The sequence below is a fragment of the Phyllostomus discolor genome, chromosome 3 (assembly GCF_004126475.2).
Source record: "Phyllostomus discolor isolate MPI-MPIP mPhyDis1 chromosome 3, mPhyDis1.pri.v3, whole genome shotgun sequence".
NCBI lineage: Eukaryota > Metazoa > Chordata > Mammalia > Chiroptera > Phyllostomidae > Phyllostomus > Phyllostomus discolor.
The window spans coordinates 143531602-143603690 of NC_040905.2; the positions used below are offsets into that span (position 1 = coordinate 143531602).

Here is a 72089-nt window from a genome sequence, read left to right on the forward strand (position 1 = left end):
TGGTATTCACATTACATGTATGTTGCATCTCTATAGAGCCAGATTGCCTTATTATGAAAATCCAAGGTTCTCCATCATGTACCATTGGGCAAGTGACTCAATACACCCTTAACTAGAAGATAATCAACAAAATAAAAAAGCAAACAAAATATAACCAGAGACATTGACATTAAGAACAATATAACAATAACCAGAGGGGAAGGATGAGGGGACAGTGAGGAGAAGGATTTTCAGGAACTACTGTAAAGGACACATGGACAAAACTAAGGGGGAGGGTGGAAGCAAGGGAGGGAAGTGGGTTTGGCTGGGGTGGGGGGGAGAGTGGTGAGATGAAAATGCAGACAACTGTAATTGAACAACAATAAAGTAATTAAAATATATATATATATCTTTGCCTCAGCTTTCTCATCTGTAAAATGAACAGAAAAAAGATCCATACTGGATTCATAGGACTTTATAAGGAGTGACTTAACATGAATAAACTAAAACTGTGGATGGCGTTTATGAGCTCAAAAAAGAAAGTCATCATTGTAATAATAGTATTATTATTCTTATCCTTGAACAATATTCCCAATAAGGTTGAACTTCTAATATGAATAACAACCCTAGTAACATTGTTCATACACTAAAAAAGTAGATATGTGGGAGTGTTAATTAAAATAATAAAATTCTATAAACTGTAAAGCAGTTTGATTATTTTTATAGGGTCAAGATCTTATTAAATTCAGCAATCGATGGTGTTAATAAACACAATAAGATTCTGCTGTTTCATATTCAGTGGTTCTTTGGAAAATTATATTCAATTGGAATATTACATTCAATTGGACTTCTATCCATTTAATTAACTCATATGCTTCCGGAAAACATTTTACTTTGGTCATTATTACTACCCTAAAATCTTATCCTCAGCTAATACAAACTAATGATAAGAGGATGAAGATGATGATGATAAGGATTATAACAATGGTAGAAGTCTTACTATGTGCTGGGCACAAGGAAATTTTTATTAAGTACAAAAAACACACACTTGTTCTCACAATTATTATCTCTTTTGCTGGTCAAAATGTATTTCTGGTTGTATGCCTGTACTGTATTATACTTATATATTGAATGATAACATTTAATTAGTTTTCTACATTTATTTTCCTACTGAAGTATAGTTGAGAGACCAAAACTCAGGTAACCAAGTCTAGAGAAAAATGGCAAAGTGATCATTTTTGTTCTCTCTGTTCTTCTGTTTGTGTCTTCAAGATGAAGTCATCCTATTCCAATTTATTATACTGGGACTCTTTCCTAATTTTATTTAATCGTACCCAAATTCTCTCAGGATATAGTAAAGAAAGGAAATTTAAATTTTATTAAATTTAATCTTTTATTTAAAATGTTTTTGATTGATTAAGATCACAGTCATCTAATAATTCAGATGTTTCTGGAAATGTCTGAAAAATTAAAACTTCAGTGCCATAGGATATCCATTTTTAATGAGAGCCCAGGAAGCCTCCAAAGTGCAGGTTTCAGTGTGTATAAGAGGGTGTTGGTGGAGATTAGAACATCCTAAGAGAAGGGAGAATCCAGGACTCAAGAGCTGTTCAACTTTACTGATGAGGGACTAAAAGAGAAAAGATCTGAATGACAGCTAATGTCTTTCATTCATACTTCTGCCCTAATATATTCTGATGAGCCTCACCCTGCAAAGAGGGGCCTTTCATAAAGTGCAAGTCAAATTGAAAACTCTTATTTCACTATGTGATGTCATTGCACACTTATGTAACATTTGAATTCAAATGATCCTGCTTAATCACAAAGGGTAAACTAATGGAATGTCGTAGAGTCAGGAAACACAGTGAGACCCCGTGAAGGACTAAAACCAGAAACTTCCATTAAAGAACTGAGTTTATTATCACATTCCCAAGGATGCCTTTTTTATTAACTCTCGGATTTCTTTGAGGGTCTGTATCATCCCTTTCTCATTCTTTTTAGACTTCTTAAAATGTCTTTGTGCATGTTATTAAAGCCAACCCCTAAACTATCATTTGAACTCAAACCATAACCTCCAGCTAATTCTAACATTAACTCTAATGTTAACTCTAATTATAAACTCAACACTGACCCTAACCCAAAACTGAATCCTAACTCTAATCTTAACCCCAATTCTAACTCAAAATCTAACCCTACTGGTAATTTAAACCTAACTCAAATCCTTAGAGCTAATTATAACCCTAACACTACCAAAAAATCAACCTCAGCTTTCCATAATTTCATATTTGACCTTAAATGAGTTTTTCTGGATCAGTCTATATAAAAAAAATCAGTTCCACTATTTTCAATCTCGTTACCTTGTTTTGTCTTCCTGATCATATAGCTACCTCCCATACTATTCTTTAAAAAATTTTAATTCCTGGCTGGCGTAGCTCAGTGGATTGAGCGCGGGCTGGGAACCAAAGTGTCCCAGGTTCGATTCCCAGCCAGGGTACATTCCTGGGTTGTAGGCCATAACCCCCAGCAACTGCACATTGATGTTTCTCTCTCTCTCTCACTCTCTCTCTCTCCCTCTCTCTCTCTCTCCCCCTCCCTTCCCCCTCTAAAAATAAATAAATAAAATTTTCAAAAAAATAAAAAAAAATTTTAATTCTTCTTTCACTAGATTAGAAGTCTAAGGAAGCATATACACTATCTGTTTTGCTCCCCAGAGTCTAGTATAATGCCCGTCAAGGAGCAAACACCCAGAACATATGTGTCCAATGAATGCTGGATAAATTGCAGAGTCCAAGTACACACATAAAAATAACTGACTTGTGAATGAAATCAATACGTGATAGGTGATTTTGTATGTGTATGAGAAAGAGACAGCATATAAGAGGCTCCAGAATACAGAATGCCTAAAAGGAGGTATTGTTAACTAGGGGAAAATAGCCTGGCTGCCTATCCTTTTCCTTTCAGATTCAAAAGGATCATCACCACACACCATAATCAGTCTCTTCTGTGCAAATTAAGATTTTATATTTACTCCTTTTCTTGGAAGAATATCCAGGGACAGTAATGAAATTCTCAGTCAAGCCAACCCTTACTCTAAATATTTCTCACCATCTATAATTTACTGATTAATTATCATCTACCAAATATGAAACCAAATGTTTTATACATACAAGTTCTATCCAGGAGGTAGCTAGCTGTGCAATATGAAAAAAATAAAGGCATTTATTGTAGAAGACACAAGATGCAGAAAACATTGTACATAGGACAATGATTCCTCAGTCCTCTTCAAAGTAGGCACCTTGGGACCTCACACAGTTGTCACAATTGCCATCAGTTGCCCTGTCATATTTTTGTGAATATCATCAAGTGCCTGAAATTGCTTCCCTTTCAAAGGTGATTTTAGTTTGGGGAAAATCCAGAAGTCATAGGACAACAAATCTGGGCTGTAGGGAGGCTGAATCACTTGAGTGATTTGATGTTTCACCAAAAAGCTCTTAATGAGACATGATGCATGAGTGCACATATTGTCATAAAGAAGCTGCCAATTACCAGTTGCCCATAGCTGTGGCTTTCTGACTCATTCAAATAGCTTTTGTGGAGGAATGTTCAAGCTTAATGCAAAATTGGGTACGCATTTGTTACTCTATTCACTCAGTCATTTTGAATGTGACAGCCACATAGTACATATGCTCATTCAATGGCGCCTACTGCCCCCACTTACTGTCAAGTACAGTGAAGTCATCATTATTCACACATGTACATTCCAGTCCACTCTCCTTGGCTGCTGGGTTACATAGATATTGCACAAACCATTCTCATTATATTAACAATGGCAGGACTTTCCCTGGACAGACCTCCTATTACCTTAATGTGCACATCAACTTTGTGTTATTGATGCTATTATTACCAGACCCATTTCATAGATGAAGAAACAGATTCAGAGAGATTTGGTATATTGGCAACTGCAATTCTGCTTAAAAATTGTACAGGTTTTCATGTAGCAGTCTGATTCTAAAACTCATGCTCTTACCTAGGAATCTATGCTATTTCTTTTTTTTTAAGATTTTATTTATTTATTTTTAGAGAGAGAAGGGAGGGAGGGAGGGAGAGAGAGAGAGAGAGAGAGATAGAGAGAGAGATAGATGATAGATAGATAGATAGATAGATAGATAGAGAGATAGATAGGTAGATGATAGAGAAACATCAATGTGCGGTTGCTGGGGGTTATGGCCTGCAACCCAGGAATGTACCCTGGCTGGGAATCGAACCTGGGACACGTTGGTTCCCAGCCCGCACTCAATCCACTGAGCTACGCCAGCCAGGGCTGGAATCTATGCTATTTCATTATTATTCCCAGGAAATTTAGACTGTTGGCTAAGTCCCAATTGATTGCACTTTGATTTTTACCAGTTCCATGGACCTTAATTTTATGTCACATTCTCCATCTCACATGTAACTACCACATAACTATTCTATTCCCTCTAAATGCACTTTAATTTTTTATTAAATTTATTGGGGTAACATTGGTTAGTAGGATCATATAGGCTGTGTGCCCACTGCCTAAAGTCAAAATAGATATGAGGCTTCCTCTACCCTCATCCCCACCTGCTTCCCTCTAACAACAACCACATTGCTTTCTATGTCCATGAGTTTCCGTTTTATATCATACATATGAGTGAAATTATATGGCTCTTAACTTTTTTGACTGCCTTACTTCACTTAGCATAATATTCTCAAGGTTCATCCATGTTGTTGCAAGTAGCAGTATTTCATCTTTTCTTATGGGTGAGTAGTATTCCACTGTATATATGTACCACATCTTCTGTATCCAATCCTCTATCAAATGACACTCCAGTTGTTTCCATGTCTTGGCTCCTATGAATAATGCTGCAATGAATGTAGGGATGCATATATCTTTGCAAATACACAATTTCAAGTTTTTGGGGTAGATACTAAGGAGAGAGTTTGCTGGGTTATATATTAACTCTATTGTTATTATTATGTTTTAATAAACCACCAGACTGTTTTCCATAGTGGCTGTACTGGTCTACATTCTCACTAGCAGTGAATGAGGGCTCCCTTTTCTCCAAAACCTCTCCAACACTTGTTATTACCTGTCTTGTTGATAATAGCCATTCTAATTGGTATAAAGTGGTATCTCACTGAAGTTTCAATTTGCATCTCCTTAATAGCTAGTGAAATTGAACATCTTTTCAGGTATCTATTGGCCATTTATGTGTCTTCTTGGGAGAGGTATCTGTTCAGGTCCTCTGCCCATTCTTTAATTAGATTATTTGTTCGTTTGGTCTTCTAAATACATTTTTGCATAAGAATTTGATTTTAACTCATCTACAGTGCTACACACTGATCCCATACCTTTCAAAATAAACACAAGAAATTAGTTTGTTGATACTTCTACTTCCTAACAGATATTGTCCTATTGTAAATTGAACAGAGTAAAATTTCTAAATTTTACTATAAAATAATTTATTTTCTCTCACTTTTGCTTTGTTATTTTCCAAGTTTTGCTGCTTTTGTGAAATGTAATTCTTATAAATAGCACACTATAATTTTTTAATGTACCTAATTGAATCTTTTGTAAATATATGAGTGGTACAATGATAATATAATCTTTTTAGATTCTTATCTTTCTTTGCTGTTATTTTTATTGTCTTGCTTATTTTGTAACTTATCAAACCCTAAAATATTTTTTTTATCCATTTGGTCTTTTTTTGATAGCACTTCAGATATTAAAACATCCGGATTTGGCATTAGAGCTGTGTTTAAATTTTTACTGCTACCAATTGTTAGCTTAATGAGTCATTTAATCTCTGCAAATGACAATAATACTACATTCCTCAGGGTTGTTGTATAGAATAAAGAAGATAACTAATTTATCCTTGCCTTCTGCTATTCAAAGCCCTCTAGAATGGCGTCTTGAAATTCTATGTGACAATAGCCTCCACTTCAGTCAAATCAGTACATTTTTCAAATGCTACTTTCCTGTCACATTGCCTGCTATTTCCTGCCTTAGGTGGCTTACATTTACATGGATATAGAAATAATAGTGTTGCAAAATACACTATTTTCAATGCAACATAGTCCATTGAAGTCTATATATATTCAGTAGCTTTTAATTTCAATATTCATTATCTTAAGTTTCTAAAAGTATGAGTCAACAGGTAAAATGTGACTCTTGAGGATATAATATAGCTAATTACTACTAGACTGAGACTGGGCCAGGGAGCCTGACTGATTCAATTTATGATTCTTCTTTTATGAGTTGTGTCATCTTGAGCAAGTTACTGAATCTCTGAATGACTTAATTTCCTCATACATAAAAATAGAATAAAATGATCTAACTCAGAGTTTATTGATAATATTAAATGAATAAATCCACATAAAGGGTTAAATTAGTGTTAGCTATTAATTCTTCTTCTTATTATTATTTTGCTCTAGCATATTTTTTCACTACCCTTTGGTTAATCTGCCTGGATTTGGGTACTGATGATGTCTTCCAATCACTTTCTTGGTTGTATTATTGTGTTTATAGTTTGGGTGGGTTCACAAGACATGTTTGTGCAGTGATGTCAGTATAGCACAGTTGTGTGGTACAGTGATGAATATAGAAAACCCAGGTGTCAGACCACCTTGATTTATAGCACTACCTACTAACTGAGTGCTCTTGGATAACTTGCCTCTCTACACCTTGTTTTCTTCATAGGTAAAATGAAAATATTGAGAATACCTGTGTCATAGGGTTATCAATCAAATGAGATAACACATACAAAGTATTCAACACAGTGTTTAACAAACAGTAAATGTTAGTCACTGGTGTTGTTCCTGTTGTTGGTGGTGTAATAATAATTTTAAAAACTCTATTGTGAAATAAATAGTGATCACAATTATAAACTCATGTAAAGACCTATATGACCTGCCTCCTATAGAAAAAATATTATATTTTCTAGAATGAAATTTCTTAGACAGTGCATGGGAAGTTCCAGCAGTAAAGAAATGATATGAAGTTGCAGTTGGCAAATTTTTTGCAAAAGACCAGGTGGTAAATGTTTTCATTTTTGTGGGCCACACAGTCTCTGTCACAAACTCTCAGCTCTGCTATTCTAGGGCAAAAACAACTATATACAATAAAATTAATGCATGCATTTGTGTTATAATGAAACTTTATTTACAAAACTGGTATCAAGATGATGCTCATTGGAGTTTGCTGACTCTTGATCTTAAAGATTGGAGAATAACCCTATTAGAGAAATATAATAGTGACATAACTGTGCAGTATAAATTTAAATTTATAAATCAATTAAATCAGTTGTGTGATTTGTTTTTCTCCAACAACACTCATATACACTGGTGGAAAAGAAAAGACAAATAGAAGGTATCATGCACAACTGGTGGTTTGTCAGGAGTATAAACTAGAAGGAGGCTGAGGTAATGAGATGAGTGGATTTAAAGAGATGACCACAATGTTAAGCAATAGAAGGGCAACCAGAAAAGAAGAAGGCTAGCTGGGGTTAGTAGCTGGTGACAAGGGTGGGCAGATGGTCACGGAAAGAAGCTTGGTATGGCAAAAACTGGCACTGAGGTGCTTGGTCATGTTATTTGGAGAGATAGCCGTGGTCCCTCCTCATCCATGGTTTCACTTTCCACTTACTATTCCAGTCACTAGTGGTCTGAAATATTAAGTGGAAATTTCCATAAATAAAAATTTGTAAGTTTTAAATTGCATGACGTTCTGAGTACCTAAATGAAATCTCACACTTTCTGTCTTTTCCCTGCTCAGAACCTGTGTCATCCATTTGCCCAGCATTTCCACACCCTACACACTGTACCTGTTACTCATGTAGTAGCCCTCTTTTTTATTTATTTTTAATTACATCTGATAGTAAATATTTTTTAAATTTTTTATTATCACCCAAGGTCATTTTTTTTCATTGCTTTTAGAGAGAGGGTAAAGGAGAGAGGAAGGGAGAGAGAGAAACATCAATGTGACAGAGAAACATTGATCAACTGCATTCCTTAGGTGCCTGGACTGGGGATGGTGCCTGCAAATTTTCAGTTACGGTACTGTAATAGGGTATAGCCAGGGTCCCCCCACATAGGGATTTGTAATGGGGTCCAGACTCAGGGTGTCCAGGAAATATTAAAAATATAGGATGTCCTCACCCCCACACATCTGAATTGAGGGATGGGACACATGGAGTAGGGACACTGAGCGTTGTTTTAGCAACAGTTTTGCAAATAACCTCAGGCATGGTCATTTAACATATCTATACATTTTATGTGGTTTCATGGATATGTTAAATAGCTGTGGCCACGCTTTGAGCCAGGGGGATGGGAGTGACTTCAACCCTTGAAGTAACTGGGAGGCAACTCCCTCTGGTTACAGACTTATGTGAAAGCTTGGAGATGATTGGCTCCACACTATGGGGCTACACCTGTGCAGACTTACTATGGCAGCCCAGAAAACCTGGAAAAATACAGGAATGCTGGCAGGTGTAGCTGATTGTGGGAGGAGTCAGAAATGAGGCTGCAGAAGAAGACTGGTGCTGGGATTTAAACACAGGTGCAGCAACCTGGTGAAGGTTGGGACTATGCGTCTTTGAGTACTCCCTTTGCCACGTGGCTTAGGGAGCAGGAGAGACATTGCAGGAAGGAAAGAAGTGAAAGAACTTGTGCTGGTGGGCCAGGAGAAGGTGCCACTCAGATTTGGATTATGAACAGGATATCCCAGCAACACGGTTGATGGTGCTGGAAACCTTGGGAGGCCTGCCAGCCAAGTACGAATTACTGGGAAGAACTGGGGGCTACCTGAGCCACAGACTTCTATTTTTTTCCTGAGATACAGTGCCCCAGACTGGGCAAACGGGGAAGGAAGGACTGTGTGTGTTTGTGGGTGTTTTAAGGGACTTTGGGATATTAACAAAGACATTAAGTCATTACTCTAAGTCTGTATAACTTTTTGAATAAATGCTTCCTTTCCTTTTCAACAATCTCTGGCATTCCTGGAGGCAGACAAGGTGAACCTAGTACAGGGGGGTGCCCTGGAGGAAGGGGGATCCTTTGGAAATAGTATTTTGACCAACCCCCATGGGTCTTTTTGTAACAGTACAATATTCCACCCACCTGAGTCACACTTGCTAGGGCTCGATTTTTTTTTATATTTGTTTCAGGTGTAAACCATAATTGTTAGACAATAATAGAATTTATGAAGTGATCCCCCTGATGATTCTAGTACCCTCCTGGCACCATACATAGTTAATACAATATTATTGACTGTATTCCCTATGCTATACTTTATATTCCCATAACTATTCTGTAACATTTTAATTCTTGCACCTTTTTCACACATTCCCCTAATACCTTCCCTCTGGCACCCCCCCCCAGTTTGTTCTCTGTACCTATGAGTCTGCTTCTGTTTTGTGGGTTCATTTGTTTTGTTCTCTCAATTTCACATATGAGTGAATCATATGCTATTTGTCTTTTTCTATGTAGTACTCCTGTTGATATTCAGATCAATTGTTGTGGTATCAAAGGGCTTGTATTCAATTAACCTTATTTTATTTAATAATGGCTACAGAGCCATTCACATAACTTTATTACAGTAATTGCTATAATTGTACTATTTTATTATTAGTTCTTATTACTAATCTCTCATTGTGCCTAATTTATAAATTAACCTTTATAGGAATTTAAGTATACAGTTCCATACTACCTGTAGTTTTAGGTACTCACTGGGGGCCTTCGACCATATCTACTATGGATCAAGAGAAACTATTATAATGTGCTAGTTACAGACTGACGTACTTTAAATAAAGATTTCAGAGGAAGTGATGGTTGATTCAGATTATGACTATAGCAATAATTGTCTGAGGTGGAGAATAAAAAATATAAGGATAAAATAGTTCAAAAAATGAGGAATCTAGATGTTGCATATTTCATACATGAGAATACTTAAATTTCTGAGTCTGGAGTTGTGGTAGAGAAGAAGTTAATAAGCTAGAAACTGAGATTTTCAGAGGAAAGAGCTAAGGTGTGGTGTTGGTAAATAACAACAGTCAGGCTGAGAGAAGGAATGCATTTTGTTGTTGAATGGCATGAGCTTCAAATAAAAAATGACTGTTTAGGAAGGAGAGGTTTTCATGATTTATGAGTGCACATGGGGAGAAATGAGGGCAGCAACTTCAAGGGTCTGTGGCAACTTGAGCAACAGCAATGACAAGTAAATGTAAAGAAGGGATTTGTACAAGTATGTCAAACCTCAAAGCTCATGTTCAAGAATTATAGCTTTTGCCCTGGCTAGTGTGGCTCAGTGTATTGAGTACCAGCCTGAGAACCAAAGGGTCACTGGATCAATTCCAAGTAAGGGCACATGTTTGGGTTGCAGGCCAGGTCCCCAGTAGGGGGCACAGGAGAAGCACCTGCACATTGATGTTTCTCTCCCTTTGTTTCTCCTTCCCTTCCTCTCTCTCTAAACAATAAATCAATAAAATATTTTTTAAAAAGAATGATAGCTTTTAACATGTTTTTTGTCTCCATTCTATATGCTTTCATTTTAAATGAAAATTTCCTTTTAAAGGTATACTACACAATTAGGTCCTGAGGAAGCTTCATAAACATGTCAACAAAAGATTTCATTAGCTAGCAACACAGAATTAAGTATAATAGAAATGAATCATTCATTAAAGAAAATGTAACACAATTAAACTTCTGATTTTAGAAGCCAGAGTTTTGTTATAGTAAAATGATCTTATTTAACTAGAAAATATGGCTATTTTTAAATTGAGAGTATCATATCAGGAGGGCTTCAATACTTTTTCTATTACAGACTCACTCCTGTTCATTAAAAGTACAATTATTTTTTCTTGATACTAAAATTATAGACAGATAGGTAGATAGTTTTAAGACCATGCTAACCATAGTTACAAGTTCTTCTGGAGTGTTGTAATGCTAAAACCAAAACACAAGTCAATGACTTAGAAGAATAAGTAAAAAAATTCAACCAGTATGGTAATTTAGACTATAACTTACGAAATCTTGGGAGAAAGTTATAAATACATACCTTCATCCTCATAACAGCACCCTGTTAAAAAATCACTAACACTGAATAATAGCTATCACTTGAAATCTGTCAAGTTACATTATTTTTAACATAAAAATATTTTAATATTTTAAACTCTGCAATGTTTTCATTTTTAGTAATAACTTATTTGATTATCCAGTGCAACAATAAGTACATTAATCTATAATAAATTTTATAGTATAGTGACTACATAATACAAAAACTGAATACACCAAACTGCAATAAAGTTTAAATTGCCAGTTGAATTACATTTAGAGGTATGTCAGAATATATAAATATATACAGTTAAAAGTATATATAAACATGTGAGATATGTCATATTTATATTCAGTTATGGACTTTTGTATCGCTGAATTGTCATTCTTTCTACCTGAAATCTTAATTTGGAATATGTAAAAACACCAAGTTTTACCTCAGTTTTCATGTCTTCTCTGAATTTTGGGGGTCTTTGGAGCATATTTTATTAATTATGCTATTACAGTTGTCCCAATTTTCCCCCTTTGCTCTACTGTTCCCACTACCCCCTTCCCTTCAGCAATACCCTAGTTCCTGTCCATGGGTCATGCATATATAAGTTCTAGGCTTCTCCATTTCCCATACTATTCTTAACCTTCCCCTGTCTATTTCATACCTACCAGTTATGCTTCTTAATCCCTGTACCTTTCCCCCCATTCTCCCCTTTCCCTCTCCCTGCTGATAACACTCCAAATGATCTCCATATCTATGATTCTATTCCTGTTCTAGTTGTTTGCTTAGTTTGAATTTGTTTTCGTTTTTCTTTAGATTAAGTTGTTGGTAGTTGTGAGTTTGTTGTCATTTTAATGTTCATAATTTTGATCTCCTTTTTTCTTAAATAAATTATTTTAACATTTCATATAATAAGAGCTTGGTGATGATAAACTCCTTTAGCTTTACCTTGTCTGGGAAGCACTTTATCTGCCCTTCCACTCTAAATGATAGCTTTGCTGGATAGAGTAATCTTGGTTGTAGATCCTTGTTTTTCATCACTTTGTATACTACTTGCCAGTCCCTTCTTGCTTGTACGATTTCTTTTGAGAAATCAGCTGATAATCATATGGGAACTCCTTTGTAGGTAACTCTGCTTTTCTCTTGCTGCTTTTAAGATTCTTTCTTTATCTTGAACATTTGGCATTTTAATTATGATGGGTCTTGGTGTGTTTCCCTTTGGGTCCAACTCGTTGGGGACTCTCTGTGCTTTGTGGACTTTTATGTCTGTTTTTTGCACTAAATTAAGGAGGTTTTCTCTCATTAATTTTTTCAAATAAGTTTTCAATTTCTTGCTCTTCTTCTTCTCCTTCTGGCATCCCTGTGATTCAGATGTTGGCACGTTTGGAGATGTCCCAGAGTCTTCTTATTCTCTCCTCATTTAAAAAAAAATTCTCATTTCTTCATTCTGGTCTGATTGATTGTTTATTTCTTCTTTATGCTCCAAATCATTGATTTGAATGCCAGCTTCCCTCCCTTCACTGTTTGTTTCCTGTGGATTTTTCTTTATTTCACTTAGCATAGCCTTCATTTCTTCCCTTAAGCTTTTATTGTACTCAATGAGTTCTCTGAGATTCCTTTTTGCCAGTGTTCTGAACTCTGCATTTGATAGGTTGACTATCTCCATTTCACTTAGTTCTTTTTGCTGGGGTTTTGCTCTGTTCTTTCATTTGTGCCATATTTCTTTGTCTCCTTGATTTTGCAGTCTCCCTGTGTTTGTTTCTGTCTATTAAGTAGAACTGCTTTGACTCCCTGTCTTAGTACACCTGTTAAGTTGTATGGGGAGGGGCCCTAGGCATTTACCAGAACAGGGCAACCCACTTCACCACTTTGTGGCTCTGTATTAAGGGAAAGAGTCAGAGAGGAGACAATGCCACTGCCTGCCTGCTATAGCCTTGCCCAGTACTCACCCTGTTTCCAGTCACTTCAGCCTCTTCTTGTATGTGACTTGTTCCCCTCCGGCTGCTGCCCCACTGATGGTTCCCAGAGTAGGGATTTTGTGTATGTTTTGTGAATGGACTCTCCAGGGAGAAGGGCAGTTTCTTCTGCCACTCCAAACCCCACTGGTTTTTATAGCCCAAATTTATGAGGCTTTATTTTCCCAGTTCTGGAAACCTGGGCTGTGGGGCCTTGCCTGGGGTTGAGATTGCTTGCTCCCAAGGTATCCCTCCAAATTTTTATCCACCACATGTGCATGTGGGACCACACATTCCCTTGGTGGCCTCCACTGACTTTGCCTCACAACCACCACACTGTGTACTCTCCAGCCCAGCTCCCTGTCACCGACCCTCCTACCCATCTTGATGAATATGGCTTCTTTAAATCCTTGGTTGTCATACTTCCAAACTGTTAGATTTTTTTGGCTGTTCTGGGTGTTTTTTGTTTTGAGGTTAGTTGTGATCCTTCTTATGGTTATGTAAGGAGGTAAAACAAGTCTACCTATGCCGCCATCTTGAGCAAAGACTCTGAAGTATTTTTCATTTCAACAGGTAGGCCCTCTGTCTGTGATTTTGTAATGTCCAACATTCTTTCCAATTGTATTATATATTGGTGATGCATAATGACCTCTGGGCAAGAGGCATATTTTTTAAATGGTCAGTCTGTTCTTATTTACCTAACAGAATGAATTACTCATTATCACCAGAAAGAGGAAGGAGGGAAGGAAGGAAGGAAGGAAGGGAGGAAGGAAGGAAGGAAGGAAGGAAGGGGAGTAGGGGGAGGGAGAGAGAGGAGAGTGGGAAGGAAAGAGGATAGAAATAGCATTTCTAATCCCAGAATAAAACATGTAATCTCTGTTTTTCCTACTCCTGAAGAGAACTAAAAGAAGGTTTGTTTACATACATCTTTTTATGTCCCATTGAATTTTAATATTTTTATTCTCTCTGAGTACATATTTTTACCAAATGCTTTTTAGAGAGAGAAGAAGGGGGAGGGGAAAGGGAGAGAAATATCCAACAGTTGTTTCTCCTACACTCCTACTGGGGGAAAAATCTGCAACCTAGGCACATGCCCTGACTGGGAATCTATCCCTTCACTTTTCTGTTTACCAGAGGATGCTCCAACCAATTGAGCCACACAAACCAAAGGAGATATTTTAAAAATATATTTGATCCTGGTTTCTTGTTTTTGTTTTTGTTTTTTTATAGTGAGTTATTTTTAAACCATGTCATACATTCCCCATACTGATACCTTATGATTCATTATGATAGAGGCAGGGGTATTTGCTAACAGTGGGTATGCCATACCCTCCATCACCTCAGCCAGACACTTCCACCTGCATGTAGTTCCTTGTTACCACACACCTCAGGAGGGCCTCTCCTTTTCCTTCAGATGTTCAATCATAACAGCTAGATGAGCCTCATGATTTTCCTTAATCTAGTCCATTTTCAAGATCAGCTTTTCCTCTAACATTTTGCTGAGGTTGTTTCCCTCCCACACCTTCAATAGGACTTCTTGCTCATGGCTCCTCATCCTCTTTTCTGCCAACCATTTCAGCACCTGGGTCTCCTGAGACTTTCCTCTTTCCTTAGCAGTCTCCAGTTTTTTTCTAGAGTTTCTTCAGGGGCAGGTCTTTCTTCTTTGGAAAAGCTAAAGTTTGTGGGGCTTCTGAGATGGGATATAGTTGCTTAAAAATCAACTCAAAAGCCTGTCCACAGGCACGTTTGTTGGTGTGCTTCACTTCTGTATCATAGTAAGTATATGTTGTTGTTGTGTGGTTCCAGGTAAAAGCAGGAGCACATCAGTGACAGCATAGACTCCTCCTTCATTTTTGCCTTGTAGGTTATTGCTGCTTTAGCCATTGAAGACATGTGCAGATGCTGAGAGGTGAGGAATGGGAGAGGTCCAGCTATAGTAGCAGAGAGAAACAGATGCAAGATCCTTGTGGTACATTGCAAACATGATATTATCAATGGCAGCTCCTGCAACACCAGTTTGAAAACACAGCTTCAGCAAGTTTATTATTCTTACATCCACTTCTTGCCCATAATTGCTCCCTCAAAGTGTTTTTTTCCTCCTTTATTTCCATCTCCTCCTCTTTTTCCTCTTCTCTTCTAATCTAGCATTGGAGGATATGTATTTGATGAAACTTTCCTAAACTCCAGAGAGAAGAGTCCAGTTTCTCTTAACTGGCTTACTTTATATTTAGAGAAAACAGTTTAATATATCCAAAATTATGTATATGAGTTTCACTGATCATTATGTAGTTTTCTTGATTAATGAAAAGTGCTACTATATACTTGCTTATAAACTGTACTAGTTTATAGTAGTGAGAGTTTTCCTCATATTTTGAAATAGAAGAAGAAAAAGAGAAGGAGGTGGAGAAAGAAGAAAAACTGGAGCTTAATAGTCAAATATTTAATAGAAAGTTGATATCTACCCTATTTTGTCCTACCACCTAAATATAGAAAAGAAATTCAATACTGCATGCAATTTTTACTGTCAACATATCTATATTCTTCAATTAATGTTTGCTACTATGATAATGTAAAATGTTTCCTATACCTTCCCATATAAAGTTTGCTTAGTAAACAATTATCAAATAAATACATTAACTATAATTATTTTGAAACCTAAGATCAGGAAAAAGTGAAATAAAAAGTGCACATATGTATAAAAACACATGCACAATCCAAGGCAATATGGTCAAAATAACTTACTCAAAGTACCTAGGCTTCCAGTTCATGTTCCTATATGTGTGTGCTTTGTGTTGTTTTGATGGTTATAAAGCCATTATGTATAAAGGACCCATGGACAAAGATAACAGTGAGGGGGGAGGATTGAAGGTGGGAGGTAACAGTGGGGGGAGAGCAATGGGGGAAATGGGTACAACTGTAATTGCACAGTAAAAAAATAAAAATAAATAAAAATAAGACCATTAACCTAAAAATAAAGCTATTATTTTATATAACCATTTCAATAGAAAATTAAAGATGTGCTAGCAGCCACCAGAGTTAAACAACTCCAAAATAATGACCTATTATAAATAATTGTAGAGATTGCACAGAATAATTGACATTTCATATGCTCATAATTGACTGGCATTGCACTCCACAATTCTTTTATTTTTCAGCATAAACAGTGATAAGGTGTGACAAGCAAATATACCTTCAGTATCCAAATTGCCACAGTAAAAACTTTAACTTAACAACCTCAAGGACATCCAACTGGTGTGGCTCTAAACATTAAGCAGAGTGAAAAAACTTGAATTGCCATTGAATCAATCATGACAAATAATGACAACCCAATACTCTCAATGACTTAAAATAATCAAGATTTACTTTTCAACTATGTCACAAGAGGAATAGCATATTATACATCAGAATAACAAAGTACTACTTGAGAGTATAATACCAAGGGTTGTAAAGGATGTGAAGAAAGAGAAACCTCATATACCACTTTTATGAGTATAAATAGTTTCAGTCATCTTGGAAAGTAATCTAGCATTTTCTATTGCAGTTAAATGTATTTTGCTGTGTGGTTCAGTAATTCTACTTCTAGGTATATATCTCAGAGAAAGTGTCCCAAAGCTTATAAAGATGCACACAAAATTCTGAAGAGAAGTAGTAAGAGAATTGTGTGTATATATGTACATAAAATATTCTCTGTATAAATAAATTATTTATAGCACAAAATACCATATACTTAACAACATTACAAATACTAAATTACCTATATGAAACACATAGGATAGTTAAAGTACCTATATGAAACACATAATATAGTTCTTAGGAAAAATGAGAAATAAGAATGGCGATAATAGATGAGAATATTTAAATATAAAATGCCCTATGATAAACTAATGATTGAAAAAAAGATCACTCTAAAATAAAGAATATACCCAGCTGGTGTAGCTCAGTGTCTTGAGCATGGGCCCATGAACCAAAGGGTTGCCAGTTCAATTCCCAGTGAGAACACATGCCTGGGTTGTGGGCCAGGTTCCCCATTGTGGGCACGTGAGAGGCAAACATACATTGATGTTTCTCTCCCTCTCTTTTTCCCTCCCTTCTCCTCTCTAAAAATAAGTACATAAATAATTTTTTAAAAATTTTAAGAAAAGATATCAGATCAGGATGGATAAAAACCAAATATATACACTAGAATTTTAGACAATTATGTCAGTGTTTTCAGTGAAGATGCTTCTGCATTCAAGTACACAGTACTACCTTCATTGTTTCTATTTTATCCACCTATCCATTCATACATCTATCCATTCATGTAATAATATCAACTGATATCTTTCTAGGACTTGGACAGTGTCCTAGGCCACATTGTTTAAGTTATACCTGAGATAGTCAATGAAGCTGTTTATTCTAGCTTTGTTGTTGGACTGTGATGGCCACTGCATTGAGACTGAAAACAAGCCAAATGAACTTCCTATTTTTCTCTAAGTGTATACCTGATTAGACATATAATAGTAGTACAAATAGAACTAAATATTTAGTCTTACACTGAAAGAAAATATTTCTATAGGAGACACATTTTACCATAAATCTGTGAAAAGATCAGATGAGATAAGTATAAATAAAAATAACCTTGGATCAACATTTTCATCTCTCAATTCTTTTAAAAGTACAATAATTTGTGTTCAGAGAGATTTTCTTGTTAAAATTTGTTTGTAGATTCTAAGAACAGATAAATTTTATTAAATACATAATTGAGCCACTTCTTTGAGTTTGACAGAGGTTTGATTTTGCAATAACAGTGATCAGCTCTTAGTTGGAACCTGAGAACAAAGAAGTAAAGATAAATGAATATTGAGAAATGCTTGAAAGAAAAATAATGAATCACTATTACAGAGTTTTGCCCCCAAAAGTAAAAAAAGGATTGCCAATGTTTTTTGTTCAGTAAATTGGATAAAATAATATCATGTTCGGCTGAGATTTTTGAGACTACTTTGAATGTATTTACTTATTTTTTCTTCAAAGTATATGCTATTTAAAAATTCTATATTACAGAAGTGTTCTTTGTGGGGGCAAGAGAAAAATAGGCGTGGATAGGGAAACTGTATGTCTAATGTTGCTTTAGTTGTATTTGTTAATTACCACTGGCAACAAATGTTCTTTTAGTCTTTTTATATATACACATACACAAATACATGTCTACATACATATATATTAATAACAATTTATATTGTATCTCAATATGTGTTTACATGTGTATATGTTTAAGCAAACCTCAAGAAAGATTAAAAAAATAATGAAATCCTATCTGGTAGACATCTGTGTTTTCTGTCTGTGCCCATTTTTGAAATAGCTCCTTATTTTCTCTTGGGAACCCTCCTTCCACACTGTGTGTAGTCTATATGAATCGGTTCTTACCTTAGACCCAACTTCCCTTAAATTAAGGAAACATGCAACTGTATACCACATAGGTACACAGTACTCAGATGTTGTATAAGAAATTGACACAAACAAATAACAATTTTACCAATCCATTTCTGATGCAGCAACATCATCTCCGCTGTCAAATGTCATCTTTGTTAGTGTTGAAAACGTGGGGTTAATATTCAGCAGGTGCAGCAGTGGTGTTTTCAGGGGATCAGATCTGTGATATCCCTCTAGTCATTGTTCATTGCTGTTTAGCTTTGTGCCCCATTCTCAGGTCTACCCATGGTTTTTTAGAATTACACATTATTTTCAATGAACATTATTTTTGTTTAAGTTAACCCAAAATTACATTTCAGTTGTTTTAAACTAAAAAAAAAATCTACAGATGAATATAGTAAGTCTGAGCAGAATTTCCTAATTTTGTGTCAGTTGTTTCCCATTTCTACACATCTCTACTTGACTATTTTTATTAGTTGTCTTAGTGTGTGTAATAATTCACTCTGTCACACACACAGGGAATATTTGATCTCTGTCAATATTATAACTTGGTTCATTTTCTCAATTTTAATGTAAAATTCTGTAAACTATTTTCATACTTCAACTTATATTAAAAATCATGCATTTTAGCCAAATTTTTCTCTCCTACTCTATGTGCAATTCCCTATATTTCTTATTTTTCTTCATTAGTTCATTCTTAAATGCAAAAAGGACATCTCCTTAGAAGAGAGAGCAGACAACATCCATTATTGGGGCTGACTATATTTTCCTCTCTAGCTCTGAATTATAAAACTACTTTTCTGGCTGTTTGTAACTATGCAGTCTCCTGGTAGAATCACTTTTCATATAACTTCCCCACTGGATTATTAAAAATTACTATTATTTACATGAATGCTTTCAAAATTATTTTCACACATTTTGCATTTATTAGCCTCATAATGGTTTTATGATATAATCAAAGTTAATATACTTATATTGACTTTGAAAAAATACTGAAAAATATTAAAGGAAAAAGTAAACTTTAAGTTGTTTGGAAATAATGCCAGGATTTTAGTTTTCCTAATGTTATTCTTTGTATTAAATTTCCTAGAAGAAAAAAATTATATGTAATTAAATAAGTATTAAAATAAAGTTAAATCTATCACAAGGTAACTAACTTCATTAATTTCTCCCACTTGTCTTCTACTATTTCTATTTACTTTTTTGAAAAACTGGGTTCAGGTATTTTGAAACAGTATTTTTTTAGTGTTTAGAATGTTTTCAACTTACAGAAAAGTTCTATACTGTATAATAACCTATTTTTATGAGCCATTTTGTACTAGTGGCTGACTTCATGCCTTATCACCCCCTCGCATTTGTTTGCGTCATTTCTACAAAGACATTATCCTATATGATTGCATTGTGACCATCATAACCAGGAAATTAACAATACGTTACTACTCTCTACTTATGAAATCACATTTATTTTTCTTTCATTGTCCTACAATAACTTCATAGCAAAATATCCAGTCTAGAATATACTGTTATGTTTAGTTCTAGGATACCTTTAGTTTCCTTTAATTGGAAGAATTTGTCAGATCTTCCTTGACTTTCATAACTATGAAACTTTTGAGGATTATAAGCAATATGTTTTATAAAATGTTATTCAGTTTGAGCTTTTCTAATGTTTCCTTAGAATCATATGACAAGTGTGTCTTTCCAGCAGGAATATTACAGGTGGAGTGGCTCTCCTCATCACCCCTGTCTGATAGTGTGTAAATTTGATTTGTGCATTACATAGCCATCCTGATTAAGGCAGTATCTGACAGGATTTGTCTTGTAAAGGCATTTTGTTTTTATTCTGTAATTAATGTTTATTGGTAGACAAGTACTTAGACTACATAAATACAGGGTAGGCCAAAAGTAGGTTTACAGTTGTATGTGAAAAACAGAGTTTAATTATTGTATTGTTTTTACCAATTACTGTATGATGTTCTATATGTACAACTGTAAACCTACTTTGCTCCACCTTGTATTGTATTCTTTGTCACCCTTTCAAATGATTCATTTATTCTTTGACATCACTCTGGACTCATGGATTCTTGTTTTATGAAAAGAATATAAACTTGTATTATCATTATATATTTTGATGCTTAATTCAGACAGTATGATCAGCTCTAAGTAAGCTGATTTGTTATTTTTGTGTCTTCATCATGTTCTGAATAAATCTTATATCTCTGACACAGTTGTATCAGGTTCAGCTTTTACTTAAACATTCATTTTCTGTTTTAAAAGATTTATTTATTTATTTATTTTCAGAGAGGGAAGGGAGGGAGGTAGAGAGAGAGAGAGAGAAACATCAATGTGCAGTTGCTGGGGGTTATGGCCTGCAACCCAGGCATGTACCCTGGCTGGGAATCGAATCTGCGACACTTTGGTTCACAGCCCGTGCACAATCCACTGAGCTATGCCAGCCAGGGCCTAGACATTCATTTTCTAATGAGCCTTAGTTTCTTCTAGCAGAGTGTGGTAATTAGAAAGCAAGACCTTAGTATGAGAATTTCCTGCTGCTAATGGGTTGTTGCAGCCCAGGAATCTCGTGTTGGACAGAGCTAATGTATGATGTATATATGTATGTACAGATGTGTCTGTGTATATATTTATGTGTATATATACAGATCTGTATCTATGTATTTGTTAATCTATTTTTAATTTAATACTATGAGTTTACACTGATATTCACAAGTCTGATCCAATCAAAATTTTATTTATTTTGTGATTGATTTGAAATTTATTTTTTCAAATTTCATTTTTTTCATATCTGTAAATCCTGAAACTGGTAGGGAAATATACTCTCATATATGGTCCCTATTATCACACACACACAGGCACATACACTCTATCCCTTTGTATGAAACTGAATTCTCTTTGCTATTTCCTGCCTCCCTCACTCCACCCATAGACATGCTTTTCAGCATACTTGGATATGGACCTGCTGTACTGGGTACCTGCATACATGAACCCCTCTGTCAGACCACTCAAATTAACACTCTTTCATAGTTGTCCCCGATATGCGTGCCCACTCTTCAGGGTCCAATTTTGACATCCTGCATCAGATTAGCATCACATCTCATTCCCTGCCATGTGCAAGTCTAAATTAATAGTTGTTGCTCTATATTTTTCAAGAAGAGAAGGAAAATAAAGAAGAGAGAGAAAGAAAAGGAAGGCAAAAGAAACATAGTATGTCTTAAAATTACAAATGACAACAGGACAATGAACCATATCTTGGTAATAGCTTATTTGATTTCCTTTTGTTTTTGTCTCCAGAATCACTGTTTCCTACAGGGTTAAATGAATTGTGTTTTAGAATTCTCATTTCTCAAATATGTGATATGAATAGATCTAATTATAGAGACCGAAGTTAAATATTACTCATAAGTTTTAACCTGCATATTGAAATTTTCTGCAGAACATGAATGTAAGAATTATAGCTATAATAATAAAGCAATTGTTAATGTTGCTGAGAAATTAATATGTAAGTATTGATGTGACACCATACATATTTCAGGAAAAAGGCTGTAAGATTAAGTTAGAACCTTAACAACAAGATAATATATCCATGCTAAAATAATAAAAATGTCACTGTGATAAAATTAATTAAAATATGGAAATGACTGTTACATCTATGAGAAAATCCTGTACTGAACATAATAAACAAGAGTAAACTTTAAACATGGAACTTTAAACAAAAGATTGACTAAAGAGTGCCAAATGAGAGATGCATATCCATTCAAAACTGAGCAGACATCTGAATTCATTTCAAATGAAATCTTTCATGTGCTAGTGTGATTTTAGATTTTAAAATTTTCTTTTAAAAGAAAATCAGTCATTTCAATTAGGTTCTTCAGGAAGAAGATGCTGAGTAGGAGTTAGTAGTTTAAGCAATTTATTGGGGAATAACTCTAGTGACAGATAAACGGGGGGAGGGTAGCTGGATTGAGCAGAATAAACCTTCCATCTACTCTGACACCTGCAAAAGAAATGGGAGGTGGAAAAGGGTGAGGGGGACTTTAGACCAGGATACGGATCTGAAAGTGTATCAGATAGCCCAGTGGGCAGTTCTGAATCAAAGATGGCCCTTTAGTGAAATCTCATATTGCTCTAATCTGGCACGGATCTCAGCCATTGGCTAGAACTGCCCAGGAAGAGTTATTTTAGGCTCATAAACTGAAGTTTTTCCTGAATTTCTGAAACTGAAGCTGATCATAACTGAAGCTAGTTGCTCTCGTCTCAGTTTATCAGGAAGTTTTGTTTTGAAAAGGAACCGAGTGTTGCATTTCTTTGGCTACTACAGGTAGATAATTTTATTTGAACAAAAACATTTTAGATTTATCAATTTATCAATGTAATTTATTCCTCTCATTCTTTCAGTACATATCAAGTGTCAAGCCTTCAAGATACTATGATTAAAATGAAGTATTTATTTTTTTTCAAGAAGCTTAAAATCTGATTGTAAGGAAAGTGAAAGTAAAAAAGGCTATTAGAATAGATTATGGCAGATGTTATCATAAGGTTGTATGTAAAGAATTCTGTCAGAAAAATGATTGAGTCCTTAACCCAGCTTTCAGGGACTCCTAAGTCTTTCTGGAGTAAGTATAAATAAACTGAAGTCTAAAACAAGCAGAAAATATTTAGGCTAAGAAGAGATAGACTGCAAACAAATGTATAAAAGACTATTTTAGAGTAAACATTATCTGTGAACTTGGTTTATATATTTAAAACTAAAGTCAGACTGTATACATGTACTTTTCATACCCCTCTTTTCATACCCCAAATCACTCAAAATTAATCAGAATATATTTTTCAAAAAATAAATCCATAATAGTTCAAAACTGAGAAAATATAGCATCACCAGATCAGAAATTAGAAGCAATTCTCAAAGTTAGAAAGCAAATGGGGTCAGGTTAAGAAAAGTACTTGAAAATCAAAGCTCCATTTGTGCTACAGTAAGTAACAATGGCAGAGATGCCAAATCTCAGGGTATGCCAAGACTAGAGTAACAGGTGATGTCTGGGGCAAGAGTCAAGAGAATTAGCCAAAAAGGAGCTGCAACTAGGGACTATACCCTTTCCTGAGTCCCAATATACATAGAGCTTGAATTGAATGGCAGGCAATAATTGAACACTAAAAGAAATAACTTCCTAGGGAGGGCTTTTAGTGGAATATGGGCCACACGCAGTGAAGAATAATAATATATGCTGTTTAGTCTTTGCTTTTCCTGTTCAGCATTCATACATAAATATACTTCTAAAAATACCCTCCTCTAATACAGAGTAACTCTTTCTGGTATAACTGAGAATACAAGTGCCCACTGTCCAAAAATTAGCACTCAAATACCTTATGAACTATAGCCTGAGAGATATCCATCAACTGTTCATGGATTTCATAATTCAGTTTTTTGATATTCTGTAACTTGTAAATTACAAAGTTTATCACTAGCTATATTCTTTAGGTTACATTTCTATTTCAGTTAAGACAAGTTATTTCATGACCACAGAGCAAATATAAATATATGTAAATATAATAAATTTAGAATGGCTAATATAACCATGTTTTTCCAGGCTCATGTGAGTCATTTTCTTCAGTCACAGCAACAGGCATTTGGACAATAAGCAGTGGTAGCAGAAATGTCACTCTAAGAAATGCTAAATCAAGCAGATAAACTTATGTATAATATCTATTACTGTCACCATATCCAATGATTGGGATTTACTTAAATTAGAACAAAGAGGTAAGAAAGGGAGGATGAATGGTATTTATCAGTGAACCATCTACTTGATTACTGAGAGCTGTATATGCAGTAGAGGCTTTTGACATGAATTTGAAAGAATATAAATTATCACTCACTAAAAGTTTATTTTGAGAAGTCTAACCTTATATGGTTTTACCAAACATGTAAAACCAGCCCTTTAAATTCTTTCATCCATTTCCCTGGCAATTCCGTGAATCACCGTCCTAAAACTGGAGTGTTTCTTACATTGGAGTGTATCTTTCTTTTACAAGTATGATGAATTATGAGATTAACCACATTATTTGAAGTTCTACCTATTGATAGGACTTCCATTTTCTATTTTAACTCAAAGACATCACAAAGTTGAGCTGTAAGGCTGAAGTTGTTTACATCTAGTTGATACGAAAATGTCCTGCACTTAACTATGCAAAACAGACTTAACATAGAAAAGCCATATGGAAGAGTTAATTTCTAAGTTGAAGGCTATGAAACTCATTTTAAGCAGGGGACTGCAACATTCAGATATCTTTAAAGAGAATTCCAACAAAAATATTAAAGGAAGGTTTAAAGAAAGATAATAAAGGAGTCAAGCTAGTGAAATAATTTTCTATTAATCCAAGTAAGAAATGATAAAATATAAACTAAAAAGTTGTTACAAAAAGACAAAAGTTGGATACATGGAACAACATTTTGAAATACAAACTGTCTATAATTCTGACTAAGAATATAATTTAAAATACTCTTGTAAACTGATGACAACTTTATTGATTGCAAAATCATATCTATGGGCTTACTTAAAATTATTTTTCAAATATATTAAATACATATTTTCCTTTGATAATTAACAGTGCTAGTAAGAATGCATTTATAATATCAGTGCACTTAGTTTTGAGGGTTGTAGATTTGTTCTTGAATCTTTTCCAATTTTATAAATGTTTATTGCAGTTTGATTGAAAAGCATAAATACCAATGTTTGGATCAATTCCCACCAGACTTTGGGAATAGATTCTGTGAATCTGTATTTTAAAGATCGAGGGGAATAAGCAGCATGATAACAAATGGAACTACAGAATAGCAAATATAAATGCAAAGTACTGATTAACATTTGTGTTAGTTCTCAAGAGGCTGTGTCTTTAACTGATAATTATAATATCTTATGAAAACAGAGTTCAGCTATACTCAAGTCTTTTTATCTATCGTCTGTCTGCCTGTCCAAATCTTTATAAATCACTTGAAGAAAGAAGTTAGAATGAATTTTGTGCATTTTATTGAAAGAACCTAAAAAACAATTAACTAAAATAAATTGCTAAAGGCAGACAAACCAGCTTTTGCAGAGTATTTACAGGACAAAAAGATATTCAGGAAAATGGATTTCTGGACTGTATTTATCCTAGTGTTCATGCATTTTCCCAGATTTTTACATTTCTTTGTCATTTCGGTAATTTTAGGGAGAGTCATGAGGTATACACCAACACTTTAGTTCTCTTTCTCCACCTCTCCCTTCTTCATGTCCTTCCATCTTTACTTCCATGTTTTAAAACTAATCAATATTTATTTAGAATAAAAAGGAATAAAGAAATAAAGTAACCAAACAAATAAATAATCTACAATGTGACCATGATGACATTAGCCCCTTTAGTATCTTGGTGCATCTTTTTACACATTTTACATATATTTTAAAAATTATTAATATTGGAAAACCATGTTAAAATACATAACTGTTCTGTAGACACATGTGTCATTTAACAACATATTATGTGCATCTTTTTACTATCATTCATGTATTAAACAAATACATAGAGTCCCTGCTATGTGTCAGAAACTATTCTCAGCAATTTATATACAAAATAGATTTTTAAAAATTCTTTTTTTGGCACTTACATATTAAATGGATAACTTATATACTATATAGCATAATTTATTAACAAGTGTACATTTTATTAGTTATAAGTGTTATGGAAATAAAATAAACAAGATAAGTTGAGTCAGAGTTGTGGGAAAATTAAAATCTTACCTGGGAAGATCAGAGAAATTTACCTAGAAGGTAACACTTAAAGGCAGCAAGTAAACTAGCGATATAAGTACCTGGGGGAAGCAAACATGTCTAGCTGGAAGAATCATTGCAAAGTCTTTAAGACAGGGATGAGCCCAGTGTCTGTCCTTCTTTCTTTATCCTTCCACTTATCTTTCCTCAAAGAATGAGAGACAGACAGATGCTTGTACTTGGAATTTACAACAAGGGAAATACATGGACTTCAAGCATTGATTTGTAGCTTTTTTATTCCATATATTTTCACAGTATCTCAGACTTCTGAATCCTGATGTATGAATGGTGTGCTGTGCTTTTTGAGGAAGACTTGTGAATATGAAACTACAAAAGAACTAAAATTTACCATTCAGTCAATATTATTTTAATAGAAAAGGAAATGTTTCTCTAAGAAATATTTTTCTTTTATATTCTGATATTTAAGTGATTAATTTTTGAAATTGGTGCTAGAGAACTGGTGTTGAAAATTTGATTTGTGCTCATAACAAAAAAGCAATGAATTATACAATCAGACAGGAATTGAGCTTTAATCGAGTCTTAAGCCGAATTCTATCTATAACCTGCAGACAAAAGGTCCCCAAGGCACTATCTGAACATCTTTACTTTTTTTAAAAAAGTAAATCCTTGCACAGAGAAGAAATAAATGTCACTGTCATCTCCAACCATTTATGTGATAAGTTCTATTTTTATTTTACATTTAAAAATTGAAACATAAAATTCTTATATTGTGTTTAATTTTCTGATTCCTCCTATTTTCCAACCTCTGAGATGTTTATACTAATTATCAACCATAATTTTGGGTTTATGACTTGAACATTAATGCCTTTTCCACTGCACAGTATCTAACAAATTTATGTGGAAATTAATGAAACATGGATAGCACATTTCTTTAGTTTACAATGCTACATATTTTTATTTTGCTTTGTTTTAATTTCACTTATCTTTCGTTCCTTGTATTGGTTTCTCTCTAAGTGGTGAGATATACCTCCACTTGAGGCATCATCCTACCCTGAAGTCAGACCTTCAATCATTTATTTTTATTTTTGATTTTAGAGAGAGGGAAAGGAAAGGATAAAAACATCATGAGAGAGAAACACTGATTGGCTGACTTCTATACATGCCCTGACTAGGGACCAAAACTTCAACCTGGTCATGTGCCCTGACAGGGAATAAAACTTGTGACCTTTTGGTATGCAGGATGATACCCAACAAACTGAGCCACACCAGCTGGTGCTCAAACATTTTTTTTTAAACAAATATTCATTACAACAAATTTTACATAATCACATGATCTGGACTTTTAAATTACTTCATCAAACAATGATATCAATCAAAATACTGGTGTTATTTGGTATTAGTAGAACAAGCATTAATTTGAAGATATTAGATGGCTCACAATACATCCAGGAAAATCCAAATCAAATTTGAGTGTTTGTTGACAGGAACAAAATCCAGTTCACACCAGCTCCTTTGCAGCATGGATAACACTGCCTCTTGTCATTAACACTACAGCTGGCAGCACAGATGAAAACCATGTGACCACACCACTAGTCTCTCTTTCACTGCCACCTCTAAAGCCAGATATTTGCTTTACTTCAGGGTCTTTACCCAGATATAGAGTCTATGTTCTCCTTCCTCCCATTGATCTCTGCTACGAGATTTGGAGATTTCATTTGTCTGGGATAATCAAGGTCAGATTCTGACTCCTATTTATTAGAAGTGAGACCACAATACGATAAATCCCCTTCAGACAGCAAGGCTGTGTAAAAGATTCTGGGCAGTCACCATGTGTAACTAACATCCACTACACTTTTAAATGAACATTGCTATTCCAATGTTATAAGTAGAAGAGTATGACTCACTTGATTGTCCTAACTCTGCTTGCCACAAAAATTCATCCTTCTTATATGTATTAATTCTCATAATATTTCGGTTTACCCCTTTAACAGACCTTTAACTATGTTGGGTTTCTTGGGAAGAAAGCAAGCAAAGAAGCTACAGTGATGGTTTATAAGAGGTATAATCACCAATGACATCTGTGCTAAAATTAGCTATTAAAAATTGTGTTTGCATAGTTAAAGAAAGATATTAGATGAAAAATTGAATCATTTAATGTAAAATCTACCACATCTTTAATGACAAATACAGAGAAATAATAGCAAGCACAGTAAAGAAATACCATTATGAGGAACACTTTTCTAGAAAATGATTCCCACTTGAATCTAAATGTGAATACTGCATTTAAGTTCCTTGTTCAATGTAGCGACCACTCTCATTACTACTGTACATTTTCATTCTCACAATTCTGAAACTGCAATACTTGTTCATAGATTTAAAACAAATAGAATTTTAGCGTTGGAAGGACTTTTGGATAATTGATAGTCCTATGATTTCATTTAACAAATAATAGAGTTTGGGTTCACAACTATGAATTTGCTTTCAAAAGTTTCCTTATTCACAAATCTCAAAGTCCAGTGCAGTTTTATATCTCATGAGGACAAGGTCTTTCCACTACCACTGAATAAGTTGTCTGGGTCGCAAAGCTGGCACTAGCATATGCTGAATTTTATTGTTAGGCATTGTGTGTGTGTGTGTGTGTGTGTGTGTGTGTGCATTTATATATTAACACAATATTATATATATTATTATTCATTAGTATATATTAATATATATTAATAATATATATTATTCTAGGGACCCTATACTGTAAATATAGTTCCTATGATGTAAATATAGTTTAACAAAAACATTAGATTGTGAATCTAATAATGGAAACGAAAACTTCTTATTTACCAAAAAAGTATGCAAGATCTGCTAACTCATACCTCCAATATATATATGCATATTTGTGACTTGCCTCCTCTAACAGAACAAAAATTACACAAAACCAGGAAATACATATTAATTATATTTATAATTTTAAATATATTACCTTATTTTCTATAGCTAAAATTTTTCTCATAAAATGTTAGACTTAATGTACTGACAAATATTTTTTATTAATTAATATGGTTATGAATCAATGCAAAATATTTAGAATTACTTTAGTGCACTCTATCAAAATTAAATTACTAGCTATATTTCTTTAATTCTACAAATGTCTATTACATATATAGGCTTTCTCAGTATCCTCTTTTTAAAAAATATTGAATTTATTGGGGTGACATTGGTTAATAAGAGTATATAGATTTCAACTGTCCAGTTCTATAGTTACTAGAATGCAGTCCAGGATGGCTATGAATGCAGCCCAACACAAAATTGTAAATTTACTTAAAACATTATGAGATATTTTTGTGATTATGTGTTGCAATGTATTTAATGTGTGGCCCACGACAACTCTTCTTCCAGTGTGGCCCAGAGATGACAAAAGTTTGGACACCCCTGCAGTACATCATTTATATATTGAATTGTGTATTCACCATATAGAGTCAAGTCTATTTCCATCACAATTTATCCCTCCTTTACTTTCTTCTACTTTTCCCTAGCCCTCTTTCCCTCTGGTAATCACCATATTGTTGTTTATATCTATTAGTTTTGCTTTTGTTTTTGTTTTTGCTTAACCCCTTCCTTCACTCTCCCAAAGCCCCTTCTCTCTGATAGCTGTCAGTTTGTTCTCTGTGTGTCTGTTTCTATTTTGTTAGTTTATTTTGTTCATTAGTTCCACATATGACTAAAATCATAAGGTATTTGATTTTCTCTAATTTCACTTAGCATAATACCCCCTAGAGATACCCATATTGTCACAAATGATAAGATTCCACTGTTTTTGTTGCCAAATAATATTCCATTATATGTATATGCTACATGTTCTTTATCCAGTTGTTTACTGATGGACACGTGGGCTGCTTCCATATCTTGGTTATTGTAAACAGTGCTGCAATTAACATAAGGGTGCATATATTCTTTCAGTTAATGTTTCAGGTTTATTCAGATATATACCCAGAAGTGAATTGCTTGGTCATCAGGCAGTTTCATTTTTAATATTTTGAAGTAACTCTATGCTGCTTTCCATAGTGGCTGCACAAATCTGTATGTCCACCAACAATGCACTAGGATTCCTTTATTCCCACGTCCTCCCTAGCACTTGTTGTTTGTCGATTTGTTGAGGATAGCCATTCTGACAGGTGTGCGATAATATCTCATGGTGGTTTTAATTTCCATTTCTCTGATGATTAGTGACATTGAGCATCTTTTCATTTGTCTCTTTTCACTTGTCATCTTTCCTTTGGCTATATGTAAGTCTTCTTTGGACAAGTGCCTATTCAGATCCTTTGCCCATTTTTAATTGGATTGGTTTTTTGATGTTGAGTTTTATAAGTTCTTATAAATTTTGGGTATTAATTCTTCATCACATATATCATTGGCCAAATGTGCTCCCTTTCAGTGGGCTATCTTTTAATTTTGTTAATGGTTTCCTTTGCTGTGAAGAAGCTTTTTAGTTTGATCCTATTTGCTTATTTTTTCTTTTGTTTCCTTTGCTTAAGGGGATATATTAGAAAAAAAAATGCTACCAGAGATATCTGAGATTTTATTGCCTATGTAAGATGAGAAAATTAGACAGAGAGGTTAATAAACTTTCCAAGGACCTCACAGTAAATGGTGGAACCAGAATTTGGAATCAGGCTATCAACCCCATAGTCAATATTCTATAGCTTTCTGAAACCTAATCCAGCTGAGATGAAATATGTGATTTTCCTCTTTCAGCAGTTTACCAGCTTATAAACTTCCTCCATAATCAATGAAGGTAGGGTTAACTTGAGCTCTCATACAAAGCAAGAAAATTGGGAGAATGGTCTTTTTATTTTAAATTATAGGCAAGTGTTTCTACTCCTTGGCTAATGAGAACATGTATGCAAATCTGTACTTTCAGATTGCCAGATCTTTCTGTGTTGGTAAGGACTGCTGTAATCAATTCATGTCTAACATTTCTGTACTTCTCTCTGTGTAATGAACAAAAATCAGTACAAAAATAAATAAATAAAATCTACAGCTGGAAAGGCATAGAGTAACATGTGCTTTCTTTTGCATGCTAGGGGCATAAATTAAGGCATTTTTGGTGTAAAAGTTGTTGACATCTAAGTAAATTTTAGAATTTACCCTTCACTTGTACTAGCACTGTGATATACAATAGTGAAACTATTGCACTGTTATTTGTAATGATGATAAAATATAATGAGCCTAAGTGCCCAATATCAGAGGATCTTTTTAAGCACATGTGACAGAACAAGAGTGAGATACTTCATTGTTCTATGATTCTTGCAAGTTAATAAAATATTTTTTTCAGAAGATATGAGAAACCAATGTTACAACAGATAGGCAATCATCAAATGGAACATCTGATCAAACAATGAGGCTTACCCTACAGAGCACAGGAGCAATAGCCAATTGTTGGCCCTAGGCAATTAGATAATATAGCTCAGTAGTATGCACTGTCACCTGTCACCCATGTCAATCAAGTAGGCAGCTTCTTTCTGTGATGAATTTAAGTGTATGTACAAACTTATAGAGAAAGAGATGAGAATGACCAGCAGGCAATGTTAGCAAGCTGAATAAAGTGTGTATTTATGTTTCATTTAATCCCTAAGCTTCAAATCCACAATACAATAGCCATATCATTAAAAATAATTTTCGTTAGTATGGCACTGTATAAATGAGTCTAAGTTTCTACTTTTTAATGAGTATGATACCTTTTATTTTGAGTCCAGTGCAAATATTAGCTGATACAATATATGTCACTTAATTACTATCAATGAATTTTATATCTTATTTACTTATTTTTTTAATCCTTACAAGGCTGTTGGATAAAAATCAATGAAAATTAACTGAATGTGAATACTAGGGAAAACTTCACCTGTAATATTTGGAATTTAAATGAAGTATTGTAGGGTTTTTGCTTCCTTATTTTTAAATTACTAATTTGATTCTCAGCTTCAACTAATCTACTGAGATTCTCTGTAAATTATTAATAATTTCAGTTAGTGTATCCTATATTCATACTGGTTCTTTTTTACAGTTCCATGTCCTTTTTTATGTTCTTGAAGTTCTCACTAAGTTCATCTACTCTTCCCCTAAGTTCATTGAGCATGCTTATAACCAGTGTTTTGAACTCTGCATCTAGTAGATTGCTTGTCTCCATTTTAAAATATTTTTTCTGGAGTTTTGTTCTGATTTTTCATGTTTCTTTGTCTCTTTGTTTGGGAAACCTCCTTGTGTTTCTGTGTATTAAATAGAGCTTCTATGCCTCCACTGCTTGGTAAAGTGGCCTAAAATAGTAGGTGTCCTGGAGGGTCCAGTGGTACACCCTTCCCATTCACCTAAGCTGAGCACTCCAAGTGCACCCAATGTGTGGGCCGTGCACACAGTCCCATTGTTGTTGATCCTTGAGTGCTGTTGACACATCATTGGGAGAAATTTATAGGCCATTTGGCTGCCAGGACTGTCTGTAACCACTGTGGGGGGTCAGCTGTGCAGGGCCCACCCTGTGGAGCAAGACTTATTACTTCAGTAGGTATCTGGTGCCTACTGAGTCCACCCTTTGAGTGTATTGCTTGTGGAAGTGATTGGGTGGTGCTTCAATGTGGTCTGAAACTCCTCACCAGGTATGCTGGCTCTGGGCCTCCTGGGAGGTATGCACCAAAGTCAACTGATCCCTATGTTCTGTTCTGGCTCATACAGCATAAGCTACAAAGTGATTTCCAGTTGGCTGCTCCTTATGCTGGGCTTGGAGATGCACAGGAGAGGCCAAGCTATAAGCCAAGGCCAGCTGCTGCTAGTGTTGGGCCTAGGGCCACATAGCAAGACATAGAGGGCATGCAGAGGCCAGATGCTGCTTGTCTTGGGAGATTGTAGGGAAGTCTGAAGCATGAGTCAAGACAGGCTGTTCATATGGAAAGGCCACTGGAAACAGTTTGGATGGATCTGCAAGTTGGGTGGGGTTGGGTCTCAGGGAATACCAGGGCTAGCCAGGTTGATAGTGACTCAGATAAGGTGTGCATCTGCTGGCTCTGTGGGGGGTGAGCTTGGAAGGAGAGAAATGGTCTCTGCCATCCTTTTATATGGGAGAAAGCTATCCCTCCAGTCGTTGCCCTGATGCTAGACAACTCAGTTCTTCCATGTATGTCCCTGTTGCTTTTTGAGCTAGTGCCTCATCACTAGAGCTCAGATGGCGTGAGTTCATGTAAAGTGTGGGCACTTTAAGGTCTGGAACTTCAGAGCCTCACCATCTCAGCCACAATCCCTGCTGGGTTTTAGAGCCATAAGTTAGGAAGCCAGAACTCCTCTTTCTGGCACTGGAACCTCAGTCTAGGGGTTCTGATGTGGGGCTGGGACCCCTCACTCCTCAGGGAGGAACCACCAAATTCCAGCTACACCTGATTTGTATCTACTACATGTGGGTAAGACACCTACCCATTCAGTTTCTCCACCCCTCGTGCCAATCTGGTGCTTCTTTTTTAAATTATTAAAGACTCCTGTTTAGCTAGATTTCAGGTGGTTCTGATTGATGATTGTTCTATAGCTTAGTTGCAATTTTGATGTGATGTGGGAGGCTATGAATATTGCATTTACCTACACCATCACCTTAACTGGAGGCTCTATTGTTAAAATTTTAAATGTGAAATAAAACTCCCTTATTTTTATAAGAGTAATCTGAGAAGCATTTGAATAGTAAACATTTTGTACCAGACATTGACATTATCTGAAACAATATGCTTTTTGGAAGACAAAACTTCGGATGGACATTTGCAGATAGTGCACAATATCAAGGCAACACTCCTAGATACAAACAGACCATAACACATCACACTCACCCCTGCATTTGTTATTCTACTTCATGTGCAGCACCACCTATATGTGAGGAAAGAGAAAATTACTTGACTACTAACATTTTTCTAACTCTATATACTTTTCTATTGTTTAATTTATTCCCTGAAGTATGAATCTGAGAAAAAAATTTATAAAAACTTTAACAAGAAATTTTCATAATTTGTCCCTCAACTCTGTTACAAATAAATTGATTTGCAAAATCACCCTTTTACTTTCTTTGTTTCCTTTTGCTATTTCCTCACATTGTGTGATTGTATGTGTGCAAGTACATGTACTTACATGTGTAATGTTTCCAGAAGAGTGAATTTGGAATCATGCAACTATGGATTTGAATTATGATTCTATCATTTATTAACTGCTCAATTGTTACAAATATTAATTTTCTGGGTCTTCCCTCCTCCATTGTATTTTTTAATAAAATAATTTTCCTATATGATTTTTTTATAAGGAGGTATGAAGCTTGATGATAAAGAGGTGATATAGAAAGACTGATAGATAGTAAAGTACTAGATAATTTGAGGTTTTCAGAGGTTGATCCAATGTTGATACCAATTAATAATTATTCTTTTCTTTCTCTATGAAGCAAACCCAAACATATACTTTACCTTTCAGTTAAATGGTAACTCTTCTTTAATATTTTTATACTTCCAGGTCATATTGTACACTTTATGTTACATTACATTTACATTATTGACCTCCCTATCATGCTACCTACTGCTCCATGTGATTTTTACATTTGTAGCTCTAGTCTGTCTATCCATCTGTGTTCATGAGGACTGAGACCATATTTATTTTCCATGGTAACCTCAGGAATAATCATAGGACAGGACCCATAACAGCCTTTAAAAATAACAAGTTAAGAATAATATTAAATTAATAAATTATTCAGTTAATGATTATTATTTGTAATTGAAAGGTTATATAAGATGTTTAAAAATGAAATACATGTAAGTGGTTAACAACTGGATTTCATCCCTAACTCAATGACTAGTTTTCTTTTTTTAATCACTTTCTAATTTCTCAGTTGTAGTTGACATACAATATTATATTAGTTTCAGGTGTACGCCCTAGTGATTAGACATTATATACTTTACTAAGTGGTCATCCTGATTTATCTCATACCCATCTGACACCACACATAGTTATTAGAATATTATTGACTATATTCCCTATGACATCCCCATGAGTATTCTGTAACAATCAATTTCTTAATCCCTTCCCCCTTTTCTCCCATCCCCTAACCACCTTTAAATGACGCATTTTCTATATGACCTTGGGGAAGTAATTTCCTATTAACCCATGAAAGGACATGATGAATTAAATTATATCTTAAGTTATTTTCAGTTATAATATTTTAAAATTCTTTAGTTTTTGGTATCAATTTTTTAAGATTTTATTTATTTATTTTTAGAGAGAGAAGGAAGGGAGGGAGAGAGAGGGAGAGAAACATCAATGTGCGGTTGCTGGGGGTTATGGCCTGCAACCCAGGAATGTACCCTGGCTGGGAATTGAACCTGGGACACTTTGGTTCCCAGCCTGAGCTCAATCCACTGAGCTACGCCAGCCAGGGCTAGTTTTTAGTATCTTGCGGAAAACTAAAAAACACTTATATGATGATAATTGAGAAACTAGTATTTAAAAGAAGATGTACCTATTAATAACAAACAAAATCTTAGTCACTCCTAAGGGTAAAATTCAGACTTTCTTTGAGTTTTACCTTCTTCGTGTCAAAACAAAACAAGACAAGATACACACCAAAACTGGTCTAGTATAAGCAGAAGATTTTACTCTGGCCTAAGCAATAGACCTGTTTTATTGCACATGCTGCTTCAGTTTTATAGGAATCCTCCAGTTAACGTTACCAGTTTACATATAAAGGACCTAATGACACTGTTATTAATCACTAAGAATCAAAGAAGGGTATAAAGAACATGAGAAAGAAAGTAGACTAGGTCTCTGAAAGTGAATATGCTTGTCTTAGCCTAATTATAATAGCCCTAATAAAAAACTAAAGATTTAGGGATGGCTTAATAGAGAAGCGCAATAAAAAAAATGAAATATTCTGTGTTTTAGCAAACTCGAGTTAGAATCCTAACCATTGCATGCTTGTTATATTGCAGGGGACATTGCATGCTTGTTATATTGTCTTAGTGAGTCTTTTGAGTATAACATTTTAAGAGCATGTGGAGGCCAGTTTCCTTCAAATTACTGATTTGACAGTAGTTCATATATAGAACTCGAATCCATTAGACTACAGTTGCAACTAACTGAAACTAACTTGAGCTTCTAACTTACATTCAAATGTAGAATTTAGGATAAGGACACATGATTATTTCATAAAACCTTGCAGCTGAAATATAATGAGAGTTCCCTCAGAAAAGGACAGGAACAATAAATTAGTAGAACTTTGTAATTGGCTCAGTCTCCTGTTCCTTACTTTCTGTACTGCATTTTTTTACATCAAAGGCAAACTTTCCCTATATCTTGCTGTCATGTCAGAGCATATTTCACCAAGGGTTTTGAATTTATAGGATATGAATTTGACCACTAGCAGGGCCTGTCTCCTGTGCCCAATTCCAACATTCTATGGGAAAGAACCCATGGCTTGCATGAGGTGTCAATCACTAGTTTAATTTGTCATATGTAGCTGAGCATGAGCACAACAGTGGCTGGTGAGGATCAAAGGCTGTGGATTTGACAGAGAAATGTGCTTTCAGTAAACAAGCAAACAAATAAATTTAAATATGATAAAGATAGTGTTCTGAGGACTGAGAAGATACCTAAGTGTGGCTACTATAGAACCTTTAGAACCTTTAGTATTTATTTTAAGATTTAAGATTTTTATTTTTATTTACTTTTAGAGAGAGAGAGAGAGAGAGAGAGAGAGGGAGAAAGATCAGTGTACGGTTGCTGGGGGTTATGGCCTGCAACCCAGGAATGTACCCTGGCTGGGAATCGAACCTGGGACACTTTGGTTCCCAGCCCGCGCTCAATCCACTGAGCTACACCAGCCAGGTTTTTTTTTTTAAGATTTTTATTTTTATTTACTTTTAGGGAGGGAAGGGAGAGAGAGAGAGAGAGAGAGAGTATTTATTTTAAATCTGTCTCCACTTTACCAAGTATTCTTGGAAGAGGAGAGCTAGAATCCAAGAGACATGCAAGATCATCAGGTATTTTAAAACCATTTAGAACAAGCCCATTTTTCCCCTCTCATGCAAAGTTTCTAGAGGATCTAGTTTAGTCCTCTTGTTCAAAGTTTCCTTACTATAATATTCCTATAAAGATTTGCTTATTTTCAATGTAGTTAATGTCTTTTAGAACAAAGTCAATCTTTTAGTGAATTACATGCTATTTAGTGATTTATAAAATATACAGGGTGAAGCAGAAGTAGGTTTACAATTATGAGTCTGTGAAACACAGAGTTTATAATGGCATTATTTCTAAAATTTTTATTGTTTTTTGCCATTGCCATTTAGCCCCTTTATACCCTCTCCCCTTTGCAATCATTACACTTTTGTCCATGTCTGTGAGTCCTTCTCTTTTTTGCTTGCACATAGCTATCATTGTACTCTCTATCTGTGAGTCTGTCCCTATATTGCTTGTTAGTGTAGTTTATTCATTAGATTCTATGTAGAAGTGGAATCATACAGTGTTTGTCTTTCTCTGACTAGCTTATTTCACTTAGCATAATTCTCTCTAGGTCTACCCATGCTGTCACAAAAGGTAACATTTTCTTTGTTATGGCCAAATAGTAGTCCATTGTGTAAATCTTTATTTTATCCACTCATCTACTGATGGAAACATGGGCTCCTTCCCTATCTTGCTTATATTATTATTTATAAATTATTGTATTATTTCTATATGTAATAATTCTGCATACAATTTCCATATACAGTATATATAATACACTGGAAAACTACCTTTGTCCCATCTGTATATCAAATTTGCAATTAAAATATGAGTATTTACTTCAAAAGTTATATAAATAAATTTTAGTATACCCTATTTAAATATTTATTGATCTATTAACTACTATATTAATTCATTTAAATATTAACTAAATATTTTAATTTTTACTAATATACTATGTTTACCAGACCTCTGGTTTCTCCTCTATTAATTGTATTTCAAAATATAAAGGATCATTACATTTGTCAGGCTTGGATTAAATAGCAGTGAGTGCCTGCAAAGGCAGTAGGAAATGTTTTATATTTTATCCACATTTGTATTCAGTGCACTAAGTTTAGATGAGTCAGAGTATAGCTAATGTAGTTCAGCAGAATACACAATTGCTCAGCTGTAAATAGTCCTAAATTTTAGTTCTCAGGAAAAAATGGCCTCTTTGAACATGCTGTAATTACTTCAAAATAAAAAGTTAAAAATACAATAATAATATTGGAGTACAATCTAAAAGTATCTTTCTAATGCCAAGTTCATGAATAATAACACATTGTATAATGTGAGCTTTTACTATGTTTCATGAAGACCACAACTGAGAAAAAAACCTAGAAATTTGTGCCTCTAGGCTTTGAGAAATAATTCTTGTTTGAAAAAACCTCTCAGAAACATATTCTGTCCTTTCCAACATTGTGATTGATTTCTTTGTGGGATTATGGCTTATACATAGTGTTTGTTTGTAACTGTATTTGTTTATATATTGATGTCATTTTTTCATATTTAGGATCATGGCATTGAAATTTATAGTGTACTCTTTAATGTAGCACAATGCTGTGAGCAATTTCTAAAACATTAAATGTTTATTCAGTATAATTTTCATAACTGTACATTATTCAATAATATAGATATGCCACAATTTATTACCTTAATCTCCATTCACTGTATGCTATATTGTATTCACTAGTTTACATTTTTAAATAATGATGAGATTAATATTCTCATGCATAACTTTGCATGAGAATCTATTTTGTATTCAAGCTACAGATTACTTATATCAGATGTAGCACCCATTGCCTTTTCTTAAAGAATCTCACTGTATCCTGGTATTCTTTCCTACTTCTTTTATTCCTGCACAAGTCACATAATTCACATTGTGATAAGTTTGATACATGCCTTTACAGTCAATTTATTAGATTTATATATGTCCATACTTAAAATATTGAGTTGTTTCTTTTTTATGTTGGATTTGAAACCATACGTCATTGATAAAACTTGCATTTTCCTCTTAAAATTTTGATTTGCTACACATCTATTGTTTATGTATACAAGGAATTGTAATTCATTCATTTTTATTATTACATAGAATTAATTTCTATAAGAATATTCATTTAGTTTGTTTCAGATTTCATCATTAAAATAAGACTGTAATGAACATTGTTTTACATAATGCCTTTTGAAAAAAATTTAAATGTTTTTAAATTTTGCAGTGTTGATTGCATGTATCTTGAAGTGGAAGTAAGGGCTCATTTGCATTATCAGTTTTACTAGATGCTGTCCTAATGCTCTCTAATATGACTATCAGTATTAAAGAGTTTACTGTCATGGTAAGAGAGTCACGTTTTCTCTACTTCACTGAAGATTTTTGTTTCTTTTCACTTTCTTCTATTTAAAGTTTTAAAAATTTTTAAGAAATTAAAATAGAGCACTTTCATATACCATACACAAGAATTCATTCAAAATAAATTAAAGGCTTAAATATTAGATTCCAAATCATCAAAATCCTAGAAGAAAATATAGGCAATAACATGTAGGACAATTTTTTAGCTTTTTAAAATATATATTGCCTTGGGCAAAGGAACCAAAAGAAAAAATAAACAAAAGAGACTACATCACACTAAGAAGTTTTTGCACAACAAAGGAAGCCATTAACAAAATGGAAAGACAACCCACTGAATGTGATACATATTGGCCAGTGATATATCTAAGTGGTTAATATCCAAAATTTATAAAGAACTTAAAAATTCTACACACACACACAAACAATTCAATTAAAAAACGGCAAATCACCTCAACAAAAACTTCTCCAAAGAGGACATACATATGGTCAATAGACATATGAAAAGAAGCTCAATGTCACTAATGATCAGACAAACGCAAATTAAAATCACAGTGGGACAGCACCTAACACTTGACAGAATGGCTATCATCAAACAAAAGTGTTGGTGAGGATGTGGAGAAAAGGAAACCCTAATGCATTGTTGGTGGAAATGCAAATTTGTACAGCTGTTACAGACCAACAAGGGGGGACCTGGGAAGATATACTACTACCGAAAGGAGGCCCCCAGGATCATTATGTCTGATGCCAGAGGAAAGACATCTCTCAATGCCAGAGGTTCATGAAAAAAAAAGGAAATGTTTATTTAATGTTATACAGACTTAAAGTAGTCTGTGTAGCATGACCTAATGTCTTTATCAAAATCCCAAAGTCCCTTAAAACACCCACAAACACACACAGTCCTTCCTTCTCCCTTTGCCCAGTTTGGGGCACTGTATCTCATGAAAAGAAATAGAAGCCTGTGATTCAGGCATCCCCCAGTTCTTCCCAGTAATCTGTTTCAGCTGGTAGGCCTCCCTCCATTCCCAGCACCGTCAACTGTGTTGCCAGGATCTCTGCTAAAGCTGGGTGGTGGGTTCCCCCTTCTAAAGCTGTGGGGGTCCCCACTCTAGCAAAACCATGTGGTTCTTCCTCCACTTCCCCAGCTGCATGGTCCTCTCTGCACAATGGCTCTGGGAGTCTCCACTCTGCCAAAACTGCATCATTCTCCCCCAACAATGGCTGCTGTGTCTGTGTTTAAATCCCCTCGCCAATCCTCCTCTGCAGTCCCATTTCCAACTCCTCCCACAATTGGCCACACTTGCCAGCACTCCCATATCCTTCCAGCTTCACTGGGCTGCCATTGTGGGTTTGGACAGGTGTGGCCCCATGTCATGGAGAAAATCTTCTTCAAGCTCCCATGCAGGCACTGTAACTCAGGGGACCTGCCCCCCAGTTACGGCTTGGTGGGGAAGTTACTTCCATTCCCCTGGCTCAAAGCAGGGCCATAGCTATTTAACATATCTATGCAACCTGTTAAAAGTTATAGATATGTAAAATGACCACACCAGAGGTTAGCTGCAAAGCTGTTGCTATGCAAAACAGCTCTCAATGGCCCTGCTCCATTTGTCCCTTCCATCAACCCACACCTGTTGGGGGCAGGGGCTGAGGACATCCTAACATTTCCTGGACACCTTGAGCTCCGGACCCCATTACAAATTCCTATTTAGGGTCCCCCCTCTTGGCTGCCCCTGTTACACAGCCACTGTACATCACAGTATAGAGTTACATCAAACAATTAAAAGTGGAACTGCCTTATTACCCATTGATTCCACTGAAGGGAATATATGTGAAGAAATCCAAAATACTAATAAAAAGAATATATGAGATTTGGAAGCATCTCAGATGCCCAACAGTAGATAAGTGGAAAAAAGTGCTTTGGGGGCTGGCTGGTATGGCTCAATGGACTGAGTGCTAGCGTTTAAACCAAAGGGTCAGTGGTTCAATTCCCAGTTAGGACAAATGCCTGAGTTGTAGACCAGTTCCCCAGTAGGGGGTATGTGAGAGGCAACCACATATTGATGGTTCTCTCACTCTCTTTCTCCGTCCTTTCCCCTCTCTCTAAAAATAAATAAATAAAATCTTCCCCCCAAAATACACCTGCTTATAGTCACCGCTAATAAAAAAAATGCTTTGGTATATTTATGCAGAAGAATACTACTTGACTTAGAAAACAGAAAGGAAATCTTACCTCTTGCAACAACATAGACGAGCCTGGAGAACATTATAGTAAATGAAATAAGTCAGAGATAGAAAAGTACATTATGATTTCATTCATATTTGAAATCTAATTAACAAAGTAAACTAACAAACAAAATAGAAACTGATGCATGGATACATAGGTACATAGATTGACAATGGTCAGAGGGGAGGAGTGTAGGGGGCTTAGGTGAAAAGGTAAAGGAATTAAACAAGGAAGACCCTTGTAGACACAGGCAAACAGCATTGTGATTGCCTGAGGGGTAAAGAGTGTGGGGAGGTAGAAGAGGATAAAGGGGAGAGAATGGTGATGGAAGGAGACTTGAACTGGGAAGGTAAACACACAATATAATATACAGATGATTTGTTATAGAATTGTATACCTGAAACATATATAAGTTTATTAACCAATGCCACCCTAATAAATTCAATGAAAATAAAATGAAATAAAAATAATTTATCATTTAAATATGCAATTTCCTGTTTACTGGTGATGCTGACATTCTTTAAATATTTTATTGGTAATTTTAAGCACTTCTTTTATAAATTGCTGCTTATATCCTTGTCCATTGTATGTTTTATATTTTTAAATCAGTACAAGTCCTTTATACAGTTTTAAAATAGATGTTTTTTATTGTTAAATATGTTGTAAATAATGAAACAGCCTATTATTTTATCATAATATTGCCTGTGATGTGTTTTGCTGGGAGGGGTAATACTTATATATGTAAGTATAATATGTATGTATATATGTTTGTTTGTGTGTGTATATATATATAATGTGTTTAACATTTAATAAACTTAAAATCAATTGAAATGACAATGAAAACACACGCAACAAGGAAGGGCTTTAAAGATATCTTACAAACGAGTAGCTACAAACAACCAAAAAGAACATTGTAAAAATGAAAAAAAAATAAATATAGGTAAAAGCAATTATATAATATTATTAACTTTGGAGATTTAGGCTAAGATGGTGTCAGAGTAGGAAGGAGCAGATTCGGTTTCCCTCTGCTCAGGGGAGAAAATCCTGACTGATCTATGAAGTAGACAAGCAAGCAAACAACTACTTCAGCATTTTTGAAAATAGGGGACCAAGGATTGTGGTAGAACCGAAAAACGGGACCCTAAGAAGAGTGCTGCAACAAGGTAGGGTACCGGGGACGAGCGTGTGGTCTGGGGGCTGCAGCCCCAGGCCCAGGGCCCGCTGCTGGGTTTGCCACAGAGTCCTTGGGAGAGAGCCAGGACAACTGCTCCCTCACCAGCCAAACAAGATCTGAGCGGCACTGGGAGGAATCCAGGTACTAGCAAACACACAAGGGCTGTGAGCACCTTTGGAGGCTGTGGACACCAGAGGGGCTGGGTCTCACAGCGGGCCCTGATCCCCACAGTCACCTGGTCTGGCTGGAGAGTTTGGCAGAGAGAGAAGGCAGGCCACTGTGTGGGGTGGCAGGCTTGAACACCGGGAATTTTTCAAGAGGAAGGGGTGAATGGACAGATAGTGTTTGGGGAATTCTCCTAAAGTGATCATTCACTCCAGCCTCCCTGCCACCCAGCCGAGGGTGCCTGTGCAGGGAGAGCATCCCCGCACCCCAGTCCACAGCAGCAACCCTGGGGAAAGATCTGATTCCCACACCCAGGGCACAAGGCTGAGAGGCCACATTAGCTTCCCAGACAGTGCAGGAGCCAGTGAGAGCACCTCTGACAGAGGAAGAAAAGACATTGACCAATCACCCCTCAGCCTGCCCCCGCCAGCAAGAGCAGAAAACCGGTTTGGCCACTTGGAAACCAAGAGACTTTTTAACTTGATTCTATTTTTTTTAACAATTCTTAATTTTTTTTAATTTTTATTGTTATTATTCTCTTTCAATTTCCTTTTCCTCTCTTTCCTGATTTCTTGTTTTATTTCTTCCTCCTTCCTTTCCTCCAATTTTATCTCTTCTTCCTTCCTTTGTCTGCCTTTTCTATTTTTATTTTTTTAATTTTTTTCTAAATACGTACAAGTGAGACAAAATCCTGGATCTGTGAAAAGACCAAAGTTGAACCCAAAGATGGGGCATCACAACAGCGGGGACAGTGAGACAAATTTCACTCTGCTATTACAGAGAACCTGCAAGTTATTGCATGTTTGTATTATTATTATTATTTCAATATTCTTACATCTTTTTTTAATAGCATTTTTGTATCCCTCTTCTTTTTGTATAGTCTGCTTTGCTAGGCTGGATACATTGTATAACCTGACAGATTTCCCCTGATATTTCTATTCATACTATATTGCTAATCTACTGTCCTTTAACTTACCTGTGTCCCATTAGCACACTACTCGAGGTTCTGCACTCCCTATTCTTGTTACCTAGATCTCATAGATTCTGTCATATGATTGTTGCCCTAATATTATTGTAAATAATTGCATGTTCCATGCAGTTGTAATTACTTAACAACACCCCTCCCAGATCTTAGCCCACTTCACGGTTTCCTGAACTCTATTACTGTAGTGGTTAACTCTATTCTCTCACACACTGCACCTAGTTACTATCCTTTACTCTCACCTTACCTCAGAATCTGACCTCCCACAACCTCACTGCTTTCTAGATCCAACTGACAATCCTTCCTTCTCCAGCAAGAGTCTTATCTTCCTTCCATCCTTCATAAAAATCAGATAGCTGGGTGGAAGATTCACTGTTAACACTATACATAGTCAAAGGATCTCCTATCACTTCTCTACTTGTTGCTACTGTAAATATCATAGAATACTCTCTTGCTGCCTTAAACCATTTTGCCTTCCCCCTCCAACTGATCACAAAAAAGAGTAGGTGGAAGAGGTGAACACCAGGATACCCAATGGAAGAGGAAACCCAACAACAAATGAACCACTAACAGATAACAACAGCAGAAGGTAAAGGAGGGAGTGCTAACCACACAAACCTCAATCCAGGACCTATCTGGAAATACAACTAAACAGTAGAGACAGTACCCAATACAAAAAGCTGAATAAGAGCAAGAGCGAATTCTTCAAACCTTATACACAAGGAAGAACCAGCTTCAACACAACCTGTCCTCACCAGCACAACAAAATATAGGAGGTGGTGGACAGAGTGACCCTCATTTAACCAGCTGGTGGGAAGGAACCACCAAAGAAAGACCCAACAACAACCAAAGGCAAACACAAATCCAACTTGAATGACAGCTTGGGAGATCAAGGAAACTGCACCACTGAAACTCACTGCTGTTCTACTAAAGAAGTTCACACCACAAACCCGGGAGCCAGAACAGATCAATTTAAGAAGCTGAGGCTAACAAGAATAGTTCCACAAACTAGAGGAAGACAAAGAAACAATCCCCAATTGAAAGGAAAGGAGGAAGCCTCAGAAAGAATGCTAAATGATATAGAAGCAATTCAAGTATCAGATATTGAGTTAAAAGCAATGATTGTCAGGAAGCTCAATGAGCTCACAATGAGCTACCAGAAACTACAGGGAAGCTACAATGAACGCGCTGAAAACTACATCAGCATGAAAAAGGAAATAGAAACTCTAACAAGGGCCAAGAGGAAATGAAGAATACAATTTCTGAACTGAAGGACACAGTAGAATGAATGAAAATCAGGATCGATGAAGCAGAAGATTGGATCAGCAACCTAGAGGACAAAGTAGAAGAAAACACCCAGAAAGAGCAAGAAAAGGAACAGAGGCTCAGAAAAAATGAAGAGGGATTAAGAGAAAAGGAAGATAATATGAACCATAATAATATTTGTATAATAGGGTTACCAGAAGGAGAAGAAGGAGAGCAAGGAATAGAAAACCTATTTGAAAAAGTAATGATGGAAAACTTCCCTAATTTGATGAGAGAAAAATTCACACAAATTCAGGAAACACAGAGACTTCCAGTGAAAAGGAACCCAAAGCGACCCACATCAAGGCACATCATAATTAAAATGGCAAAATTTCAAGGCAAAGAGAGAATCTTAAAGGCAGCAAGGGAGAAACAGGAAGTAACATACAAGGGAGCCCCAATAAGGCTAACAGATGACTTCTCAATGGAAACACTTCAAGCCAAAAGAGAGTGGCAAGAAATACTCCAAGTAATGAAAACCAGAGGCCTGCAACCAGGACTACTTTACCCAGCAAGGCTTTCAATCAAGATAGAAGGCCAAATAAGAAGCTTCTCAGACAAAAGAAGTCTAAAAGAATACACCTCCACCAAACCAGCTCTGCAAGAGATGCTAAAGGGACTGCTGTAAGGAAAGAACAGAAAAGAGAGAGTGAGAGAGGAACACACATACATAAAAGGCAATAAATAAGTACCTATCAATAATAACCTTAAACATAAATGGATTAAAAGCTCCAATCAAAAGACATAGAATAGCTGATTGGATAAGAAAACATGACCCACACATATGCTGCCTACAAGAGACCCACCTCAGGATAAAAGACCTGCACAGGCTGAAAGTGAAGGGCTGGAAACAAATTTTCCAATAAATGGACAGGAAAAAATAGCCGGGGTAGCAATACTCATATCTGACAAAATAGACTTCCAAAGAAGGATGATAAAGAGAGACCCAGAAGGTCATTTCATAATACTCAAGGGAAGAATTCACCAAGAAGACATAAATATTGTAAATATATATGCACCCAACATAGGAGCACCCAAATACATGAAGAAAATCTTAGAGGACTTCAAGAAAGATATTGACAGCAACACAATTATTGTGAAGTACTTTAACACCCCACTATGAAAAATGGACAGATCTTCCAAACAAAATATCAACAAAGATATTGTGGCATTGAACAATACCCTAGATGAAATGGGCTTTACTGATATATACAGAACCCTGCATCCCAAAGAAGCTAAATACACATTCTTATAAAATGTACTTGGAACATTTTCAAAGACTGACCACATGATAAGACACAAAACAAGCCTCAACAATTTCAAAAGAATTGAAACAATACCAATCATTTTCTCAGATCATAAGGGACTGAAGCTAGAAACCAACCCGAAGGAAAAAAACCCCAAACACTCTAATTCATGGAGATTAAATAGCATGCTATTAAACAATGAATGGGTCAAGAATGATATTAGGGAAGAAATCAAAAGGTTTTGGAAACAAATGAAAACAAACTCACAACAACTCAAAACTTATGGGACACAGCCAAGGCAGTCCTGAGAGGGAAGTTCATAGTGATACAGGCCCACCTAAAAAAGTTAGAAACATTTGAAACAAACAACCTAACCCTACGCCTAGAAGAACTAGAGGAACAACAACAAAGACAGCCCAGAGCAAGCAAAAGGAAGGAAATAACCAAGATCAGAGCAGAATTAAATGACATAGAGACTAAAAGCACAATTCTAAGGATCAATGAATCCAGGAGCTGATTCTTTGAAAAGATAAACAAAATCAGCAAGCCTTTAAGCAGACTCATCAAGAAAATAGAGAGAAAACCCAAATAAACACAATCAGAAATGAAAGAGGAGAGATTACAACAGATACCACAGAAATACAAAGGATTGTAAGAAATTACTATGAAGAACTGTATGCCAAGAAATTTGAAAACTTAGATGCAATGGACAAATTTCTAGAAACATATAATATCCCAAAACTCAATGGAAAAGAAGCAGAAAGCCTGAACAGACCAATAACAGCAAAAGAAATTGAAGCGGTAATCAAAAAACTCCCAACACACAAAACCCGTGGACCAGATGGTTTCACAGGAGAATTCTACAAAGCATTTAAGGAAGAGCTAACCTCTATCCTTCACAGACTATTCCAAAAAATCCACAAAGATGGAAGACTCCCAAACTCTTTTTATGAGGCCAACATCATCCTAATTCCAAAACCAGATAAAGACACAACAAAGAAAGAGAACTTCAGGCCAATATCGCTGATGAACATTGACACTAAATTCCTCAACACAATACTGGCAAACCGCATCCAACAGTACATTAAAAGGATCATACACCATGACCAAGTGGGATTCATTGCAGGGATGCAAGGATGGTATGATATTCACAAATCAGTAAATGTAATACATCACATAAACAAAAGCAAAGACAAAAACCACATGATCATATCAATTGAGGCAGAAAAAGCATTTGATAAGGTACTGCACCCATTCATGATAAAAACACTCAGCAAAGTGGGAATAGAGGGAGCATTCCTCCACATAATAAAGGCCATATATGAGAGACTTACAGCCAACATCATACTCAGTGGGAAAAAATTAAAATCTTTTCCACTAACATCAGGAACAAGACAAGGCTGTCCACTTCCACCACTTCTATTCAATACAGTACTGGAAGTTTTAGCTACAGCGATCAGACAAGAAAAAGAAATAAAACACATCAAAATCAGAAAGGAGGAAACAAAACTGTCACTGTTTGCAGATGACATGATAGTGTACATAGAAAATACTATAGACCCCACCAAAAAACTGCTTGACCTAATAAATGAATTTGGCAAAACAGCAGGATACAAAGTCAATATCCAGAAATCAAAGGCATTCTGTATGCCAACAATGAAACAACAGAAGCAGAGATCAAGAAAAAAAAATCCCATTTGAAATAGCAAAAAGCAAAATACAATGCCTAGGAATAAACCTAACCAAAGAGGTAAAAGACCTGTATTCAGAAAACTACATAACACTGAGGAAAGAAATTAGGGAAGACACAAACAAATGGAAACATATACCATGTTCATGGCTTGGAAGAATTAATATAATCAAAATGTCCATACTAGCAAAAGCAATTTACACATTCAATGCAATACCTATTAAGGTACCAATGGCTTACTTCACAGACATAGAACAAGCACTTCAAAAATTTATATGGAACCATAAATGACCCCAAATAGCTGCTGCAATTTGGGAAAGAAGAGTAAAGTAGGAGGGATCACAATACCTGACACTAAACTATACTACAAGGCCACTGTAATCAAAACAGCCTGGTACTGGCATAAAAACAGGCACATGGGCCAATGGAACAGAACAGAGATCCCAGAAATAAATCCAAGTATCTGCGGTCAATTAATATTTGACAAATGAGGCAGCAACATAAAATGAAATAAAAATAGCCTATTCAACAAATGGTGTTGGGAGAACTGGACAGCTACGTGCAAAAAAAAAAAAAAATGAAACTAGAGCACCAACTTACACCTTATACAAAAATAAATTCAAGGTGGATAAAAGACTTAAATATAAACTGTGACACCATTAAAGTCCTAGAAGAGAACGTAGGTAGGAAAATCTCAGATATTTCATGCAGAAATTTTTTACTGACATGTCTCCTAGAGCAAGGGACATAATGGAAAGAATAAACAAATGGGACCTCATCAAAATAAAAAGCTTCTGCATAGCTAAAGAAAACAGTATCAAAATAAAAAGAGAACCAACTGTATGGGAAAACATATTTGCCAGTGCTACCTCAGACGAGGGTTTAATCTCCAAAATATATAAAGAACTTACATGACTCCACTCTAAGATGACAAGCAAGCCAATTAAAAAATGGGCAAAGGACTTGAAAAGACACTTTCCCAAGGAGGACATGCAGAAAATCCAAAGACACATGAAACGATGTTCTATATCGCTAGTTATCAGAGAGATGCTGATTAAGACCACAATGAGATACCACTTCACACCAGTCAGAATGGCCATCATAAACAAAGTAACAAACAACAAGTGTTGGAGAGGTTGTGGAGAAAAGGAGACCCTAGTGCACTGTTGGTGGGACTGCAGACTGGTACAACCACTATGGAAAGCAGTATGGAACTTCCTCAGAAAACTAAAAATGGATGTGCCTTTTGACCCTGCAATTCTACTGCTGGGACTACATCCTAAAAACACTGAAACACCAATACAAAAGAACCTTTGCAGTCCAATGTTCATAGCAGCACAATTTACAATAGCTAGGTTCTGGAAGCAACCTAGATGCCCATCAGTAAATGAATAGATCAAAAAACTATGGTACATTTACACAATGGAAATCTATGCAGCAGAAAGAAAGAAGGAGCTCCTACCCTTTGCAACAGCATGGATGGAGCTGGAAAGCATTATGATAAGCAAAACAAGCCAGGCAGTGAAAGACAAATACCACATGATATCACCTTTAACAGGAACCTAAACAACAAAAGAAAGAAACAAGTAAAATATAACCAAAGACACTGAAATAGGGAAAAGACTGACAGTGACCAGCGGGGAGAGAAGAGGGAATTTCACGGGGGAATGAGTAGGATTTACAGGGACAAATTTGAAGGACACATGGACAAAAACTAGGGGTGGGTGGTAATGGAAGGGAAGTAGGGAGGGTTGGGTGGGTGGGCTGGAATGGGAGTAAAAGGCAGAAAACTGTACTTGAACAATGATTAAAATAAAATAAAAAAAAACTATAAAACCATATGGACTTAATTGATATTTATGTAACTTTTCCCCTTAAAGTGACAAAATATATATTTTTCTCAAGTGCAAAATGAAACATTCTCAAGAATAAATCATGTTGGTCTCAAAACTAGTCTTAACAAACTTAAAACTTTCAAAATCATATCAAGCATATTTTCTAACTATGATAGTATAAAACTGGAAATTAATGACAAGAAAAAAAACTGGAAAAACTACCAATATCGGGAGATTAAACAACAAGCTATTGAACAACTATTGAGTCAAATAAGAAATAAAAGATGTCAAAGATACATAAAGACAAATTAAAATAAAAATGTGACATAAAATTTTGGGGGTAGAGCCAAAGCAGTACTAAGGGGAGATTTTATAGCATTAAAAACCTACCTCGAGAAACAAGAAAAATCTCAGGTAAACAATTTAACCTTATACATTAAAGAACTAGAAAAAGAAAAACAAAAAAAGCCTAAAGTCTGTAGAACAGAGAAAATAAGAGCAATCAAAGTAGAAATAAATGATACAAAGAACAAAAAGACAAATATTTAACAACAAAAAAAATAATTGATTCTTTGAAAAGAGAAACAAAATTGACAAACCTCTGTCTGGACTCACTCAGGAAAGAAGACTCAAGGAAATAAAATCATGAATTGAAGAAAATGTTATAGTGAACACCACAAAAGTACAATAATTATAGGAGAATAACACAAAAGGTTATATACCACCAGATTAAATAAACTAAAAGAAATTAACAAATTATTAGAAGTATCCAAACTTCCTCGAGTAAGTCATGAAGTAAAAAAATAATAGGTTGATCACTAGTAAGGAAATAAAACAGTAATCAAAAGCCTCCTAAAAAACAGAAGTCCAGGACCAGGAGTCTTCACTAATGAAATCCTTACAAACATTCAAAGAAAATTTCAAAGATATCTTTCTCACTTCTTCCAAAAAATTCAAGAAGAAATACTTTTTAACTCATTTTACAAGGCCAACATTACCCTAATAACAAAACCAGGCAAGAACAACATATACAAAAATAATGATAATAACAGACCACTATCTTTAGTGAACAGAGATGCAAAAAATTTCTAAATCAATGCTAGCAAATCAAATACAATAATACATTAAAAGAATCTTGTATTACAATCAATTGAGGTTCATTCAGAAATGCAAGGATGGCTCAATAATTGCAACTTAATCAATTGATGTACCTACCACATTAACAAAATAAAGATAAAAGTCATATAATCTACTGATAGATAAAGAAAAAGGCATTGACAATATACAATACCATTTATGATTAAAATACTCAATAAAATGAGTATAAAAGGAAAGTACCTCTAATAATAAGTACCATATATGACAAAACCACAGCTAACATCATATTCGATTGTGAAAAACTAAGTTTTTTATCTAAAATCAGGAATAACACTAGGATGCCTACTTTTGCCACTGTTACTCAAAACAGTAGTGGAAGTTTCATCCAGGCCAATTAGGCAAGAAAAAGAAATAAAAGTCATCCGACTTGGGGATGAAGAAATAAAATTGTCACTATTTGCAGATGACACAACACTATGTATAAAAAGCCCTAAAGACTTCACCAAAATCTATTATAAACAATAAACAAGTAAAGTTTCAGGATATAAAAATCTGTTGCGTTCCTATATACTACTGATGAAATATCAAAGAAAATTGAAGAAAACAATCCCATTTACAAATGAAGAAAAAATATAAAATACCTAGGACTGAACTTAGCACAGGAGGGATGGAGATGTGTACTGAAAACTACAAAACATGTTGAAAGAAATCTAAGAAAATATGAAGAATAAAAAGATATTTTGTTTCATGGACTGGAAGAAGTAACATTGTTAAAATGGCCACATCACCGAAATCAATACAAAAATTTAATGCAATCTATCAAAATACCAATTATATTCTTCACAAATATCCTAAACTTTGTATGGAACTACAAAAGACCTGAAATAACCAAAGCAATAGAGATAAAGGGACAAAGCTGGAGGTACTACTCCCTGACTTCAAATTATACTACCAAGCTACAATAGTTATAACAGCATGGTATTGGCAGAAAAGCAGACAAGACCAATGGAATAAGTAATTTTCAACAAAGAACCCAAAAACATACAATGAAGATTACTTCAATAAACTGTTGGGAAAACTGGACAACTACATGCAAAAGAATGAAACTAGTTTGGCACCTGACATTCTACACAAAAAATCAACTAAAACTAGATTAAAGACTTGAATATAAGACGTGAAACAATAAAATAGAGGAAAACAGGTTCTTGTCTCAGAAGAGTTTTTCTGAACTTGACCATAAAAGTAAGGGAGTAAAAAAAAAATATATAAGTGAATGGGACTACATCATACTGAAAAAAACTACACAGAAATAAATACATACATACATACATACCAACTGAGTGGAATGAGATGTTTGCAAATGATGCTTCTGATAAGACACTAAGATCTAAAATATATAAAGAACTCATGTATACAATTCAATTAACCACAAAGAAAAGATTAAACATTTCCACTTGTGACAAGGATGGATCTTGAAAGTATTATTATGTAAAATAAGTCAGACAGAAAAGGCTGATAACTGTATAATTTCATTCTACAAAAGTATGAAACAGAAAGGAACAAATTAACAAACAAAGCAAATAAACAAAAATAAGCTTGTAGATACAGACAACAAAATGGTGGTAACCAGAAGAGAAAGAGGATGGAGGAAGGATGAAGAGGATAAAGGGGGTCAAGTATACAGTAAGAGAAGGAAATTACTTCAGGTGGTGAGCACATAATAAAGTACACAGCTGTCATAAAGTTGTAAAGCTCAAATTTATATAATATTATTGGCCAATGGCACCCCGATATGTTTAATAATAAAAATTAAAATAAACTCTTGCAAAAATAATAATATTATTAACTTTTCACTAACACACTCTTTTAAAAAAAGCTATGCCATAACAGAGTTAAGAATTAATCTAAGAACAAAAATAAATGGGTTTCTTCTTTTGTATACAGCAATAGCTCAATCATTTCTACTGATATGATTTCTAATTTGAAATAAGAAAGACTCCTGAATCATTTTTATTATATTTTATGATTATGCTAGTATAGTGGCCCCTTTTTTTCTGCCTTTGTTCCCCTCCACCCAGCACCCCTTTCCTCAGCAGTCCCCACACCATTGTTCCCATTCATGGGTCATGTGTATAAATTTTTTAACTACTCCATTTCCTGTATTGTAATTTATATTTCCATGGCTATTCTGTAGTGAGGATTATAGGGTATCAGCAGTTTTATTTGACAAAAACACACTTAGAAAAACAAATATTTTTTTAAAGATTAAATTCATGTTATTTAATATGTCCATCAATATTTCAAACAATGTTTGGCCTGTAATGTTTCTTTCAATCATGTATATTTTCCTTAGTTGCATAGTTGTAGAAAATTTGCTCACACTGGTTCATATAATATAATTAATCTATATGGTAAATGATAGTAACTGTCACAAGTCCAATACACTGTATTTCTTAAATACTTCCTCCTACTTTATATGTAATATGGTTACCCACAACAAAGTTAATATTTTCCTTATCTCTCTATTTTTGATAATCTGGTTATATTTCTTTCTATGCAATATATTTCAATACCTTTTTCCTTTATATCAGAAGAAAAGTTCTTCCCAATTTTTCACTTGCTAAATGTATTCTAATAATTTCTATTTTTTAATCTTACCTTATACCCTCCGCTGATATATTCTTCTTTGTTATAATATAATCTCTATATACTTCCCAGCTAGAGATTACATTTCCTAGCTCCTTTTGAAACCTTTATAATCCTATTGGACAATAATAAGTGAGAAAAAATAGATGTACTTTAACAACTGTAATTCTTGAAGAAATGCATGTCTTCTTCCCTTGCCTCCCCACAAAACAAGAACTGTGGAATTAGGGAGAAATGAGGAATGATGACTTCTAAAGGGCATAGAGTTAATTTTTGGTGTAATGAAAATTAATTGTGGTGATTGATTGTACAACTCTCAATATATAAAAAACAGTGAATTGTGAACCTTTAAGTGGGTGAATTTTACTATATGTATATTTTATTTCAATAAGCTGTTATTTAAAAATAAGTGCATGAAAAATACTGGGATTTCAGAAAAAATGTATTGGTTTTCAACATTTTGAGTAAGACATTTATATGAGGCTTATCTTTGGGAAAATAACTTATCTAGAATAAACACTGGAAAGTATAGTAAAAAAATGGCACTATAGGGCAATTTATAGATGATTTTGGATACCAGGGCATGTAGTATAAAAGCAATTGTGCAAAGAATGAAGAGCCTTTAAAGAAGTTAGTCCTAGAAAATGACAAAACTAGAGTTGTGTCTGAAATATGTGAGAAGCAATAAGATACATGATGAATTAGAACAAGGAGACACTAACAAAAGGTCATGTTTGGTACAGTGACAAATGGGTATGAGAGAAATGAAAAAATATTGCTGATGAAGTTTTAAACTGGTTGATATAAAATATGGTTGTTTAAATAAAAGGATAAGAGAAGCAGCTTTGAGTGAGTGGATAGGTAATAAATTTGCTTTTATTATACCAAATTGAGGTATTGGTAAAACATACTGTACAGCTGAAAAGCAATTATTTAGAAATGTGGCCTAGAAATTTGGGAGAATGGACATTTTTCAGATGAGAAAACTGTTCCTGAGGATGATAATTAACTGATAATAACATGGTTTTGGTACCCCAATTTTATCACAAGCATATTTTGTCTAAACTATTGACATTCAACACTCAATTAGCAATATAAGGAGACTTTGATATCATATTGATGATGGGAAATATGAATCTGGCCAGTCTTAGCTCATATGGCATTTTTGTGAGGATTATAAAAAGGTATCTCTTTTTATTGCAGGCCCATGGTGTCTGGCAAAGGGGCTGAATTTAACCACTCACATTCATTCTCAGTTTGGAAATTTTGAGTAGCATCTGCATGACAATATAAATAATCTCCAACATAATGCTTCCAAATTTTACTTTATATGAAGATTAAAAGTGCATACACAGGAGATAACATTTGAATTTGACCCATGAATAAACAACTCCACTAAAAATCATTGACAATGTATCATCAAAACACATTATGTCATATATAGTGTGCCTCACTGAACTGGAATCCCATAATGATATTTAACTACACATTAAATCACCAGAAACTCATTGAGAGTTATCTTGCTCTTACTGCTTTTTACTTCACATTACCACCTTGAATATTCTATCTCTAACTCACAGATAATTGGAACTGGGTTTGGGGATTATTGCACGTCAATTACAGGATAGGTTTAATAGCACATAACTGATCAAACCACCTTCTTTCTCAAAAACACATTTCATTGCATGGTTTCCCCCTTTCTAGTCTCATACTTTTCATGGTAACATCCACATTATGACAATCAAATTTGTTATATTAGAATAAAAAAAACAATAGTGAATGGTACTCTGACTATACAAATTAGAAATAAGCTGGAAACATTTTACTAATATTTATTTATAAATATTTCTTAGTTAGTGAACTTTGGAACTTCAAGCTTGCTGGTAATTTCTAAATAACTGACTTTATTGTTATATTGATAGTTAAAATAATAATGCCACCAAATAATGTTTTGCTACAACAAAAAAAAAGCATTTCAACATCATTTTCATTTATTTAGGCATGTATTCACAATGTTTCCCACAGTAACATAATTAAATTTTTTGAAAAAAAGGCATTTTTGCATAATTAACATATATGAATATCTTGCTTTTACTGAGCAAATTTATCTTAATTGACCAGCAACAGAGATATATCAGAACTGAAAAGCTTAAAATATTGACTGTCTGACTTTTTTCTTTTAATTTCATCATAACTTAGTCATGTAATCCTCAATTTAAATAATACCAAGTCATCTCTAAGATTTGTGGAGACATAAGTGACCACTTTACCTTTATCACTATTACATTTCTTTAGATAAAATTTGCCTTATAACTAGAGGAACTGAAACTAAATAACCCAATAACAGGGCAAAGGTATAAGAACACAGAATGGTATAAAAGGAAGTTAAAAAAACAGCTAAGTAGGGTGAATAGAGATATTCAATTCATAAATTGATATTCAATGCAAAAAATCCTTCTAAAGGTCAACAGAAAATGCAATAACTACATTAATATTATAAGTATGCATGTTCAACAAGAAGAAAAGTAAATTTCTATTAAACATGTTTAAAAAAACACATCTATTGGCCATCAGTATGTCCTCTTTAGCAAAGTAACTATTCAAGTCCTCTATCCATTTGAATTGATTGTATTATTTTTATGGTAAGTTGTATGAGCTCTTTATAAATTTTGGATATCTCATGTATGCTCACTGAATATCTTCTTCAATTCAGTAAGTTGTCTTTTGGTTTTGTTTATTGTTTTCTTTGCTCTGCAAAATCCTTTTAATGTGAGCTCATTTATTTATTTTTCTTTTGTTTCCCTTTCCCAAAGAGATATATCATAAAAAATATTGTTAAGGGAAATGTTCAAGATTTTGCTGCCTACATTTTTTCCGGGGAGTTTTATGGTTTTCAATCTTTGTCTTTAATCCATCTTGCATTTATTTTTGTATATGGTATGAAATGATGACTTAGTTTAATTTTTTTTTGCATAATTCTGTCCAGTTATCCCAACACCACTATTGAATAAACTGACTTTACCCGACTGTGTATGAATTCTGTCCAGAAAAAGTCCAATTATTGTTAATATAATGAGAATGTTTTGTGTGACATTGATGCAACCTGGCAGCCAAAGAGAGTGGAGTGGAACATGCATGTATGAATGATGACAACATTACTGTACTACTCAGTGGTCTCAGTAGATGCCATTGAGTAAGCATGTGTACTGTGTGGCCATAATATTCTTAATGACTGAGTTAGTAGAGCAATTTATCTGCATCAAATTTTGCATTAAAATTGCACATTCCTCCACAGAACTATTTGGATGATTCAGAAGGCTGCAGTTATGGGCAACTGGTGATTGACAGCTTCATCACAACAATGTATCCATTCATGCATCACATCTCGTGCAATTTTTTGTAAAACATTAAATCACCCAGGTGACTCAGGCCCACTACAGTCCAGATTTGGTGCCCTGAGACTTCTGGCTTTTCCCAAAACTAAAATCACCTTGAAAGGGAAGAGATTTAACACCAATGAGGAAATTCAGGGAAATACAACAGGGAAGCTGAAGGCGATTGGCGGGAACTGTATGAAGTCCCAAAGAGCCTACTTTGAAGAGGATGAAGACATCATTGTCCTATGTACAATGTTTCTTGTATCTTGTATCTTTTTCAATAAATGTCTCTATTTTTTTTTTTTTTCCATAGTACATGGCTGGATACTTTCTGGACATACTGTGTATTCTTTCTTTCTCATACATTAATTGGCCATAAAGACAAGGATTTATTTTTGAGTTCTCACTTCTGTTCCATTGATCTATATGTCTCTTTTTATGCCAGTACCATTCTTTTTTGATTACTATGACCCTGTATTATAGTAGAATTTGATATCAGGTAACATAATACCTCCAACTCTGTTCTTCTTTCTCAAGATGGCTGAGACTAGTTGAGGTCTTTTGTGATTCTATATAATTTTTAAAAGATTTTGTTTATTTTAGTGGGGAGAGAAACAGCAATGTGTAGTCGTCTCTTACGCACCCCCCACTGGGCATCTTGCCCACAACCCAGGCATGTGCCCTGACTGGGAATCGAACCAGCGACCCTTTGGTTGCCAGGCCCATGCTCAGTCCACTGAGCTATACCATCCAGGGCATGATTCTATATAAATTTTTGGAGAATTTGCTCTAGTTCTGTGAAATACATCATTGTTATTTTTACAGGAATTGCACTGAATCTGTAGATCACTTCGCATTAGTATGGGTATTTTAATTATGTTAATTCATCCTATTCATGAAAATGATATATGCTCCTATTTATTGATATTTTCTTTAATTTCTTTTTTCAGAGCCTTATAATTTTTTTTAGTATAAGTCTTTTACCTCCTTGGTTAAGTTTATTAGTAGTTTTTTGGAGGGAGATGCAATTATAAGTGGGGTTGTTTTCTTAGTTTCTCTTTCTGATAATTAATGCAACCTATTTCTGAAGGTTAATTATGCATCCTGCTAATTTACTAAATTTATTCATTAGTTTCAGTAGTTTTTGGTGGAATCTTTAGGGTTCTGTATAAGTCATCCAAAAATAATGACAGCTTTACTTCTTCCTTTGCAGTTTGGACATCTTTTATTTCTTCAGGTGTTGTTGCTGTGAGTAGAAGTTCCTACACTATGTTGAATAAGAGTGGTGGAAAGTGACATTCCTGTCTTGTTCCTGATGTTAAAAGAAATGCTTTTGTTTTTACCTGTTGAGTATGGTATTAGCTGTGGGTTTGTCATATATGGTCTTTATCTTGTTGAAGTATGTTCCATTTCCACTTTGTTTTGTGTTTTTTTTAATCATATATAGGTGCTGGATTTTGTCAGATCTTATTATGCATCTATTGATATAATCATGGGATTTTTATCCTTCATTTTGTTTATGTGGTGTATCATATTCATTGATTTGCAAATATTGTATCAACTTTGCACCCAGAAATGAAGATCATTAGATTATGGTGTATAATCTTTTTTTTTTAAGATTTTTATTTATTTATTTTTAGAGAGAGAGAGAGGGAGGAAGGGAGAGAGAAATCAATGTGCAGTTGCTGGGGGTCATGGCCTGCAACCTAGGCATGTGCCCTGACTGGGAATCGAACCTGCAATGCCTGGGTCGCAGCCCGTGCTCAGTCTACTGAGCTACAGCAGCCAGGGCTGGTGTATAATATTTTAATGTGTTGCTGAATTTAATATGCTAATATTTTCCTTAAAAATTTTTCACTGATGTTCATCAGGACTATTGGCCAATAATCCTCTTTCTTTGTACTATCTTTATCTCCTTTTGGAATTAGAATAATGCTGGCCTCATAAAATGACCTTTGGGAAATTCACTCCTTTTAATTTTTGGAATTTAATTTCTGTTTAATTCAGTTTTGAGAGATTATATGTTTCTAGGTATGTATTTATTTACTCAAGTTTGTCCAGTTTGTTGCCATAGAGTTGTTCATAATATTTTCTTATAACAATTTGTTATTCTCTGGTGTCAATTGTTATTTCTCTTATTTAATTTCTGATTTTATTTATTTGGGTCCTCTTTTCTCTTTTCTTGTTTAATATAGCTAAAGCCTTATCCATCAGATTTATCTTTCCAAGAAGTAGCTCTTAGTTTCATTGATCTTTTGTATATATTTTAGATTCTATTTTGTTCATTGTCACCCTGACCTTTTTGTTTTCTTCCTTCTATTTACTTTATGCTTTGCTTTTCTTTCCTAGTTTCTTTATGTGTAAGTTTAGTTTTTTGTAAATTTATTTATTTTTTGGATTTTTCTTGTTTCTTGAGGTAGGCCTGTATTGCTATTAGTTTCCCTCCTAAGAATTATTTCACTGTGGCCTGTGCATTTGAGTATGTTTGTTTTTTTTTCTGTCCAAGGCACCTTTTGACTCTTTTCCTGATTTCATTGTTAACCCATTTATTGTCTAGTAAGATGTTATTTAGCCTCCATGTGTTTGTGTGTTTTTCAGTTTTTCCTATTAACATATTTCTAGAATCCTACCATTTTTTGGAAAGTATGCTTGATATGATTTCTATCTTTTTGAATTTATTGAGACTAATTTTGTATCTTAACATGTGGTCTATCCTGGAAAATGTTCCATGTGCACTTGAAAAAAATGTATAGCCTTCTGCTTTGGGGTGAAATGCTCTGAAAATATTGATTCAATATATCTTTTCTAGTGTGTCATGTAAAATTGCTGTTTCCTTGACTTTCCTGTCCAAAAGTTCTATCCATTGTTGTCAATGGGGTGTTAAAATCCCCTACTTTGACTATGTTACTATCTCTCCCTTTATTTTCATCTATATTTGTTTTATGTATTTAGATGTTCTTATGTTGTGTATAAATGCTTAAAGTGATTATATCCTCTTGTTGGACTGATTCCTTTAAAATTGTGTGGTGTCCTTTTTTTGTTTCTTATTACAGCCTTTGTTTTAAAATCTATTAAATCCAATATAACTATTGCTACATCAGCTTTTTAAAAACTTTTTGTTTCCATGAAATATTTTCTATCTTTTGTCCTTTAGTCTGTGTGTCTTTCCTTCTGAGGTGAGTGTCATATAGACAGCATATATATGGGTCTTCTTATCTATTCAGATAACCATTTTTTTTTACTGGAACACTTAATCCATTTACATTTAGTGATTATTTATAGGTACGTAGTTATTATCATTTTATTCTTTATATTTATGTTCCTCATTATTTCCTCTCCTCATTCTTCCTTTTAAAGTAGATCCTTTAACATTTCTAGTAATACTGGTTTGTTGGTAATGAACCCCTTTTGCTCTTCCTTGTCTGGGAAGCTCTTTATTTCTCTTTCCATTTTAAAACTCTTGCTTGGTAGAGTGGTCTTGGTTGTAGGTCCTTGCTTTTAATCATTTTGAATATTTCATGGCAATCCTTTCTAATCTGAAATGCTTCAGTTGAAATTAAGTTGATGTTCTTATTGGAGTTCCCTTGTAGATAATTGTCTGTCTTTCTCTTACTGCTGTTAGGAGTCTTTCTTTGTCTTTAGCTCTGACATTCATTTTAATTATGATGTATCCTGGCATTGGCCTCTTTAGGTTAGTCTTCTTGGGAATTCTCTGAAGTTCTTGGACCTATATGTCCAATTTTATCATCAGGTTATAAAAGTTTGCAGTCAATGTTATTTCAAAAAGCTTCCCAATCCCTTGCTACCTTTCTTGACTTGGTGGTATCTTTATGATATGGATGTTGTTGTACTGGATGGTGTTCCAGAGGTCCCTCAAGCCATCCTAATCTTTTTTAATTGATTTTTCTTTCTGCCTCTATGCCTAGGTGTTTTCTGCTACTTTGTCCTCCAAATTGTTAATTAAATCTCTGCTCTATCTAATCTGATGTTGATACCTTACAGACTATTGTTCATTTCAGATATGGTATTCTTCATTTCTGACAGCTTCTTTTTTATGGTTTCTATGTCCTTTTTATGATTATTATCTTTGTTCAAGTTATCAGTAAGTTCATAAATTCTCTTAATTTTCTTGAGCATCCTTGTAACTATTGTTTTATACTCTGTATTTGGTAGATTGCTTGCCTCTATTTCATTTAGTTCTTTTTCTGGAGATTTATCCTTTTATTTAATTTGGGGCATGTTTCTATGTCTTCATTTTGGCTACTTCTCTGTATTTGTTTCTATATATTAGGTAAATCTTCTATGTCTCCCAGTCTTAGTATTGTATTTTTATGTAGTGCTACAGAAATATCTATTTTGTAGATGAAGTGAGTCATTTTGTTGTAGCTGAGTCATGATTACCACTGGCCCATCCATAGGTGGCATTGAATTTAGGCTGGTTGAGTATGAGGATGAACCTTGACCACAGTGAATTAGCTACTGACAGGGACTGACTGCATTAAGTGAAGTTTGCCCATCATCATCTGGCACCTGCTAAGATGTTTCTTTGTGTATGTTGCTGTGGAAGTAATAGGGTCATGTCCTGATATTATCTAAATACCACCACTGGGTGTGTAGGTTATGGGGCCTTTTGGGAGAGACTTTAGTGCCAGTCATTGTCAGACACAGTCTGTGACCAGCTTTGGTCTATCTGTTTGGAACTATAAAGTGGTCCACAGTTTGTTGCTGCCTTTGCTGGGACTTGGTAGTGTGAGAGGGGTCAACTGAGTACTAAGCCTGGTATCCATCAGTACCAAGACTTGGAAGCATGTCAGAAAAAGGTCCAAAGCACACTGAGATCCACCTCTACCTGTTGGCTTCTGGTTAGTCTCAGTACTGAAAGAGCCTCTGTCAGTAAGTGAGTTACATAAAGTGGGTTTCCCAGTGATTCACGACATAGAGGGAAGATAATGTTTATCAATGGTGTTTGCATTTCAAATTTGGCAATAATGCTGGTTCTCTAAGTCCAGTCAACAAAAGTTTCAATGTATACCAAGTCTAGCCACCACCCTCCTAGGGCCTGCAGAACTTTTTGTTTATGCAAGGTGTCCAAGAGTCCTCACAAGAGATTATTAGGTTGAAATAGACCTAATATTTTGTCAGTTGAGGGAAGGCTCTAAACAAAAACAGTGGCACTAGTCTGGTCTGTGAGGGAAAAATGGCCCTCACTTTAGAGCAAGGGAGTCAAACTCATTTTTACTGGGGGCCACACCAGCCTTGTGGTTGCCTTCAAAGGACCACATGTAATTTTAAGACTGTGTAAATGTAACTACTCCTTAACTAGGGGCAAGGAGCTCTATATTTGGCCCTTTGAAGGCAGCTGCAAGGCTGATGTGCCCCTCCCCAGTGAAAATGAGTTTGACACCCCTGCTGTAGAGCTGCAAAACTCAGTCTATCCCTGTACATCTCTGCCATCTCCTCAGTAATCTCAGATCTCCTTGTGGGCCTTCCAAAAATGTCTGCATTGTAGGCCCAAGCTGGCCAATGTGAGTAGAGTCCTCCACAAACTGGGAGCTTGGCAGGCTGGGGACACAGGGAGTCAGGAGTGTGGAGCTAGTACATTCTCCCAGGTTAATGCAGTATGAAAGGGAATGGTCAATCCAGGTAAGATTATCTTCTGTGGATGGTATGGGAGATCCACTCAGCATAGGCACCTTGGTGTCTGTCCTTTCAATCCCATCCTCAAACCCACATGGCTCCATTTCTTGTATGACTCCAGGCCATACTGAGCTGTTTTCCCTCCACTAGAGGCCTAGGTAAGTGGCTAAAAACAAAATTTGTGAGCTGGCCATAAAGAGAACAAGCACCTATGTTTGTAGCTGTCTCCCATCTCCTGGAGGACACAAGTCCCACTGACTTTCACAGCCAGATGGCACGTGAGCTCCTCTTCCTGGCTCTGGTGCTCCAGGTAGAAGTGCCCCAGTGTGGGGTTGAGATCACTACTTCTTCAAGGGGGACCTTTGAAACTAAGTTACCCATGTGAATTCTCAATCACCACATGTGGGTATGGAGAGTGGCTTTTTAAAATAATACTTCTACCTTTCTTATCACTCTCGATGTTGCCTGTTCTGTAAATCATAGGTTATAAGTCTTCTGTTCATCTAGCCTTCATTTGGTTAATCAGGTTGATTATTTTATAATTTAGTTGTCATTCTCATCAGGTGCCTGGAGGAGGTGAAGTAACTTCAGCCTTATTCACCTTCATTTAGGTGTCCCCACTATTTGTGTATTTTCTGCAGTGAGGTTTCTGTCCAGAGTTTATGCTCTATATTAATTGGGTTGTTTTGCTTGTTTTCTTATTATGGATATAATAATAAACGTTATATATAATCAGCTCTTTTTCAGATCTATGTTTTGGATATACTTTGTCCAAGTCTGTGGCTTATCTTAAAATCAGGTGGAAAAATGGACATCCACAAAAATGTACTCCTCTCCCTTCTCTATTTTAATATGTTGCAGTGTGTTTCCACTATACCCACTTACCAGAGAACTTTTATCATAAAAATGGATGTTGGATTTCATCAAATGTATTTTCTATATCTCTTGACATAATCATGTGATTTTATTCTTTTCTTCATTTTTATGTGGTGTATCACAATAATTGATTTGCAGATATTTTATATACTTTGCATCTAAGAAATAAAACCCACTTAATCATGTTGCATACTTTTTTAATGTATTGCTGAATTTGGCTTGTTAATATTTTCACATCTATGTTCATTGGGGATATTGGCCAATCATCTTTCTTTATAGTGTCTTTATCTTGTTTTGGAAATGAAGATAATGCTGGTGAAATAAAATGAGCTTGGAAGACTTCCCTCCTCTTATTTTTTTTGGAATAGATTAAGAAGAATAGGTATTAATTTTTCTTAGAATGTTTGGTAAAAATTATCTGTTATCCCATCAAGTTCAGGATTTTTGTTTGTTGAGAGTTTTTAAATTATTGCTTCAATTTCATTAGTTGTAATTGGTCTATTCAGATTTTTTTATTCTTCCTGATTTAGTTTTGGAAGCTTGTGTGTTTTCAGGAATTCATCAGGTTCATCTAGATTGTCCAATTTGTTGGCATATAGATGTTCATAATATTTTCTTACAATCCTTTGCTCTTCTTTGGTGCCAGTTGTTAATTCTCCTATTTCATTTCTGATATTATTTATTTATATCCTTTCTGTTTTTTCTTGGTGAGTCTGGTTAAAGTTTTTCAATATTTTAATATTCTCAAAGAACCAGCTCTTGGTTTCATTGATCTTTTATATTGTTTTCTCAGACATTATTTCATATATTTCTGCTTTGATCTTTATTATTTCTTTTTTTCTACTTACATTAGGATTTCATTATTATTTTCTTCCTAGTGACTTTCTGTGTAAGATTAGATTATTTATTTGAGATTTCTCTTGTTTCTTAAGGTAGGCATATAATGCTACAAATGTTCCTCTTAAGACTGTTTTCACTGTGTCTCACAGATTTTGTTATATCACATTTTCATTTGTTCCAAGATTTTTTTTTTTTTTTGGTTTCGAGGAGCACCCAGATCAAATGATCAGTAAGATTGTGTCACTGGGTCCCACAGGACATCTACTACATAAGATCATCTTACCAAGAATAAGGGTCATAGCAGATCAACCTAATACATACAAACAAACAGAAAGAGGCAGCTGAAAATGTGCCCCAAATGAAATAAAAGGAAAAATCTTTAGAAAAAGAGCTGAATGAAATGGAGGCCAGCAATTTACAAGATATAGAGTTTAAAATATGATTATAAGGATTCTCAAGGAACTTAATGAGAAATTCAACAAAGAAATATCAAGCATGAAATAGGACATACAAACCATAAAAATGAACCAGTTAGAAAAAATAATATAATATATAAAATAAAAAATACACTAGATGGAATAAACAGTAAGTTTGATGAAGCAGGGGATTGAATAAGAAATTTGGATAACAATGTAGCAAAAAAACACCTTATCAGAGCAGAAAAATAAGAAAAAGGTACAATTTAAGGGACATTTGGAACAATACAAAGCATAAACATTTGCAGTATAGGGTTTCCAGAAGGAAAAGAGAATGAACAAGGGATGGAATACTTATTTGAAGAAATAATCATTGAAAACTTCCTTAACCTGGTGAAGGAAAAACACACATAAGTCCAGGAAGTACAGGGATTCCCCAACAAGATGAACATGAAAAGGCCTAAACAGATATACTTCAGAATTAAAATGGCAAAGGTTAAAGACAAAGAAAGAATATAAAAGGCAGCAAGAAAAATAGTTAGTTACCTACAAGGGATCTCCCAAAAGACTGTCAGCTGATTTCTCAACAGAAACATTTCAGACCATTAGAGGTCAGCATGATATATTGAAAGCAATGAAAAGCAACAACTTACAACTAAGGTTAGTTTACCCACCAAGGCTATCATTCAAAACTGAAGGAAAAATAAAGAACCTCCCAGAGAAGAAAGCACCAAAGTGTTTGTTACCACAAAATCAGCATTGTAAGACATGTTAAAAGGTCTTCTTTAAAAAAAAAAAGGAGGAGGAGGAGGAAAGAATCAAGGGGAGAAATAATTAAAAGAATAAAGTTGCAATAAATTTGTACTTAGCAATAATCACTTTAAATGTAAATGTCATAAATGTCCCAATAAAAAACATGGGGTAGCTGAATAGATAAGAAAAACAAGACCCACATATATGTAGTCTATAAGAGAACTACCTCAGAAGGAAAGATACACACAGATGAAAGTAAAGGGAGGGAACTGATATTTCATGAAAATGGAAATTTTAAAAAAGCTGAAGTAGCAATACTTACATCTGACAATATTGACCTTAAAGCAAAGTCTATAGTAAGAGACAAAGAGGACACTACAGAATGATAATGTGAACAGTCTAACAACAGGATACAACTACTTCTCTGCCTTTTAGTTTAGACTAAGTGTCGTATCTGTTCTTATCAGTTTAACAAAAGGATATAACCCTTCTAAACAATTATGCACCCAATGTAGGAGCACCTAAATATTTAAAGCAAATCTCAGTGGACATAAAGAAAAAGGTCAGCAGTAATATAGTCATAGTAGGGCATTTTATCATATTTTTGACATCAAAGGATAGATCTTCCAGACAGAAAATCAACAAGGAAACAGTGATGTTAAATGACACACTAGAACAAATGAATTTAATTGATATCTCCAGAACATTTGAGCCAAAAGCAGAAGAATGTGCATTCTTTTCAAGTGCACACAGAACATTTTCTAACATGGACCACATGTTGGGACAAAAAATTGAGTCCCCCCAAATTTAAGATGATTGAAATCATATCAGGCATCTTCTCTAATCATAATGGTATGAGACTAGGGATCAATCATAAGAAAAAAAAAACTGAAAAACACACAAAGACATGGGAGCTAAATAACATGTTACTAAACAATGAAGGGGTTAACAATGAGATCAAAGGAGTCAAAAATGAGAAAGCTATTTGATATAATGAAAAGAATCATGGTAACTTGAGTCAAAAACTGAGATACACACAGTTAAAAAGTTCCCATACATCTTATATGTTCCCTGTTCCAGGTCTTTCCCCCTTCTCTCTGGCTCCCATATGTATAATCCCCAGCCTGCTCAACAACTGAACTGAGCTGAGAAGCTTGGACCTGCCATCCAGGACAATGGAGGGTAAAGGTCTTAAAATTCTGGCCTACTTCCATTCTTTCCAATAACAGAGCCCCCTTCCTCTCAGTATGAAAATCAGTTCTTGGGAGGATGAGCCAGTTTCAGAGATTACTGTATACATGCTCTATCCAAATGAAGTTCTCAGTTGCAGCATCAGGGCCCATTGAGCTTATGTGAGCAGAACAGACCTTATAAGGGGTCTCATGGAGCTTTCCAGAAAGTCAGAGCACCAGGTTACAATACTCAAACCATACCTCATGGTTCTCAAGAAATAACTCCAGACCTGGCCCTGCTCCAGCTGCCATCACACATACCCAGCACTTTCAGCTTCTATGGGGGGCATTCTACTCAGTAGAGATGATGAGGGAGTCCTCATTTCTCTCAAAGTCAGGTCAAGCAGAATCCATTTGGTCTGAGTCTGACAGGTGAGGCCACAGTGTAAAACATATCTCTTGCCTGCCTAGAAATGGGAACCTATGAGCAGAGAACATAGGTTTTTGAGGTAGAGACTCACAAGGCTCTTCCTGGAGGAAGAGGGATAAACCTTGATGACAGGGGAAACAGAAGAGAGGGAAGAAAAGGACATTTTTGGGAATGTCAGTCTTCTAACTGATATTTAGGATAAGCCACTGACTCGGTAACTGTTTCCAAAACACAGATCTGAAAAAAAAACTGGTACCCAAATATATATTTTAAAAACACTTTTTACTTTTTAATTGATGTTCAAACACAGCTGTCTTCATTTTCCCACCACCACTTTACCTGTTAATCCTCCACAATAAGAAAACAAGCAAATAATGCAAAATTAACACTAAAAATGTTAAGTAAGATTAAAATGTTAATTTAAAGTAACATTAAAAAATGTGCTTAAGCTCTGGATAGACACCTCACTACAGATGCAATACACAAATAGTAGGGAACCCAAGATGATGGTGGATAAGACTGAAGTTACCTCACCTTCTTCCAGTACCAAATAGAAATTGCAGCTAAATTATAAAGCAATTTACCTGAATAAACAAAGGAAGACTAGCTAAATAGAACACTTATAACCAAGGATTACAGAAGAAGTTGCATTGTGGTTGATAAGAAAGGCAGACACAAAAACGGGTGGCCTGGTATCTACACCACATGGTTTGAGAATATACAAGGATGTGTCAGCTGCAATGTTTCCTCCTGAAGAGTGAGGCATCTCAACCTCATTCCATGGCTCCCTAGCCTGGATCACCAGAACCCCAAAAAGGACCTCACATAACATATGGCTATTAAAATCATCAGGGATTCTATCTGCCCTGGAAAGACTGAAAACTGCTAGATACCTAGTTGCCTGCCCTCTTAAAAGGCTGGCATACAAAATATTGTTTGGGATCACTCATCCTGGGCTCAAGCTGGGAAAGAGACAGCTCAGATTGTCCTGGAGTCATATGGGGATGGACTGGGTTCAAGGAGAGGTTTGGAGTGACAACTGCCATGCTCCCTGTGCTGAGTCCATCCCCCACACTGTGCATAGATGCCATCTTACCTGTGGCAAGCATTACCCTCCATAAGGCCTAAGCCTGGGGGAATGTTCCAGCCCTACCCTCCCAACTCTTGGTGGCCCTTGAGTTGCCAAGCTTGCACCCTGTGAAGACGTCTGTTGTCTGTTTCCTGCCTGGGCACACAGTGCAGACTTTCTTGTAAGGTTTTCAAAGAAGCTGGGACTGACTCAAGGAGTGACAGAGAGTCATAGAAAGAGACTGAATTTTGTGGCTCTAGGGTGAAGGCCATTTAGTCCTTGCATGTCTAAATGATGCCACCCTTCCTGTGCAGAACCCCCCTTCACATGACCACATCCTGGTCTTTGTTTAGCCTAAAGAACACTGAATATCTCATCCCAATGACTCACTAGGCCTTGTTTCACCACAGTGGTTCACAGGCCCCAAGCAGGTTGCATCTTGCCTTGGTGTATCCTGAGACTTTTGCTTAGTGGTCTCAGGCCCAGCATCAGTGCCAAGTTTGAATATGTAAACACCACTGGTAAACACCATTTGCCTGTACCTGGTGACTCACTTGGAACCTACCACACATAACTCATGTATTGCCAGATGTTCTTTTAATTTTTAAGCCTGAACAGCAGCTGGCAAATAGAGAGAGGTCTTAGTTTATAGTTTCCTAGACTACCCTTGTGCTTATTACAGGAAGAAGTGGTTTTGGCATACAGCTTGGCCCTTCCTACATGTACCCAGGCCTAGCAGAGTAAGCTACAAACTGTAGATCAATTTGTAGCTTCAAAGATGTAGTCCAGGGCCAGTCACATGTAGTATCTGATAATTACCTGCACCAGAGTCCCTGCCAAGAGAAACCAAAACCAGTCAATTTTGTGTCAGTCTTCAGACCACCTCAGAGCAAACCCCAATTAGCTCTGCAAGTGGCACAGCCAATGGGACATATTGGCAGGAAACAAACTCTATTGGGACAAATTAAACTTTGTTGAGTCAGCCCCAGCTTCACAGCTTATACACTGTGGTGAGCTCAGTACTCATAGTAGCCAGCCTAAGGGTCAACCCCACCCATGGCTAACTGTAATCAAGGATCAACTACAATGGGAGGGTTCACATAACACACACACAAAGGACATCCCTGGAACACCCAGTTTAGGTGATAAGGGAGACTATATTACTAAGACCTAAAAGATACCTACTACCTAAGGTGACTATACCAAGAATGGGAAACATAACAGATCTACACAGAAATGAAAAGAAACAGCCAAACCAAAAAGACATATAAATGTACCCAAAATGAAATAATAGAAGTCACCAGAAAAATACTAAATGAAATAGAGGCAAACAACCTTCCAGATACACATTAGAAAATAATGGTTTAAATGTGTTCAAAGAACTTAGGAAAAGAATTTATGAACTCAGTAATACCTTGAACAAAGAGATAGTAAGCATAAAAATAACACAGGAATCATGAAAAATAACCAGTCAGAAATTAAGAATACAGTATTTGAAATGAAGAATAGTATATAACAGTAGTCCCCAAACTTTTTGGCAGCATGGACCAGTTTTATGGAAGACAGAGTGCAGAGAGGAACAGGAGGTGGAGCTCAGGTAAATTTCCATCTCCTGTTTTGGATTGTGGGCAGCGGTGGGGAGGGGGGGCATGGGAGACTGGAGACAGAGCTCAGTCAAGCTTTGCTGTGGCCCAATAGTAGTCCATGGCCCAGGGTTTGGGAGCCCCTGGTCTATAAGTTATCAACATTAGATTAGATAAAGATGATTGAATTGGCAATTTGGAAGACAAAGTTGCAGAAAACAGAGCATCACAAAGAAAAAACAATTTAAAAAGATGAGGATGGTTTGTGGGACCTCTGGGACATCAAGTGTAATAATATCTGCATCATAAGGGTACCAGAAAGTCAAGCCAAAGAGCAGGAGATTGAAAAACTATGTAAAGTAATAATGACTGAAAACTTTCATAACCTAGTGATGAAGTTAGGCATACAGGTCCTAGAAGTTCAGAGAATCCCCAAGAATTTGAACCCCAAAAAGGCTCATACCAAGACACATCATAAATAAAATGGCAAACATTAAAGACAAAGAGAGAATCTGAAAAGCAGCAAGACAGAGACAACTAGTATCCCACAAGAGAGCTCCCATAAGACTGTCAGCTGATTTCTCATCAGAAACACTTCAGGCAGAAGAAATTGGTATAAAATATTCTAAGCGATGAAAAGCAAGAACCTACCATCAAGACAACTTTATCCACCAGGTTATTGTTTAAAGTGGAAGGATAAAGAGCTTTCTAGACAAGAAAATCCTATGGTGTTCCTTACCACCAAACCAGCACTACAAAAAATGTTAAATGGTCTTCTTTAAAAAGAAAGAGAAACTAAGGAAAAACATAAATATGAAGAATAACATAGTAATAACCATTTATCTATCAATAATAACTTTAAATGTATATGATTTTAGTTGTCCAGTCAAAATACAATATACAGATGAATAAATAAGAAAACAAACACAGAAATATAGTATATACAAGAGATTCAGAAGGGAACACAGCATAGACTGAAAGTAAAAGGATGAAAAATGTTTCATGCAAATGAAAAGAAAAACATAAATAGAAGCTGGGGCAGGATTACTTATACAAAACAATCTTTAAGCAAACAGTAGAATAATAGGCAAAGGAGCATGCTATATAATTATAATGGATCAATCTAACAATGATATATACTTTGTAAACATTTATGCAACTAACATAAAAAGCCCTTAAATATAAGGTAAAGCTTGATGGACATATTGGGAGAGACCAAGAATAATACAGTCATGATAGGGAGTTTTAAAACTTTATTGACATCAATGAATAGTTCTTGAAAACAAAAAATCAAAAAGGAAACAGTGGCCCTAAATGAGGCACTTGACCAGATTGATTTCATTTGACCCCAAAGTAGCAGAATATACCTTTTTTTGAAGTTCACATAGAACATTTTCTAGGATAAGACTACTTGTCAGGACACAAAACAAGTGTCCATAAATTCAAGAAGGCTGAAATTATATTAAATATCATTTTTAACAATGTTATGAAAATGGAGTTCAAGTACGAGAACATAACTGAAAAACATAAAAATGTATAGAGGCTAAATAACTGTTACTAAACAATGAATGGGTTAAAATTAGATTAAAGAAGAAATGAAAATATACCTTGAGACAAATGAAAATAAAACACATCTCAAAATTTATGGGACTAGTGAAAGCAGTCCTAAGAAGAAAATTCATGGCAATACAGGCCTGCTTTGAGAAACAAGAAATATCTCAAATGATCTAACTTTACACCTAAAGGAATTAGAGGGGGGGAAAGCAACAAGCAGCAAAGCCCAAGTTAGTAGAAGAAAGGAAATAATAAATATCAGAGCAGCATAAAAAAGTCTTAAAAAATACAAGAGACTAATGGAAACAAGAGCTGGTTCTTAGAAAAGATAAACAAGATTGATAAACCTTTAACAAGAGCCAAATAAATTCAGAAAAGAAAGAGAAGTAACAACTGACACCATAGCAGTATTGAATGCAGGGGATTATAAGAAAACATTAAAAGCAACAATTTGCCAA

At 35.1% G+C, this 72089-nt stretch overlaps 1 pseudogene; it reads right to left on the reverse strand.

The window, feature by feature from the left end:
- Positions 1 to 14383: 14383 nt before the first annotated feature.
- Positions 14384 to 14933, reverse strand: LOC114490922 (annotated as a pseudogene).
- Between the last annotated feature and the right edge of the window lie 57156 nt (positions 14934 to 72089).